The 50,610-nt window shown below is 40.1% G+C and overlaps 3 protein-coding genes across 3 annotated transcripts; all 3 read left to right on the top strand.

The window, feature by feature from the left end:
• Positions 1-21,981: 21,981 nt before the first annotated feature.
• On the top strand, positions 21,982-24,925 carry LOC143882872 (uncharacterized). The gene is made up of 4 exons (XM_077386264.1): positions 21,982-22,510; positions 23,146-23,515; positions 23,886-24,096; positions 24,539-24,925. The coding sequence occupies exons 1-4, from the start codon at positions 21,982-21,984 to the stop codon at positions 24,923-24,925; spliced, it is 1,497 nt and encodes a 498-aa protein (XP_077242379.1).
• Positions 24,926-34,508: 9,583 nt separating this feature from the next.
• LOC143883555 (uncharacterized) lies at positions 34,509-38,052 on the top strand. Its single transcript, XM_077386894.1, has 2 exons — positions 34,509-34,807; positions 37,304-38,052. The coding sequence occupies exons 1-2, from the start codon at positions 34,702-34,704 to the stop codon at positions 37,963-37,965; spliced, it is 768 nt and encodes a 255-aa protein (XP_077243009.1). The 5' UTR covers positions 34,509-34,701; the 3' UTR covers positions 37,966-38,052.
• Positions 38,053-43,883: 5,831 nt separating this feature from the next.
• LOC143885135 (uncharacterized) lies at positions 43,884-50,276 on the top strand. The gene is made up of 2 exons (XM_077389145.1): positions 43,884-44,954; positions 50,139-50,276. The coding sequence occupies exons 1-2, from the start codon at positions 44,671-44,673 to the stop codon at positions 50,200-50,202; spliced, it is 348 nt and encodes a 115-aa protein (XP_077245260.1). The 5' UTR covers positions 43,884-44,670; the 3' UTR covers positions 50,203-50,276.
• The last annotated feature ends 334 nt before the right edge of the window (positions 50,277-50,610 follow it).

Raw genomic sequence — 50,610 nt, 5'->3', positions numbered from 1 at the left:
TTAATTTTTTTCGGGTTTACACAGGGAAAACAGTAAAAAGAAAATTATTTAAAAATATTAAATTTTACATTTGAATATTTGTTGAATTGTATATATATCATTCAAAAAAATTATACATATACAACAAAAGAATACCCAAAGTCCAAAAATTAGAAAAGAATACCCAAAATCCATAAATTCAGAAAAGACTAAGGCCTTGTTTGTTTTGGAATTGGAGAACTCATTGCGAGTGAAAAAGAGACACTCACAATCGGTTCTGAAATTCCAAAACAAACAAGGCCTAAGAGTGAATGAGATAGACTAGATGATTTGAAGGAGGAGAAAAACAAAAAGGATTAGAATATTATTGATAGCAGAAATAAAAGTACAAGAGGAATTTAATTATGCAAGTATGGGAACTTTTATACAAGAAAAACAAAAAGGAATGGAATATTATTGATAGCAAAAAGTATGGGTAATTTTATATGACAAAAAAGGGATAACTAATTGGGCATAAAGGAAAATGATCAACTAAAACCTAGGCTGAAAAAAATCGGAAAAGCGAGAAAAAAACAAAGAATGGAAGAAAACAAAAACAAAACAAAAAATTCCTTGAATCCAAAAAGAAGAAGTGCATTGAATCCACAAAGGCCCTGTTTGTTTTAGATTATCACAACAGATTGTGGAGTCCCCAACCAATTATTGGACTGAAAATAGCACTAAATTTGAGTCCAATAATCGGTTGGGGACTCCACAATCGGTTGTCATAATCTAAAACAAACAGGCCCAAAAGGAAACCCCTTGAAACAAAAAAATGGAAAAACCTCAAGCACAATGTTGAATCCCCGAATTGTAGGGATCTCAATAATCAGCTTTCGACGCTGACTTGGTTTAGATTTGGTTTCTCTAATTTTGTTATTAGCTATTTGTTAAGAGTCCTAGTGTGTTTGGGTATTTCCTGAGTAGTTGCCAAATTGTTATTGGAGTCCTATTGTGTTAGGATTTTAATCAATAAATGTTTAACATCTGAAATGAGAAGACAAGCAGAGATTTATTCAACTTGTATTATTCGCTCAGAAAGGATGGCTCTCCTTAACGAGCCTTTTTAACGGATTATTTTCTTAGCTTTCATCTTGCAAGTACCTATCAATTACCTATCAACTGGTATCAGTTGATCTTAGCATGACAAAAAGGAGTCAACTCAAGAACAAATCAGCCATGGAAGAGAGAGTGGAGAAGTTGGAAGAGACCGTTAACAATCTGACATAGATGTTTTCCAAGTTTATAGAAAGTCAAAACCAGACATCAGTTGAGGATGAGGTTTTCCGTGGCAAGGTCACCTCTTCCAACATGGAATTAGGAGGAAATGACACTTCAAAGTTTGGAACAATGAGAGGATCTGACGAGGTTCACCATACTCGAGTTTCCTCCCTTTGATGGTCTAGAAGATCCTACGGGATTGGGTATATCACGCAGAACAATTTTTTCGCTTCCATCAAACTGCAGAAGACATGAAAGTACCTCTTTCATCGTTCCATCTGGAGAGTGAAGCACTAAAATGGTTCCAATTGTACGAGAAAGTACACAAAAATATGGAGTGGAAGGACTCGAGGAAAGCCTTATGTGTTCGATTTGGGCCTACTGAGCTTGAGGATTTCGACTCAGCCCTTAATAAGCTGCAACATATAAGTACGGTTAGAGAATATTAGAAGCAGTTCTAAAAATTGTCAAATATGGTGGAAGGATGGACTGAGAAGGCCCTAATTGGACTTTTGTGGGAGGCATCAAGGATGAGCTGGCAGGTGAAGTTAAGTTCTTCCGTCCAAAGACATTGAATGAGGCTATTGGGTTGGCAAGGATGATGGAAGAGAAAATCCAACATAGCCAGATACTTCAAAAGGGTACAACGATTGAGCATGAGTACCCAACATCAGATCCGAAGGAGAGACATTCTAAAGGGTTGTGCTACAATTGTGATGAGCTCTTTGTTACCAGCCACAAGTGCATCCGCCTTAAGGACAAGGCAATTTTCAAGGGAAAGGGAGTGTTGAATCCCCGAATTGTATGGATGGATCTCATTATTCAACTTTTGATGCTGACTTGGTTTAGATTTGGTTTATCTAATATTGTTATTAGCTATTTGTTAAAAGTCCTAGTGTGCTAGGGTATTTCCTGGGTTGTTGCTTAGTTGTTATTGGAGTCCTATTGTGTTAGGATTCTAATCAATAAATGTTGAACGTCTGAAATGAGAAGACAATAAGAGATTTATTCAACTTGTGTTATTCACACATAAGCAAGGGTTTAAATTTCGGTTTCAGAATGCGTGAGGACCGAAACTGAAATTTCAGGCGAAATTTCAAAAATTAGTTCGAAATCCGTTGAAATAGGAAAAGTAATATTTTACCCCGTACGAAATTTCAGCCGAAATTCCGAAATATAGATATTTTAGATTTTTCCTTAAATTTAGAATATTAAATAACTAATAAATTTAGATTTTTTAGGGATATTCCTTATATTTTGGCCCGAAATTTCAGTCGAAATTATGTAACGTTTCGTCTTAACCCAATTTTGGTTTCGGTCTTGACCGAAATCCGAAATTTCGGTAGAAATTTAAAACCTTGCAGAGAAGTCATGGCTCTCCTTAACGAGCCTTTTTAACCAATTATTTTCTTCTTCTTACCTTTCATCTTGCAGGTACATATCACAAGAGTTCCTCTAGTATTTAGGGTTTCTTGCACTGTGGAGAGGATGGGTAATAAATTTAGGGTTTCTTGCACTGTGGAGAGGATGGGTAACAAATTTAGGGTTTGTTATAGTTGATAAGGTCGAGAAAAAGATTAGGGAGAATAAGTTTTGCATTTTCTTAAGAGGCATGAGAGAGAGAGAGAGAGAGAGAACCGTTATCGAAAATTAAGAGATTGTATTTTGGGAAACGTCTACCACTTCCCAAAATCCTCTCCAACATCTCCAAATCCCCTAAAATCTCTCCCAACCGTTTCACACCATTATTTCCAAAATATAAGGAAAGCTAAATAAAAATAAAAACAATTAAAATCCTTTGAAATTTCTAAATCAGTGGCAACATCTCTCTCTCTCTCTCTCTCTCTCTCTCTGTTTCTTTTCATGATTGTAGGCTACCCTTTATCTACTTGCAGGATAGCATATAATGGGGAGTTTCAGAGAATTGCTCGGTAGGAATGAACCCCTTACAAGAGCATCATTTTCAGTTGACTATTAGAGTTTTTTTTTTTTTCCGTCTCTTTAGAACCATTTGGATACCTCGTATTTGGATTTGGGATTGAGTTTGTTACTCTCATGAGTGCGGCCCACCTAGGTACCTGGTATGGGACAGGTTTAAAGGGCCTTTGTAAGCACAAGGGTTCTCACGGATTCATTCAATTACCTTGTTTTGATGATTAACAAACTCAAATTGATTAGTCTTTGTGGAACCAGATCCGGGACGGGCGTGGAGGACGGGCCCCGCGCGAGTCTCTAGATCGTCCACATGAAGGAGAGCCCCACCAAGGAACTCTCGAAAGAGTGCCCCTCACAGCATGAGCGGCGATGTAAAGTGAGATACCTCTCGATTCGGGGACTAGCCCGGATTCGAGGCGCACCTCGAACAAAGAAAGAGTCGCCATCCAAGGAAGTGGGCCCTGGATCCCATGCTGTGCTCTGTTGCAACGGATAACCAGAGATATAAAATAGGGTTCGTGCCTGATGACGAATGGGGAAGGAATTAGGCGCCCCCAATTCGCCCAAGTGCTAGCACCTGGTCTCTTATGCCATTTATTATTAATTTTGAAGAGTTTTGGGCGAAAATCATGCGAAATGGGAACGAATATCTCCGAGATAACGTCTAGCTAATCATGCATGTCTCGGAGATGAATAAGAAGCACACACAAAAGAAATGAAAGATATGTCGCCTAAGAATAGCTAGGTTATGAGTGCCATGCCTAATTGGTGTCTAAGTTCTGGTGGACAAGCACATGCATGTTACAGCTAAAGGTATAAGATCTGTACATAAAAATAAGAAAACACAGCAAAACACACAACACAACACGACTCGACACACGACCCGACACGACAAACCCTAGACTCTAATGCAATACTTGACTCGGACCAGAATGGCCATCCATCCTAGCTGCACTACGTATCCCGGCCTCGGGAAGAATCAGAGCCAACGTAGTTCGGTGCCCTATTCTAAACTACGATGCCTAAAACTCTAGGACCGCTATCCTAGACTCGATCCACTAGACTCGACTGATGTTTAAAGCTTTTTGTGCGATTGCTTAAATTCAAGTGGATTGTAATTTTTAGGACTCTATATGCCCTAACTAATGCAAGTTGATTAGCCTTAAGCTAATGCAGGTGAGCCCTATATCCTATGTGTATCTAGGCTGTGCATTCTAAGGAAAACCATGGGTTGACTATATGCTTCCTAGTCTAGCCATCGGTTCGACTAAATGTCTAACCGATCGACTTGAGGCCTCCTAACTCTAGGGACACTCACACGACAGGACACACCATATCAATACAAATCAGGACCGACTCCTAACTCTAAAACACCCTAAATATCTAGGACAGACTCCTAACTCTAGGGGAAGATCTTTTTTGAAAAGGTTTTGAAGTTTTTTTGTATTTTTTTTGGAATATTTGAAATGTTTATTTTTAAAGGTTTGGCTGGACCTGGGATGTGGATCCCAAGCTGCACTACGTACCCTGTTGAAAGGGATCAAGCCAACGTAGTTCGGACCGAATTCCTAACTACTCTGCAAATGACTCAAGATTTTTTGAGATTTTTGATTTTTAAAATGTTTTTGGATTTTGAATTGTTTTTGAGATGTTTTTGAATTTTCAAGTGTTTTTGGAATATTTTTGTTGTTTTCAAGTATTTTTGAAATGTTTTTATTGTTTTTTGACACCAGAGAATAAAATCCTATCATCATAAGGGTAGGGAGACTTCTGGAATCCCGCAAAGGTTGGACATCATCCTATACTTTGCGGGGGAACGAACAGGAAAATAACTCGGCAAGGGTTGGACAGCATCCTATACCTTGCAGGAGCGGGTAAAGATCACAACTTGATGGGAGGATGGACAGAATCCTAACCCCTATGATGACAGGAAAAATTCCTGGACTGACTGAAGGACTGACTCCTGTGCTGAAGACTGTTATAATTACTATTTATAATTACTATACAAGATTACTATTCAAAAATACTATTCATAATTACTATTTATAGGTACTATTCAAAACTACTATTCATAATTACTATTTATAAGTACTATTCAAAACTACTATTCATAATTACTATTTATAAGTACTATTCAAAACTACTATTCATAGTAGGACCCGCTGATGTGGGACCCGCTGTTGTGGGACCCGCTGATGTGTGACCTGCTGTGGGACCCGCCGATGTGGGACCCATTGATGTGGGACCCGCTGTGGGACCCACTGATGTGGGACCCGCTGTGGGACCCACTGATGTGGGACCCGCTGTGGGACCCGCTGTTGTGGGACCCGCTGTGGGACCCGCTGTTGTGGGACCCTCTGTGGGACCTACTGATGTGGGACCCGCTGTGGGACCCGCTTGGGACCCGCTGATGTGGGACCCGCTGTGGGACCCGCTTGATGTGGGACCCGTTGATGTGGGACCCACTGTTGTGGGACCCGCTGTTGTGGGACCCGCTGCGGGACCCGCTGTTGTGGGACCCGCTGATGTGGGACCCACTGCTGTGGGACCCACTGTTGTGGGACCCGTTGTGGGACCCACTGTTGTGGGACCCGCTGGGACCCGCTGTGGGACCTACTGATGTGGGACCCGCTGTAGGACCCGTTGTGGGACCCACTGTGGGACCCGTGTAGTGCAAAGAATGAATAATTAAAAAAAAAAAAATGAACTTACGCCACAAGAGATCCAAGAAGGTGTTGACAGAGTCGTGCTTGTGTGGGGCCCGCTGATGTGGGACCCGCTGATGTGGGACCCGCTGGAGGTGGGGCCCGCTGGAGGTGGGGTGGAGGAGATGTGGATGCCGGTGGAGCTCCGGTGGTTGGTTGGGAGGATGTCGGAGAAGGTGGTGGTGATCGGTGGATGGCCGGTCGGAAATGGGTTTGGCCTCGCCGGATTCCGGCTGGGTTGCCGGAGGAGAAGACTCTCTCTCTCTCTCTCTCTCTCTCTCTCTCTACAGATCTCTCCTCTCTCTCTCTCTCCCCTCTGCAGATCTCTCTCTCTCTCTCTCTCCTCTTTCTCTTTTTTTGTTTTTTTTTTTTTCTCTTCCCTCTGGTTTTTCTTTTTTTTCTCTCTGGTTCCCTCCTCTGGTTCTCCTCTGGTTCTCCTGTGCGAGAGATCAAGCTCTCCTCTTGAGTGGGGAGACCCATCATGAGGAGAGTCATCATCATCTTTGTTTGTCCCCCTCTTGTCCCCCCTAACTTCTTAATTTTCTCTTGATTTTTCAAAAAAAATCAAAACCCATCATCACAAATGGCATCGGATGCCATTCTTGTCCTTTTAAATTTAAAAAAAATGATTGAAAGAAATTTGAATATAAGCGGATCTCACATCAGTGGCCCCACACGAGCGGGTTCCACACCAGCGGGCCCCACACAAACGGGCCCCACAAAAGCGGGCCCCACAAAAGCGGGCCCCACACAGGCGGGTCCCACACAAACGGGTCCCACACAAGCGGGCCCCACATTCTCTTTTGCTCGGATTAATTTCATTCATTTTCCGTCTGACCTCGGGATTTTATTCGAATATGCGGGTTTAGGGCCTTGTCAAAATGGGGTGTCTACAGATGCCCCTCTTTGGCAGAGTGTGCTTGTCGCGCGAATGTCAAAGCTGAACAGACAACACATTTTGACTGGCCCAAAATTTATTTTACAAAGATTGAACTCGTGGAGGGAACAGATGTCTCAGGGGTCTCACTCGAATTGGAGGGAAGGGATGCCTCAGGGGTTTTGAATGAAAAGGATTTTGATTATTGGCTTGATGCTCTCAAAGATGCTCTCAGAGAGACTTTCGTTTTAAAATTTCACATTCAACATGACTTAATATTAATTTGGTGAAATGCTGGACACATAACTCAGCATTCAAAACATATTGGTGAGATAGCCTCCCACCAGAGAAATAACTCGAGTAACACATCGGTCACACTCGAGTAACACATCGGTCACACAGGTATTCCTGACTCCGCACTTGGGTGACGGCACACTGTGGAACGACGGACCATGACTTGACAACAAAATAACTAGAGAGAGTTGTTGTCCAGCTTTTCACCAAATTAGACAAGGAAGAACAACAGTTGAATGAAAATTTTGATCAGGGGTCCATGGTAATAAGCCATGAAGAGCCTTGCAGAAAACGAGGGTCCACGGTGGTGAACCGTGAAGAGCCAAGCAAACGGGAATCGAGGGTCCATGGTAGTAAGCCACGAAGAGCCTCGCGGAACGAAATTTATTTATATTTTTTTTATTTTTAGGAAACTAGAAATCGAGGGTCCACGGCAACAAACCACGAAGAGCCAAGCCATAATCTGGGGTCCGTGGTAATAAGCCACGAAGAACCTTGCAAGAAAGATATTGAGTGATTAATGGATTAGAAAAACTGAGAATCAAGGGTTCATAGCCATAAGCTATGAAGAGCCAAGAAGTAATCGAGGGTCCACGGTGACCAGCCGTGAAGAGCCACGCAATGAATCTAGGGTCCATGGCAAGAAACCATGAAGAGCCCAGCAGAAAGGAATTTAGGGTCCACGGCAATACTCCGTGAAGAGCCAAACATTGAATTTGGGGTCCATGACAATAAGCCATGAAGAGCCCAACATGCAGAAACAAATGACATGTAAAAGATATGAATGGAATGACTATGAATAGTGGGTCCATGATATTTCTGGAAGGACATATCACGAAGAGCCAATCGGGGAGCATGGGTCCATAGTATACCTGAATGGTAGACCATGAAGAGCCAAGAAGTAATCGAGGGTCCACGGCAACAAACCGTGAAGAGCCACGCAATGAATCTAAGGTCCATGGCAAGAAACCATGAAGAGCCCAGCAGAAAGGAATCAAGGGTCCACGGCAATACTCCGTGAAGAGCCAAACATTGAATTTGGGGTCCATGACAATAAGCCATGAAGAGCCCAACATGCAGAAACAAATGACATGTAAAAGATATGAATGGAATGACTATGAATAGTGGGTCCATGATATTTCTGGAAGGACATATCACGAAGAGCCAATCGGGGAGCATGGGTCCGTAGTATACCTGAATGGTAGACCATGAAGAGCCAAGAAGTAATCGAGGGTCCACGGCAACAAACCGTGAAGAGCCACGCAATGAATCTAAGGTCCATGGCAAGAAACCATGAAGAGCCCAGCAGAAAGGAATCAAGGGTCCACGGCAATACTCCGTGAAGAGCCAAACATTGAATTTGGGGTCCATGACAATAAGCCATGAAGAGCCCAACATGCAGAAACAAATGACATGTAAAAGATATGAATGGAATGACTATGAATAGTGGGTCCATGATATTTCTGGAAGGACATATCACGAAGAGCCAATCGGGGAGCATGGGTCCATAGTATACCTGAATGGTAGACCATGAAGAGCCAAGAAGTAATCGAGGGTCCACGGCAACAAACCGTGAAGAGCCACGCAATGAATCTAAGGTCCATGGCAAGAAACCATGAAGAGCCCAGCAGAAAGGAATCAAGGGTCCACGGCAATACTCCGTGAAGAGCCAAACATTGAATTTGGGGTCCATGACAATAAGCCATGAAGAGCCCAACATGCAGAAACAAATGACATGTAAAAGATATGAATGGAATGACTATGAATAGTGGGTCCATGATATTTCTGGAAGGACATATCACGAAGAGCCAATCGGGGAGCATGGGTCCGTAGTATACCTGAATGGTAGACCATGAAGAGCCAAGAAGTAATCGAGGGTCCACGGCAACAAACCGTGAAGAGCCACGCAATGAATCTAAGGTCCATGGCAATAAGCCACGAAGAGCCTAGAATGAAATTTGGGGTCCATGACAATAAGCCACGAAGAGCCCAACAAGAATAACAAGTAATGGAGATGAATGAAATGAGCATGGAGAGCGGGTCCATGATATATCCTAAAGGACAGATCACGAAGAGCCATTCAGGGAGCAAGGGTCCATGATGTGCCTGCCTGACAAACCACGAAGAGCCTTGGAAGGACAGTGATATTGCTGAGAATTGATTGATTTCGAATGATGATTTTTTTTTTTTTTAGACTGATTGCCTCTTGCCGAGGAAATTGGGAGTATGAGTTCCTTGCTGAGAATTGGACTCAGATAACTTGCAGGGATTTGGATATTGACCATTTTTTCTGACTTTGCCGGGGATTGAAGGCTGCGCGAGCAAATTCTAGACTCCGCTTGGGAAACTGATTTTCTTAGAGAATTGACTCTTCTGAAGAGAGGACTCAACTGAGGAGTTTAGAGGTTAGGCTTGAGATGTGCTTGTACCCCTCTTATCCTTACTTGCTTGAGACATTGTTACTGATTGCCTTTGTGCGCTTGACATCTTTTATGACGCAAGTCATAAAAGATGCCCCTAGTATATTGTGTTTCCATGACAGGAGTTTTAAGAAGGCAAGACAATGATGGTTGAAGAAAAGATGTTTCGTTTCATGAAGGCTTGAGGATGCAAAGTTTTTTTTTTTTTTTTTTTTGTATGGAGAGAATAGGACAATAACCATGATGGCTGAGTCTGAAAATCTCTTCTTTCGCATGGCTCACTTTTGGAGGCTTAAGGTCTCGGGTAGGTTTGAACAAGATGTCTCCCGCCCCTTCTGATACCTAAACCAGAATTTACTCTGAATTTTCTTCGCATTTTGGAGGACACACTCCCATTCTTCCAGCACCTGACAGTTTGGACTTTGCAAGGAAAGGGAACATAAATATGAAGGAGGAACAGATTTCCAAGGACTCAATCAAAGAAGACTCTTATTGCTCGAAGGACTCGACTCGCTTTCGACTTCGCTCTTGGATCTGATGTGTCATTTTTTAAGGGTATGGCTTAGTCACTCTTAGAGTATTTCGAAGACCGTGTCAAGAGGCACTACTCTCCTTTTTCGGTGTTTAGGTCATGGTTATTATCCCTTTTGGATTGCTCGGTTTCAATGCCCCAGTTTAGAGGAATGTTAAAGTAAGCTTGCTGGCACTACTTGGACCCCGAGATTTTACGCTGGTTGAAGGCTGTTTCTCCATCTCAATGATTCGCTTTTTTGTTGGAAGTCATTGCCATTGATCAGATTGCCTTGTCAGGTTTTCAATCTGGCGGACCGCTTGCCCTAACTTTTGCCTGGTTCGCCCTTTCGGGTTTTCAATCCAGCGGGCTCGATACCCTAACTTTTGCCTAAGCTGAATTTTCAGTTGTCAACTTAGCGGGTAAATGACCCTAAATTTTGCCTAGACCGCCCTCCCGGGTTTTCAACCTAGCGGGTCTTCAAACTCCATCATTTTTTCTTCTTGACTTTGAACCTCTGCTTGTTCACCAGAAGGACTTTCTAGGCGGGCTTGGGTTCAAAAGGGTTAGATATCGAAAGTTCAAACGATTTGGATCGAATCTGGTCTTGCCAGACTACCTACGTACCCCAAAAATGGAGGATCAGATCCGCGTAGTTCGCTTTGGGTTTAACAAAGAATGGTTTAGCTTTTTTGCTTCAAAAGTTTGAAAAGGGGATGATTTAGCTTTTATCCCCAAGGATTTGACCGAACCTGAATTGATCAAGTTGCCTACGTACCCCCGAAGAGTTGGGGATCAGGTCCGCGTAGTTCGGGTTGAATTGCCCCTGGTTTGCGGGTGTTTGAAAAGAATGTTTGATTTTGTTGAGGCTCAAAGGTGTTTGCAAAAGGATTTTTCAAACTTGGGATTTTTGGCGTTTAAAGCGCAGGCGTCCAATGATGGCCTTCTGGTGTTTTGGCATACAAGCTTTTTGAATGGCTAAGGTTCAATGGCTTTGAACTTTTTTCTCTCTTTTTTTTTTTTAGGAGTCTGGCGGCATTTCCTGGCAAGACTTCATCTGTACTGCGCAAACTTGACTGATTGAATTCCCACTTTGTCTTTGGGATCTTGCACTGATGCTCAGTATTCTAAGACTCAGGGTCTTCTCTATATGCTGAAGATGCTTTAAAACCGACTCAAATTCTCGGGATTCTGATATTTCTAAGGAGTTGACGTGGGGCATGCTCCCTTCTCCTTTCGTCTCTGGATTCTATCTTTCTTTTTTTGTTCATTTGAAATGCGGGAATGCCCTTACCCTTTGATTACTTTGACTTAGAATTCCATCGTAATGTATAGCCCAAGTATTCTTTTTGGGGTTCATGTTCTATGCTCATGACTTTGTTGTCCGAAAGTCTTCTCTCAATTTTTCATTAACTTCACTTGATATCTGGTATTCTTCGTTTGAAATTTTTGCTTTTCCACCCGATGTCTGAAGCTGAGGGTGACTTACGTTGAACAGTGTCAAGACACGCTTCCGGTTTATCCTCATAGGACCAAGCAACACTTATTTGAACCCTCTAAATAGATTTATCGATTCTTTGCGCTCTTCGGGAGATTTTGCCAATCCTTATTTCCCGAGTTTCGGATTTGGATACCACTATCCACGGTATCGATTTCATCTTCGAGTGGCTTTGCTCGACGCTCTTCCCCTCGTTTGATCAGCTTTCAAATCTCGAGGGGAATTTCGTCTGCATTCTCATCTGAGAAGGGTGTGTTTAATTATTTAAACATCAGATCTAAGAGTGAATCATAGAGTATCAAAGATATAAAATGAACAACTTTATTGAATTGAAGACTCTTAAGTACATCAGTAACTCTTTTTTTTTTTTTTAATGCGCCTCAATGGGCTCTACATTGGACTTGACAAGGGACGGAAACAACTGACTATGAATGAACACGATTGACAAACATAACATTTTTTTTATTTTTATTTTTTCATCGACACAATAAGACTTACCAACTTTGAGAGAAGAAAGTTGGAGTACACTCAACGAAAGACAAACAACACGTGACACTTCTTCGATGGTAAATGAACTGGCATTGAAAGGTTATGGGTGGCACTCCTTCCTCCATGATGTCCATAACCGAGGATTCAACCCTGGTATAGGTCCTGTTGACCTAGCTTCAGCTGATCTTCAACAACTGGCGTCGGTAACGATTTCGCTGGCATATAACTACCTCCTGACATTTCTAGCTCTGACATTCCCAAATTTGCAGCCGAAGTACCTCCTAGTTCAAATGCCGGATGAATGATGACGGAGGGATCTTCAAAAGGCTCAATCGTCGAGTTAGCTTTAGCAACATCTGGGGAAATATCAATACGTCTAAGTGAAGGATTCTGAGTAGCATTAAACCCGGGCCAAATGGGACGGTCCCTATCTATGAGGTCCTGGATCGCAAATCTGAGGGAGCGACAACGATTGGTGATATGACCAGGGCCTTGGTGATATTCACAGTATTCATCCTTGTTGTAGAACCTTGGAAGAACCTTAGGAGGTAGCTTCTGAGCCATGAGTTTCAACTGTCCATCCTTAACAAGTTTTCGGAGAATGACCGCTGGAGGTTTCGGTAATGGAGTGAACTTCTTCTTAGGCTTTTGTGCTGGGTTCTCATCTCCTGGACCAGACCTCTGCATGACAGGTTGAGGTGCTTGATGAGATGACTCAACAATGTTGATCTTCTTAGAATCAGCAACTGATTTGCTATCGTTTCTTAGAATCTTCACGCTTTGGTGATCAAAGGTCAATTCTTCAATTTCTTTAACACACTCTTTCACTTTCCCTGCTGAGGTGGGAGATGGGAGACACTTGTCTTCGACATGTTGCTTGCCCTTGGAATTATCAATATGTGATACTGGGACCGGGACAGGAATAGGGATCATAGGAGACAGTTTCTCAACCTCGTCAACAAATTCTTTCTCCTTTTCTACGTCAGTAGGAGGTGTGAAACACTTCTCTTCAGTAAGTTGTTCTTCTTCAGAATCACCAATATGTGCTATCATGGCCTTAATAGGATCAAGGGTTACAGGAGGATGATTTTGGACTACAGAGTCTTCAGAAGTTACAGGTTTCTCCTTAGCTTCGTCTTTCATAGGAGTTATTTCTTTATTCCAAGAATGTATTATTTCCCACATTTCCGCCACGGATAGCTTATTGTTCGAAGTTAACTCAGCCATCTAGGTTGAGGGGAAACAAATGAAGTAAAGTGGTGACTTATCCTCAAAGGTTAACAAGATCCAATAGGTTCAGAAATAAGGTTCTTTTGGTGTGAACTGCAAGCGAATGGCTAAGACTCCTGTCATGGGAATGACAAACACTAGAGTTCAATATAGGGCAATCAAATGAAAATCCCATATACAAGCTGAGACAAAAGATGATACGAGTATATCCTCCCATGGATAAAATCCGGCAGCATAACATCTATGCAAGAAATGTGGTAAGATAAGCACATGGTTTGTCAACGAACCAGAAAAGATAATGATTACGCTCAAGGTTTCTAAAAAAAAATCGGCAGCATGACGGCTATACTAGGAGATATGGTACGGTAAGCACATGGTTTGTCAACAAGCCTAAAAAGATAGTGACCACACTCAAGGTATTTAGGAAAAATCCGGCAGCATGACGGCTGTAGTAGGAGAGACTCAGCAACTAAACATGAAGAGTATGCCGTCATGGTCAAGATAAAGCAGGGCTCTCAGCAAGAACACACACTCCGGTAATGATGATGGCAAGATAGACTCATAATCGACAGGCGGAGTGATCTGATCAGGATCGATCAAATGATCAGGCTCACGGAAAACAGATCATGACTAAAAGAGCCAAGAATCTTATGATAATCCACAGAATGGATAGATGGGGAAAAATTGATTAGATTAGAAGGAAACCTAACTAAGAAGCAAGCCCTAATCTAATAATAAATATATACATATATATACATCCTAACCAGGGGCACCAACCCTAGTCTAATCTAGCGGAGTCGAGAGAGTCTCGATTCATGACAGACAAGTGAGTGTACTAGGACTGCGTCTGTAGCCACATAAGGTGGGCTACAATAATCTATAGATAGGACATGGCTCCTAAACCTAGGCTCCAACATGTGTAAGCCACACATGTTCGTCCTTATATGAATGCAATATACTTATATAAACACGGGTACTTCCTAGTTGGGTTTCACTAGGTCAGTAAGTATATACATAATATATAAAACAAAGTAGGGCTCCGAACTCAATCTATCGGGTACTATGCTTATGAAACATACTTAATATGTATAACTCAAGTGCACCGAGTGTTATACATAGTATGCTTCATTGCTCATCGGCTGCTGTAAACACAAGTGCACCGAGTGTTTACGGCTGCAGCGCTGGCGCATAGCTTGGAAATAGATTCAACAGCACCATCAGGGTGTAATAACATCCCAGTCGGGCACGCATTGAATCTATCCCGTGGAGCCAATAAAAAAACAATGAAAATCAAGAAATAAAAAATATGACAATGCCTACTGTGCAGTGTGTGAATCCCTTGTTTTAATTACGCACCTACTTGGTGCCCCTGGATTTCTAACGATAAAGTTCCCATTTAACTTGGTTTTGACCCAAATTTCTTCAAAATTAGTAAAAATGGCATTTTTACAGAGTTAGGCAATGTTTCAAGAACTCCCCAGCAGAGTCGCCAGTCTGTGGAACCAGATCCGGGACGGGCGTGGAGGACGGGCCCCGCGCGAGTCTCTAGATCGTCCACATGAAGGAGAGCCCCACCAAGGAACTCTCGAAAGAGTGCCCCTCACAGCATGAGCGGCGATGTAAAGTGAGATACCTCTCGATTCGGGGACTAGCCCGGATTCGAGGCGCACCTCGAACAAAGAAAGAGTCGCCATCCAAGGAAGTGGGCCCTGGATCCCATGCTGTGCTCTGTTGCAACGGATAACCAGAGATATAAAATAGGGTTCGTGCCTGATGACGAATGGGGAAGGAATTAGGCGCCCCCAATTCGCCCAAGTGCTAGCACCTGGTCTCTTATGCCATTTATTATTAATTTTGAAGAGTTTTGGGCGAAAATCATGCGAAATGGGAACGAATATCTCCGAGATAACGTCTAGCTAATCATGCATGTCTCGGAGATGAATAAGAAGCACACACAAAAGAAATGAAAGATATGTCGCCTAAGAATAGCTAGGTTATGAGTGCCATGCCTAATTGGTGTCTAAGTTCTGGTGGACAAGCACATGCATGTTACAGCTAAAGGTATAAGATCTGTACATAAAAATAAGAAAACACAGCAAAACACACAACACAACACGACTCGACACACGACCCGACACGACAAACCCTAGACTCTAATGCAATACTTGACTCGGACCAGAATGGCCATCCATCCTAGCTGCACTACGTATCCCGGCCTCGGGAAGAATCAGAGCCAACGTAGTTCGGTGCCCTATTCTAAACTACGATGCCTAAAACTCTAGGACCGCTATCCTAGACTCGATCCACTAGACTCGACTGATGTTTAAAGCTTTTTGTGCGATTGCTTAAATTCAAGTGGATTGTAATTTTTAGGACTCTATATGCCCTAACTAATGCAAGTTGATTAGCCTTAAGCTAATGCAGGTGAGCCCTATATCCTATGTGTATCTAGGCTGTGCATTCTAAGGAAAACCATGGGTTGACTATATGCTTCCTAGTCTAGCCATCGGTTCGACTAAATGTCTAACCGATCGACTTGAGGCCTCCTAACTCTAGGGACACTCACACGACAGGACACACCATATCAATACAAATCAGGACCGACTCCTAACTCTAAAACACCCTAAATATCTAGGACAGACTCCTAACTCTAGGGGAAGATCTTTTTTGAAAAGGTTTTGAAGTTTTTTTGTATTTTTTTTGGAATATTTGAAATGTTTATTTTTAAAGGTTTGGCTGGACCTGGGATGTGGATCCCAAGCTGCACTACGTACCCTGTTGAAAGGGATCAAGCCAACGTAGTTCGGACCGAATTCCTAACTACTCTGCAAATGACTCAAGATTTTTTGAGATTTTTGATTTTTAAAATGTTTTTGGATTTTGAATTGTTTTTGAGATGTTTTTGAATTTTCAAGTGTTTTTGGAATATTTTTGTTGTTTTCAAGTATTTTTGAAATGTTTTTATTGTTTTTTGACACCAGAGAATAAAATCCTATCATCATAAGGGTAGGGAGACTTCTGGAATCCCGCAAAGGTTGGACATCATCCTATACTTTGCGGGGGAACGAACAGGAAAATAACTCGGCAAGGGTTGGACAGCATCCTATACCTTGCAGGAGCGGGTAAAGATCACAACTTGATGGGAGGATGGACAGAATCCTAACCCCTATGATGACAGGAAAAATTCCTGGACTGACTGAAGGACTGACTCCTGTGCTGAAGACTGTTATAATTACTATTTATAATTACTATACAAGATTACTATTCAAAAATACTATTCATAATTACTATTTATAGGTACTATTCAAAACTACTATTCATAATTACTATTTATAAGTACTATTCAAAACTACTATTCATAATTACTATTTATAAGTACTATTCAAAACTACTATTCATAGTAGGACCCGCTGATGTGGGACCCGCTGTTGTGGGACCCGCTGATGTGGGACCCGCTGATGTGTGACCTGCTGTGGGACCCGCCGATGTGGGACCCATTGATGTGGGACCCGCTGTGGGACCCACTGATGTGGGACCCGCTGTGGGACCCGCTGTTGTGGGACCCGCTGTGGGACCCGCTGTTGTGGGACCCTCTGTGGGACCTACTGATGTGGGACCCGCTGTGGGACCCGCTTGGGACCCGCTGATGTGGGACCCGCTGTGGGACCCGCTTGATGTGGGACCCGTTGATGTGGGACCCACTGTTGTGGGACCCGCTGTTGTGGGACCCGCTGCGGGACCCGCTGTTGTGGGACCCGCTGATGTGGGACCCACTGCTGTGGGACCCACTGTTGTGGGACCCGTTGTGGGACCCACTGTTGTGGGACCCGCTGGGACCCGCTGTGGGACCTACTGATGTGGGACCCGCTGTAGGACCCGTTGTGGGACCCACTGTGGGACCCGTGTAGTGCAAAGAATGAATAATTAAAAAAAAAAAAATGAACTTACGCCACAAGAGATCCAAGAAGGTGTTGACAGAGTCGTGCTTGTGTGGGGCCCGCTGATGTGGGACCCGCTGATGTGGGACCCGCTGGAGGTGGGGCCCGCTGGAGGTGGGGTGGAGGAGATGTGGATGCCGGTGGAGCTCCGGTGGTTGGTTGGGAGGATGTCGGAGAAGGTGGTGGTGATCGGTGGATGGCCGGTCGGAAATGGGTTTGGCCTCGCCGGATTCCGGCTGGGTTGCCGGAGGAGAAGACTCTCTCTCTCTCTCTCTCTCTCTCTCTCTCTACAGATCTCTCCTCTCTCTCTCTCTCCCCTCTGCAGATCTCTCTCTCTCTCTCTCTCCTCTTTCTCTTTTTTTGTTTTTTTTTTTTTCTCTTCCCTCTGGTTTTTCTTTTTTTTCTCTCTGGTTCCCTCCTCTGGTTCTCCTCTGGTTCTCCTGTGCGAGAGATCAAGCTCTCCTCTTGAGTGGGGAGACCCATCATGAGGAGAGTCATCATCATCTTTGTTTGTCCCCCTCTTGTCCCCCCTAACTTCTTAATTTTCTCTTGATTTTTCAAAAAAAATCAAAACCCATCATCACAAATGGCATCGGATGCCATTCTTGTCCTTTTAAATTTAAAAAAAATGATTGAAAGAAATTTGAATATAAGCGGATCTCACATCAGTGGCCCCACACGAGCGGGTTCCACACCAGCGGGCCCCACACAAACGGGCCCCACAAAAGCGGGCCCCACAAAAGCGGGCCCCACACAGGCGGGTCCCACACAAACGGGTCCCACACAAGCGGGCCCCACATTCTCTTTTGCTCGGATTAATTTCATTCATTTTCCGTCTGACCTCGGGATTTTATTCGAATATGCGGGTTTAGGGCCTTGTCAAAATGGGGTGTCTACAGTCTTTTATGGACTGATTGTTTGTCTTGAGTGTTGTGCTATAGACAAGTAATTCACAGGTCAATCCATGCTAGCACACACCATTGATGGCCTATGCTTGAAGATGGACCAAGCACAATGCAAATGAGCTAAAGCATACTTAGATTAATCATACCTTGGAGGATCAACGAAGGAGAAGCTCAACATTAGTCATCTAAAAGCATTGAACAAACAAAGGAAAAAGGCCAAAGCTTGTGGATCAACAACTTGCAAAGGAGCTTGAACCAAATCGTGACATCATCCTTGGAAGTTGTCAAGCAAAGAAGCTCAACCTTGAAGATCCCAAAGAAAGCCATGCACTCAAAGAGAATATCAAGCAATGGCTACCTCAAGAGTTCTTCAAGAGAGTGGTCAAAATGGTACAATGTGTTCATCTCTCTATCTCTCTCTCTCTCTCTTGTATTTTCTCTTGATCAAGGCACACTTAAAAACCCCTTAAAAATATATTTTTCTAAGAGACCAACAAGCATAAAAAGGATTTAAATGGATAAGTGAATGGTCATGATGGTGTACCAACATGTTTGGACCCATATGGTATTCCATCACATTTGAACAGAAAATCGAGTTCCAAATGTTAACCTGGATCAACAACTAAATCCTATCAAAACTTATTTAAAATATTTTTAAATATTTTTAAAAATATTTTTAATAGAAAAATCTCATCGTTTCTCTTCAAATCGAGTATAAGAACGTCGAAATCAGACAAGAAATGAAGGAGATAAGAATTTTATAAGTTGGAAGCTGAATGCAGGAAATCCAGTTTCGGAATTCCGAGAATTTCCCTCGGAATGCCGAGACTTTTTTTCGGAACTCAGAGAAACAACCTCGCTATTAGTTTTTTTACCCGAAATGACCGAAATACCCTCAAAACGGTCATATTGAGTTGGAACTCTATACATACACATTGTATGGATCTAAAACTTGATGATGAACATGTTCCAACCTTAAGAAACCCTAGAAATTCATTTGCAACTATTTTTGGGTAAAATCTCTCACCAACCTCATTGTGCCTTGATTAGGGAAAATCTTTTGAGATTGGTTTAGGCTTTATTTGTATTCATCTTTGAGATTATCTTAGGAGCTTCAACTTGCATTCTAGCATACTTAGAGGCAAAGCTATTTTCTTCTTCTTCATTTGTATCGGTGGCAAGGGCATCCGTTTTTAATTCCCTTCGGTTGATTGGTGGAAAGGGCATCCGTATTTAATTCCCTTTGGATTGTAAAGGTGGCAAGGGCATCCTACATTAATTTCCTTCGGTTGTAAAGAGCCTTAGAGTCGGGCGTGGTGTGATCTTCATTAGTGGAAATCTTCAAGTGCGACCTTGAGAAGAGTGGAGTAGGTCTTGGGTTTAAGACCGAACCACTTAAAAATCCTTGTGTCACTTGTGTTGGTACATATCTCTCACTCCATCTCTCTCTCTCTCTCTCTCACTCACTTATTTGTGCTTGCACTTTCATATCTTGTCTTGTGAGAGTAATTAGCATTGGCATTAAACCTAAATATCTTAACCTTGCTAATTATGCCATCAAGCTTGTTAATTAAGTTTGTTAAACAACTTGTGTTTTGAGCTTGAAAAATTGGAATTTATTTTTAGCCCAACTAATTGAACTTAATTAAGAATGGATAAAACTAGGGTGATTTTGGTAAAAGTTTTTTAAAAGGCAAAAGTTTTCTAAACAACCTATTCATCCCCCTCTAGGTTGCCAAACCGAGACTCACATCGGATTTCAGCCTTGCCTAACGCGTTCCATCAGCTCTGGAGCTTTTGGCATATCGGTAAGGTATCTAACATTTGGTATCAGAGCAGCCATCACGTCCCGTGTTCGAGTCACGGAAGGGGCAATCTGTGGAGAGGACCACCTGGAAAGGGCTACCTACAAAAAAAGCTAGAGTGAAAGCCGCCAGAGTGAAGTTGCCACAGAGTGGGTTACCGCGGAAGGGGCGACCTGTGGAAAGGGCTACCTGGAAAAAAGGCCAGAATGAAAGCCGTCACAAAGTGGGCCGCCGAGGATGGCGGATTCGGAAGCATGGTGGTATGTTACAGTCCTGAGTGGGGGCTCACCTAGGTATGGGACTGGATGGGACCCAGCCTGGTATGGGACAGGTTTAAAGGGCCTTGCCTAACGCGTTCCATCAGCTCTGGAGCTTTTGGCGTATCGGTAAGGTACCTAACAAGTTTTGAATACAAAATGAATAGATCCGACAGCTCATGTTGAGGGAGATAGAGAGGGAAGGGGGTACTTCCTATTGGAGGGGAGAGGTTGAGGGGCAAGAAGGGTGAAGGAAACTGCCAGACCTGGTGTTACGTATTTTGGCTGCTTATTATTTGTAGTTATCCTCTTTAGTTCAATTTGTGGGGATAAGATGCTAATAGCTGATTATTAGGAGATGAGATTGGTAATTTATTACTGTTAGCAGGTTTGCTTATTAGATAGGGATAATAGCTACTTATTAGGAGGTAGTTATGGGAATAAAACAGCAACGATCAGTTGTATTGGGATGAATGATTTTTCTAAAATAAAATTTCCAAGAAGGTTTCCCCCTGGAAGTGGGAGTTTTGCTTGTTTCTTCCTCTTAGTCTTAACAATTTGGTATAAGAGCAGTTATCTTGGACTGTGGATCAAGTTGAGATGACAGAAGGGACTAGAGAACAAGAGGCAAGGCGCATGGAGGAGTCTATCAAACACCTTTGCAAAAGTTCTGATAAGCAAGCTGAGGCTTTAACCGAGCTTAGGCAGTTGATGACGGCCATGAATCTTAAATATGAACAGTTGGTGAAAAATATCCCTGCGCCTTGAGGTAGTGATCAAGTTGAGTCTTCTCGGCCATCACAGGAAGTATCCCCTACAAGTCATGGATCTGTGCGGACGTGATTCGCTAAGGTTGAGTTCCCTCATTTTCACGAGGGAGATCCCAAAGGATGGGCTACAGGTGCAAATTTTTTTTCAAGTTTTAATCAAATTGAAGAAAATCAGAAGGTGTCTTTGGCTTCAATACATTTGGAAGATAAGGCCCTACAATGGTTTCGATGGATGGAAACAACCAAGGGATTGGTGGGATGGGAGGCGTTCGTGCAAGCCTTGTATGTACATTTTGGGCCGCAGCATATGAACTCTATGGGGGAGCTGACCAAATAGAGGCAAACCGGTTCGGTCAAGATATACCAAGAGAAATTTGAGGAACTCACCAAAATGACTCAAGGGCTTCCCGAAGAGTTCTTTGTAAGTTGCTTCACAAGTGGCCTCCGGGATGATATTAAGGCTGGAGTTAAAATGTACAAGCCTAGCACAATCAATCAGGCCATTGGATTGGCACGATTACAAGAAGAGAGCATTGAAGCTATGTCTCGACGATCAAGGATTGCTACTAAACTGATGGTTCAAGGTAATCCTAGTACTAAACCCAATTCTTCTTTACCACCGATACGTCGTTTGACACAAGCTGAAATGGATGAGCGGCGATCCAAGGGGTTGTGTTACAATTGTGATGAGAGGTACACATTGGGTCACCGATGCAAGAAACAACAATTATTTTTCCTGATTGGGGAAGGAGAGGAAGAGGACCCACCCGACTTACCAGAAGAGATTGAAGAATCAACTGGCTAGGAATTACAAATCTCGGTTCATGCTCTAGCTGGATCTACCTCTTATCGTACCATGCGAATCCAGGGGTATCTCAAATGTCGGCCTGTGGTCATCTTGATTGATTCTGGAAGTACCCACAACTTCTGAGATCCGGATGTGGCCAAATGAACTGGGTGTGAAGTGCAACAAACTAACCCATTGTCTGTCTCCATGATGGATGGGACGAAATTGGTTAGCACGGTTACATGCAAACAATTTCAGTGGGTCATGCATGGCACAACCTTTCAAACAAACATGCGATTACTACCGTTGGGCGGGTGTGATATGGTACTAGGGGTGCAATGGCTACCCACCTTAGGGCCAATTGTTTGGGACTTTGCGCAACTCCGGATGGAGTTTTCAGCCAACGGAAAGCAGCATGTCATTGGAGGTGCAAGAGGATGTTCTGTGCAATTGATTGACAGTAACAAGATGGAGAAGCTACTAAAAAAAACATGTACATGGGGGGGTGGCACAATTTTGTGCCCTGCAAAGCTTACGACGAGGAAGTTTGTCCCTCCCCCACGGACCCATGGTCATTGTATTCCATTGAAGCCGGGTAGCCAACCCCCTAATATTCGACCGTACCGATACCCGCACATACAAAAGGATGACATTGAGAAAGCAATCAAGGAGATGATGGCTGCTTGTGTTATACGACCGAGTGTTGGTCCTTTTTCTTCACCAGTTCTCATGGTAAAAAAAAAGGACAATTCGTGGCATATGTGCATAGATTATAGAGCATCGAACCGAGACACCATCAAGGATAAGTTCCCAATGCCAACAATTGATGAGCTTCTTGATGAGTTGCATGGTGCTACATACTTCTCTAAACTAGACTTGTGCTCCAATTCGTGTCCACCCACGCGACATGTACCAGGCGGCCTTTCGAACTCATGAGGGGCATTATGAATTCCTGGTCATGCCTTTTGGGCTCACAAACGCACAATCCATGTTTCAAAGTCTTATGAATGAGCTATTCCGACCCCACCTGCGCAAATTTATTCTTGTATTTTTTGACGATATTTTGGTGTACAACAGAACATGGTCCGAGCATCTACTACATTTATAAACTACGTTGACTCTTTTGCGAGAGCATCAACCCTATGGCAAACGATCTAAGTGTGTCTTTGGAAAATGTGAACTAGAATATTTAGGGCACACAATATCAGAAAAAGGTGTGGCAGCAGACCCCTCAAAAATAACAAGTATGTTGCATTGGCAAAAACCAAAGAATGTTACTAATCTTCGCGGCTTCCTCGGATTAACCAGTTACTACCGTCGTTTTGTACAAGACTACGAGAAGATTAGTCGGCCACTCCCTCAAATGGTCAAAAAGGACAATTTTCAGAGGAAGCTTTTGATTCTTTAAAAAGAGCCATGACAACTACTACTGTTTTGCCCTACCAGATTTCTCAAAGATCTTTGTTATTGAATGTGATGCTTCAGGAGCCGGGCATGGGGCGGTGCTTTTGCAAGAGGGGAGGCCTATTGCATTTCTTAGCAAACCATTATCTGACAAACACCTTGGGCTTTCAACATATGGGAGGGAGATGCTTGCCATTGTCTGTGCCGTGGGAAAATGGCATCATTATCTGGCCTGCCCTTATTTTCATATTCGAACTGATCATGTTAGCCTCAAATATCTTCTAGATCAACGAGTGACAACAGTTGCTCAACAAAAGTGCCTTACAAAGCTATTGGGCTACAAGTATGAAATCATCTACAAGAGTGGCCAAGACAACAAAGTGGCTGACGCTTTCTCTCGACTCCAAGATAGTGGAAGCTCCTTGATGGCCTTGTCGACCGTTCTTCCTCTGTGGGGATGATATAAAGCGCAGTTGGGAGACCGACCCAGAACTACAAAAAACTATCAGTTTGTTGCAGGCCAATCCAGATTTAGTGCCCCCATACTCTTGGAGAAATGGTCAGCTTCTCCGGAAGGGACGTTTGGTTTTTGGTGATGACCCTACCCTCCAACGTCAACTTCTAATTGAGCTCCATAGCAGCGCCATTGGGGGCCATTCGGGTGTACATAAGACAGTCCAACGGGTGCGGCGTTCCTTTTATTGGAGTGGATTTCGACATGATGTGAAATGATTTATTGCTGAATGTGATACATGTGAGCGCAACAAATCTGAAAATGTGCCATATCTGGGCTTGCTACAACCACTTCCCATTCCAAATAGGGTATGGACAGATATTTCCCTCGACTTTATTGAAGGACTGCCCACATCACATGGGAAAGATGTTATTTCCGTAGTAGTTGACCGTCTTTCCAAGGCTGCACATTTCATATCTCTGACACATCCTTACACCGCCAAAGATGTTGTCCAACTCTTCTGTGATCACATCTACAAGTGGCATGGTATGCCCTCCACCATTGTTAGTGACCGGGATGTAATTTTCACCAGTCGATTTTGGACGGAGTTATTTCACTTGCAAGGAACTCATTGGAAGATGAGCTCGGCCTACCACCCACAGACTGATGGGCAAACAGAGATTGTTAATCGATGTCTTGAAAATTATCTCCGGTGTATGACGGGCGATCATCCAAAAGAGTGGACTAAATGGCTATCACTTGCCGAATGGTGGTATAATACATCAACAAAAACCACTCCATATGAAGCTCTCTATGGCCAGCCACCCTCTTCGCACATTACTTATACTGGGAGATTCAAGCGTGGCGGCATTGGATCAACAACTGAAGGACCGTGAGGCCATTATTAGACTTTTATGAGAGCATTTACAGCAGGCCCAAGAACGCATGAAAAAATATGCAAATGTACATCGAAGTGAATGAGAATTTGAGATTGGTGATTGGGTCTACTTGCGCCTCCAGCCGTACAAGCAATCTACAGTCACTCTTCGACGCAATCTCAAATTGTCTCCTCGGTATTTTGGGCCTTATCGTATTTTACAAAGAGTGGGCAAGGTCGCTTATAAGCTGGAGCTACCTTCTTCATCACGGATCCACCCTATATTTCATGTCTCTTTATTGAAGAAGAAGCTTGGGCAACAAGTGGTACCCCAAACTCAGCTACCACAAGTTGATAATGAGGGTCACATTCAGCTTGAACCGGTGGCAATTTTAGATTGCCGACTTGTTAATCGTAACAACCAAGCTATTACGCAGGTCCTTGTTCAATGGTCTAATTCATTCATTGAGGGCGAAACTTGGGAAGATTTTCAAGCATTCTCTGCTAGATTTCCTGACTTCCGACCTTGAGGAAATGTACACAGGAGTCCCTTACCTCTGTGCTGTGTTACTTGGTCTATACAACCTGTGAGGGTTTCAGAAAGCCAAGGAAGAGAACTGTGTGCTTAAATAAATGAGAACTATGTTCTTAAAATAAATGAGACATTATGATGTGTGCATGGGTTCGGTGGCTTGCTTGGGGAGTTGGTTACCCGAATAAGTGGGATCCTTGAAGATCTCCTAATTGAATCTTTTAGTCGTTGTAGTTTGAACGAGTCTTTAGTTGGACTCTTTAGTTGGACTTATCTCTGTTTGTTGATTTTCCTTTATTGTAGGAGTAATTTTCTCCACGTCAGTTGTTAGTCTTGGCTATTTATGGCCATGGAATAATAAGAATAACGTACCGAAATTTCTAAATTATTGGGTTAATACTCAAAGGAGACTAGCCATCTCGAATTTGGCATTTCTTTCTCTGTTTGACGTATCATTCTTGGTATCCTTTGCTCTGGCCATGGCTGAAAACCCTCAGCCCAGTCTAAAGCTTCGCGAGGTTACTGAAATCGTGATGCAACAACGTGAATCCTTGCAACAAATGGAGGGCCGATCTGCCAATCTCCAGAAATTCATGCTGGAGGTGCGTCAAGAAATGGCGGCAATGAATTCTCAAATGCGGGAATTGACGAAATCCCAACAAGGTGGTCGATTTCGCCAAACTGGAGACTCTTCTTCAGTTGGCCCAACGGAGCAAGCTACTCCTAACAAGCCCCCAAAAGTAGACCTTCTCAAGTACGACGGAACTGAGGACCCTATGGGATGGATCCTCCAGACGGAGCAGTACTTCCAAGTCTATGATATCCGACCCACCAAAAGGTATTGTATGCCTCTTTCTCTCTCAAAGGAAAGGCATTACAGTACTACAAATATCTGCAACACGCCGGCATTCTTGGGGATTGGCCTGAGTTTGTCACACATCCTTAGAACGGAGATTTGGCCCCACGGCATACGAGGACCCTGAAGGGGCTCTTGCCAAGCTAAGGCAAACCACTACCGTTGTCGTTTATCAAGAAGAGTTCGAAGCCCTCTCGGATCGAGTGGATGGGTTAAGTGATCACTTCTTGACTCGAACCTTCATCAGCGGGCTCAAAGATGAGATTCACAACACAGTTAAATTGCTCCGGCCGGTGTCCCTCACCGAGGCCATCGGACTCGCCCGTATGCAGGAGCAAAGCCTCATAGCCCATATAACACCACGAACTATGCCGAATCCGTCACCTCTGCAAAAACTCCAACGCCGACAATTCACAAGCTTTCCTTTGCTGAAATGAAGGACCGACGAGAAGGCGGTCTTTGTTATAATTGTGACGGGAAGTTCGCTCCGAGGCACCGTTGCAAACAACAAACCTTGTTCTTACTTGAATCCACTGAGGCGGTAGACTATTCCTTAGATATGGAGCTTGAGGAGATCTTTGTTAAAGGAATATCCTAACCTCAACCTTGAGGACAAGATTCTTTGAGCGGCTTGCTTGGGGATGTGCCCGCAAAATGTGAGGAATATCCTAACCTCACATTTTGATATTTTCACTAACTCGTCTTGCACATTTGTGCACCAAGTACTACCAAGGTGTTGTTACTATTCCTAGGAATGTGCCCGCAAAATTTCAAAGGGAAAGAACGAAAAATGGCAAAAAAGACGAGCCAAGTTTGTGCAGATATCAAATATGTGTGAGCTGATATCAATTCCTTGTGCAAAACTAAAGACCAACTGAATAGTGCCATTATTGGAACCTGAGTGTGCTGATATCAGCTCCTTTTCAGTATAAAAGACAAGAAAGTAGGTGCAGTAATTGAAAACGGGGTCAATTAGTGCAATTATCAAAGCGTGGTTGTACTAATAACATTTCCCTTTTTACAAAAGGAGGGTGAATCATCTGAATGGTGGATGCCCATCAGAAAAGGGAGGTTAAATATATCATGACATTGTTTTTATCCCTGTAGTTTATTTGTTGATATGTTTAGCGGTAGCATTACTTTTTTATTGCTTTGATCACTTGCTTAGCTGTAGCATTACATTTCTTTATTGTTTTGATCATATACTTAGCAATAGCATTGTTATTTTCTTGATCACATGCCTAGTTATAGAGTTACCCATCTCTTTATTGCTTTGATTACTTGTTTATTCACATGTTTAGCTATAACATATACTTGCTTATCTTATCTTGATTATCTGTTTACTCTATTTCTTGATTATCTGCTTATTGTCTCATTATCTGCTTATTACTCTTTATCATTATACTTGTTCATTTACTTGCTTATCTGCTTAGCTGTAGTATGCATGTGATTATTTACCGCTTACTTAGATGTGATGAGTTAGGATTAGTGGAGACAAGTATCCGGATTATCTGAAAATGAATTGGTACTAGTCTTCTCCGCCTTCCAATGAGTGATGTGATTTCCAAAACTCTCTTCTTAAAATTCCTAACCTTTCTTCTCAACCTTCCTAATCTCAACGTCCTTCCCATTTCCTCATTGTATAAGGATTTGTTGCAGATTTTATTTCCATAAGGCTCTTCTCAATATTCCCAATCTCAGCAACTTCCTTCCAATTTCCTCATTGAATAAGGACTTTTCTATATAAAAACCCATGCACATCTTTCATTCATCTCTCGTGCCCCATCTATCTCTCGGTATCTCTCTCTTTTCCTTCTTTAGAACCAATTCAGATTCTCCTCCAAGGTAAATATACTATTTAGATATTTCTGATTTCATTCTCAATTCTAATAGTTTAGTTTTAAGAGATGTAATCAATTCTATTTTTTTCTCTTCCTAGCTGTAGGTTTAGATCTTTAAAGAACAAATTTTAAAAGCTGTTAACTATCATGTTTTAGGATATAGATTTTGGTTGTTTTTAGTCAATTTAAACTACTACAGAGTCAACAAGTGTAGACCTTTTTTTTAAATTGGAACCCTAGAAAGACACAAATTTAGTTTTTTTTTAATAAATTTAAAATGTAGAGAGTAAACAGGTTTAGACCTTTTTTTGCTATTTTTTTCCTTCCTAGCTGTAGGTTTAGATCTTTAAAGAACAAACAAAAAAGTCTATATCTAAATGTTTTGTTTCCTACTATGGAATTGGAACCCTAGAAAAAAACAAAATTGGTTGTTTTTAGTCAATTTAAACTGTAGAGAGTCAATAAGTTTAGGCCTTTTTTCGAAATTTTTAAAAGCTTTTAACTATAATGTTTTATAAATAATTTTGGTTGTTTTAAGTCAATTTAAACTGTAGAGTCAACAAGTTTAGACCTTTTTTAAAAAAATTGGAACCCTAGAAAGCCACAAATTCAGTTTTTTTTTAATAAATTTAAATTGTAGAGAGTCAACATGTTTAGACTTTTTGTTGCTATTTTTTCCTTCCCAGTTGTAGGTTTAGATCTTTAAAGAACAAATAAAAAAGTTTATATCTAAATGTTTCGTTTCCTACTATGAAATTGGAACCCTAGAAAAAAAAACAAAATTAGTTGTTTTTAGTCAATTTAAACTGCAAAGAGTCAATAGGTTTAGGCCCTTTTTTTTGGAAATTTTAAAAGCTTTTAACTATAATGTTTTATGAAATAATTTTGGTTGTTTTTAGTTAATTTAAACTGTAGAGTCAACAGGTTTAGACCTTTTTTTTAATAATTGGAACAGGTTTAGACCTTTTTTAATTGGAACCCTAGAAAGCCACAAATTTAGGTTTTTTTTTTATAATTAAATTGTTAATAGTCAACAGGTTTATACCTATTTTGCAATTTTTTTCTTCCTAGGTGTATATTTAGATATTTAAAGAACAAATTAAACAACATTTATATCTATATGTTTCGTTTCCTACTATGAAGTTGGAACTCTAGAAGCTAATTCGCACATTAAAATTTTCTGACCCTTTGATCAAACATGTTCTGTGTGTCTTACCAAAGGGATTCCAAGAGCTCTTGATGAAACATGAAGTTGACTGAATGAGTAGTCTGGTGCAAGTTGTTTCATATATATTTTTAGAAAAAAACATTCTCTATAAATATTCTTTGGATTATTTGGCTTTATGTTATTGCCTGATGGGGTGTGAAAACACCAGCCTCTCACAGGCCGCCACCTGTACCAGAGTAGGTGAGCTGCAGCCTCTCACAGGCCGTCACCTGTCCTGGACACCTGTCCAGGACACCTCACCAGATTTTCCTATAAATAGAGGACCAAAGCTCAGACCAATGGGTAATGCGAAAAATTCCTTCTCCCTAAAAACTCTTAGATATCTCCCCTTCACTCCTGCTCATACTGACTTGAGTGTCGAAGGGCCTGTCCGGAGTAAAACCCGGTCTGGTCTTCTGACCTCGCTTGCCTTGTGCAGGACTCAGCCCTCATAGCAGGACTCGTTCTCGACCACCTCACTCATCGTTCACTCCGGTCCCTCAGGACTCAGCTCCCCTAGCCATCCAGCTCAGCTCTTACATCACTGCTGTATCTGTTACCGATTTTAGGTCTAACATTGCCTATGAAAATTTTAAGCTCTTTGATTTTATGTTATCTTTGTTTTTGCATGTCAAACAGAAGAGAATGCAAGACCAATTACTGACTTTTATATGAAAAAATAGCAGTAAATGAAATGTCAGGTGTAAGGCAAGAGGCAAACATATTCTTCCTCTTTATTCATAGGAAACTAGAGTTTTCGATTCCCCAAATCTCAATCAGTGTACCCTATTTAATACTGTACATCCCAACGAATTCCTTTATAAGTTCCATTTATCATTCTTCTCCTTTTCATCTTCTTATTTCTTTGTTAGCTTTTTGTCTTCATGCTGCATTCATCTCTGTGGAAAGCTTTAGGTATGTTGGTTTGCATTCAAATTTTTTTAAAGACCGTATCTCTTATCCATTAAGCCATGAAAGTAAATAGAACAATAGAATATAGTACCCAAATAAATTTCCTCTGAATATAAGCAAGCATAGATGCTCACAAAGGTTAGCATCCAGATTTTGCCAATTTGATTGATGGGTCCAATTACAACACACGCCTACATTTCAGCAGTGGTGATTTTGTCATCTATTCCTTATTTTATTGATGAGTTAATGTTGGTGGTAGCCACCATAAACTATTTTTTACAGTTCCTAAATTCATGAGTTATTTTACAGCTCCTAAATTGTAGAGAGTCCTCACTTTAGTTTGTAAATGACAATTTTAAAGGCATTTTTTAGCGTTTCTGTTTTTCATAGCGTTTTTTTTTTTTTTTTAAACAATGTCATATTATACTCAAAATTTTCCCGTCCCTTTTTTTTGCCGATTCACGTTTTGCGAACTATGGGTTGACCCAATGTACATCAAAACTCGACATTTGAATTTTTTTTACCATTTTTCTGTTTAGTTTTTTGAGAACATAAAAACCTAAGGGGAAAGATATCACCATAACTGGGTCCTGCCTGAATTGGGAAATCGGGTCGCGTTCGGGGTTCGGGTTGACATATTAATACTTCGGGTTGGCTCGGGTTAGCCTTCATCAGGTTCAGAGAGCGGTCGGGATCGGGTTGACGGTATAGAGTTTCGGGTTGGCTTCAACCTGACCCGAGTCGCAACCCAAACAGTATTAATGCATTACCATTCATATACTTTTTTGGTTTCTTTTTATCCTTCTTATTTCTCATTTTTTCCGCTCTTAAAAAATATTCAACTTTGAATCTCCCACTTTCTTTTAAATTTGAAATAAAACCGTGCATCAAAATCATAGTAGAATGTTTGGTTATGGGAACCAACACTCCTTTACTTTCAGTGATTGCATCATCGTCTCTTTAAAATTATGTTGCTCATTGATCTAAAGAGGATGCTGATGGTCTGGTTATTGATTGTTTCTTAAATGTGATCACAATTTGATTGCAGTTGATGATTAGGATAATGTATTTGTCCCAATTGCCCCCGTGCATCGCATGGGTGATGCACTGGTGTCACACTAGTATCTATATATTATATATATAGAGAATTTATATGATGGGTGGCCGTGAAAACACGTGAAGTCTAAAAAAGTAGGTACGGCCCACTCCATATGATGATCCAAACCGTTCATCTGTTTGGGCACAACGTAAATAGGTTGTGCCCCAAAAATCATTTCCATAGGATGATCCTAACCCTCCGATCTGTAGAAATATCCTAAATTCAAAACGCATTTCTCCCGCACGATTCCTTTCCAAATCGCATTCGCTTTAAAACCAAAAATAAAACGCATAGATTCCTTTCCGTTCCCAAGATTTATGGCTGATTTATTATCGCCCGAACGAAACAGAATCGTTTGGTTTTCTATATTTCCCTCGTATATTTCTATTCCTCTCTCCACCCTCACTCTCTCGCATCACCCGTTCAAGACATCGTTTCTACCTGATTTTGAATCAGGTCTCTGCAAATATGCGCACCCATCCGTGCATTCCACAGGTTGGAAGCATTGGTCTTTATTGTTGTTTTTTATTTTTTGTTTCTACTTATATTTATTTGATGATCTCTCTCCTATGCATCATGGTTTGAGGAGGAGGAGGAAGATTGTTTTCATCTCTAGCCCTTGGAGCCACGTACCCTGTTCATAATGGATTTTTTTTTTTTTGGCTTTTCATTAAGTATGTAAGGATATTCCTCATGTAGGGACAAGTCCAAGAGAATTAGAGTATACAAGGGTTTCAAGCTCTGTCAATTGTCATGAAGGGAGAGTAAAGCTAGACAGTCTCTATTAATAAAGCTTCTACCGTATATTACTTACAATCAATTTACAATCCTTAGGTTTTCTCAGTGTGAAAACCCCATAAAATAAAAGAATCAGCTTAACAGCCATGATCAGTTGTATTCTTTTGCATATAAATTCTGATAGATGGAGTCTATGCAAACCCGTGCATGCATCACAGGCTAGCTTTTATGGTTACTTACATTTTGAATGATTGTAGAAAAGGGTTGTGGGGTTTTCTGCTCTTCTTTTCCTAGACATCCAACTTGTGGGCTTCACTACAAGCACAGATGCATATTATTTGCTGTGTGCATGCACTAGTCCCTCAAGTATGTGCCCATACTCAAGTGTCATTCAAGAACAGCATAGGAGATTCCTTTTCAAAAAAAGAACAGCATAGGAGATTGCATATACCATAAAGTAATTTAATAGTAGTAGTCATCACAACTGAAGTTCCAATCATATATCATGTCACAATAAGCGTATGAGGCTACACCAAAAGTCTACCGAAGCTGAACTTGAAAGGCGCGCTTCTAGATCAGTTTCTCTACGTTTTATTTACTTTTCTTTTGGGGTTTTAATTTGGTTTTTTTTTTTGCTTCGCCTATTCCGTTTTAATTTAGTCATTTCTTTGTTATGTGTATCATTTGACTTGTAAATACTCTATTGGGTTTTAATTTTCTTGATTTTCTTTTTGCTGGTCCGAGTATGAGTCCATAACTGACTGTTGGACTTAAATTTGGCCAGTAATTTGATTTCAATAATCAGTTCTGGACTTAAATTGATTCTCAATTAAATCCATATCAAACAGGACCTTAGCATTATCTTGATTGATAGTGGATTTGTTTGGATTTGTGTTCTTAAGCGTATTACCCTATCTCATTACTTTGGACTGATTGGGTGTACTTTTCTTACGAATTGGAAATGCCATGGGCAATTTTGAGCCTTATCTTCATTGATGACCGATCATTATTCAAAATTTTCATTTTTCAAATTTTGTATCGTTTTAATCCATCTTCTTTGTTGTTCATTTAATTTTCCAGTTCCTCTTGATGAGAACTACTGTTTTTCTAATCTGATTTCCTAGCCCGTTTTCTCTTTATTTTCTTTCTACATTCTTTCACTCTTCCATCGTGCAATTGTTCCACTACTATTATAGATAGATAGATATAAGTAAAACGGAATCCTGGACGATGTGGGTGCGCCATGCGGCACCCCCAAATTAACAAGCCATTTATAAATGTTTTCGTTTTTAAAAAGAAAAGAAAATGAAAGGTCAATCACACATTGAATTAGCTGAAAAATCTCCTTGAGTTTCTACAATCACATATTAACTACGGAGAGAGATTTTATTTAACTTGGCAGTTTCCCAATAAAAAAAACTCCTCAAGAAAACCCACTACTCATAAAAGTTTCCTGTTAAGTAAAAACTTATTAGTAGTTTCCTAATTAGAAACTCCAACACAATTTCCTGTATCTTAAAAGCCTCATGGGTCGAACAAAATTCCTGTTAAGATTTTCACTGGATTTTTAGGGAAATGATATTTACGCCCCTTTTATCACCAGGGACACCCATTTGCCAGTGTACTTTGCAATCAAAGCCTCTTGGATTTTCTGACATAAAGTACATGAGCCCCCTTTCTGCCATTGATACACTGACGCTGGGTGTCCCTGGTGATGAAAAGGGGCGTAAATATCACTTCCCGATTTTTTCCTAAAATCTCACTTTACAAATCTCATTCGAAGAATTTTGCTATTATTATCACTTTGCAATCCTTTCCAATTCTCTATTTGTAAATCTCATTCGAAGAATTTGGTTGTTTATTATCGCTTTGCATTCCTTTCCAATTCTCTATCTATAAATCTCACTTTACATATTTTTAGAAAGTTTTTGAAAATCCTCCTGAAATATCTCTCCTCATTCCACCTCCAATGTTTAAACACTTAAAAAACAAGTATGTTCTTTTGTATTTGTTCGATCCTAAAATATCTCTCTCCAAAACGTTTCACTCTTAATTTTTACCTCTTTCTATTTTACATATTTCGGCAACTTCCGATTTGAACATGACGTATGATTTCTTTTCGTTTGTTTGTTTTTCTGTGCAATGCCCGGGGCTGCAACTAGTAAATAATAAAAAATTAATGCCACACCCTTAGCTGATCGAGTTTTTACATGTTGTGTGCAAGTTTTTAAATGTCGGTTTCGGCCCCAACCGAAACCGAAATTTTGGCCAAAATCATGTAACATTTCGGAAAACAATTCCAGTATTTTACGAAATTTCAGTAATTTTGGCAAATTTGGTGGAAATCTTGTAAATTTCAGCGAAATTTCAGCAAAATTTCAGAATTTCGGATTCATGTACTTTGGATGTCGGCCCTGCCAGAAATTTCAAACCATGGTTGTGTGCAGGTGAAGTCCAGTATTTTTCAAAGAGTATAGTGGGACCCACTTTATAGCATGATCCAAACCGTTCATTTGTTGGGCCAGAATGTAAATAGCTTTTACCTTACAGATCAACTCCATGGGATGATCCTAACCGCCTGATCTACAGAGGTTTCTATAATATTCAATCCCTCTATAGATCGGAGGGTTAGGATCTTCCTATGGACAGGATCTACAGTGTAGGGCCTATTTACGTTGTGGTCCAATAAATGAACAGTTTGGATCATCCTTTGAAGTGGGCCCACTGTAGTTTTTCTAATGGAGTTCACGCGCTTAGCATGTAAATACTCAATAAATTAAGGCAATATACAAAAGAAAAAGACAACTAGGATTGACAGGAAAGCCCAAAAGGGAGGGAGTAGAGATGAACAAGGAACCTCCACTTTGCCCATGAAAGAGGTGAACACCTCAACAAGACTAAGGGATAACTCAAGCAACAAAACAACTTGACCCTTTCCAAATTGGAAAGGAATAATTCCCTTTGCAAGAATACTCAAAGATAGAACTCTCATACACTATATCTTTGTGTATATAAACTCATGCAACTCCATATCTTCACAAAAGAAAGAGAGTATAAACTATTGCAACTCCTTCATTTATCCCCACAAAGAAGAGAGAGGAAGTGAAGAGAAGAGAAAGAGATGGATAGCAAAAGTGGAGCTAACCCTCGATTGTTCCTAGATTTCCAACCATCATCCAATTGGATACGAGGGGACGCCTCAGATACTCTCTTGGTTTATCTCCCTGGTATTTTCTCATACCTCTTTTATTATTATAATCAATACAATATAATGTAATAGTTGCAACCCTTGTTTGATATTGACAGCCCTTCCTTCTTTTAAACTTCTCTAATTGGTTGTTGGTAGCTAGCTTGTTTGGAATTGTATCATCAATGCAGAGAGTGTAAATAAAGAAAAAGAGACAATATTAAAATAAGAGAGTGCAGATAGCCAGATACTATGAGAAATGAATGAGAAGCTTGAGTTTGTCCAACCCATATCCCTTGTTTTGATATTGGCGCTCTTTTCAGTCAAGTAGGGGAGGCCACCAATGTAGAACAATTGCTCAAACAATCCAGTTTCAAGCAATTGATCGTAGTGGTTCAACTTGGGCCTGGCTCAACCCGAACCCAATGTGTTCAACCTGATTTCAGCTTGGGTTGGGTTGGGAAAAGCAAACCCAATTTAATTTCGGGTCGGCTAGGGTTGGGGCCTTGGGCAATCTTACCCAATCCAAACCCAACCCCATTCTCTGATTTTATTGCGATTTTCAAAATCTTAGGGCCTGTTTGGACACCTCAGATTTTGCATTTGGATTTGGAATTGAGTTTGAATACAAAATAAATAGATCCGCCAGCTCATGTTGGGGGGAGGGGGGGTGTAACTTCCTACTGGAGGGGAGAGCTTGAGGAGCAAAGAGGGTGAAGGAAACTTCCAGATCTGTGGATTTCCAATTACTTATTTCCACAGCATATTTGGAAATTTGATTTTTTTCACTATCAGTCGTTGATTTTGAAATCCAAGGATTTGATCCGGATCCAAATCGCAATGCAAAATGGGCTGCAAATGTGAGAAATCAAATCAAAATCTTCTCGGCATCCAAACGGGCCCTTAGGGTCATCTATTTTTATGTATTTTATTCTCTTGCCTCATGGCAACTCGACCCAACCTGACCTGATTTAGAAAAATGGGTTAGACGTGTTAGGTTATGGTTCAGAGATTTAGATGCGGCTTGGCTTAGGGTTAACCATCCACAACCTGAGCCTCGGATTTGTCCGGGTTAGGGTTGACGGAATGCTACCTCTCGGGTTGGGTTAGGGTTGGCCTCAACCCGACCCAGCCGATTTGCACCCCTGATGATCCAATGCTGGGGACGGTCCAATAAATGTGAGATTTCTTACTCATATCATCTCCACCATAGAGCCTACAGAATGAAAGGTCGAGATCATGCTAATGTATTACGAACCTGAATCGGTTCGCAGTATATTTGATCTTCTTAGAGTGAAGATCAGCCTCTTGACCTACTCCGAGGGAAGGGTCGGTCCTCCTTTGTGCTCAAAACACAGTTTCAAGGATAAAATTCTCCATTGATTTAAGAAAGGCTACGTACCTATTATTTATAGAAAATCCCTAATTAATCTAGATAAATCTTATCTCTAAGACTCCTACCTATACCAAATAACTAGAGAGAAAATCTAAAAATAACAAATATATAAACTGATTTATTTTGCTCAAAGTGGGACCCATGTAGTCACGTAACATTCCACTCGGCTTGAAATCAACCTTGTCCTCAAGGTTGGATTATTGGAAAAAATAATTTATTCCATCAGAGTCCCAAATCTTATTGGTTATCATCTTGTTGAAAAACATAGTTGATATTAGCCTTTCATGCTCTTCAAAAATAGTGGTCGCGATCATTCGAACCCTGCTTTCAAAATCCGTTTTGATCCAAGTTGGAAAGAAAAATGATTTTTCATTGGCACCCCATTGAAATGACAAATTAATATGCTCTTCGGTAATGTGTTCAACTCACCCATTTTCGTCGCCATCAATTCTTGCACTTTTCTCTAACCAAACATCAACATTTTCAATATTTTGTTTCTCTATCTTTGAGCATTTCCTCGATTACTATACTAATTTTGTCCAAGCATTCTGCAAACCGTCGACCTCCTTCCATCAATTCCAAAATAAGTGCTTTGATTATTCGAAAATCATGTACATAATCCAAATTCTCTCAAGATGCAGCCATGATGTAAGATCGATTGCTCTGATACGAAATGTTACAAACCTGAAACGGTTCGCAACGGATTTGAGGATAACATTCTTCATTGGTTTGAGGGTTGGTCCTCCTTTGTGCTGAAAACACAATTTCAGGGATAACATTCTTCATTGGTTTAAGAAAGGTTACATACATATTATTTATAGAAAACCCCTAATCTAGATGACTCTTATCAAGAATCCTACCTATACTAAATAACTAGAGAGAAAATTTAAAAATAACAAATATCTAAACTGATTTATTTCACCCAAAGTGGGACCCATTTAGTCCCGTAACATTCATGTGGATGTACGCACACCCAAAGTGGGACCCATCATAGTATCATTTGCAAAAATGTATATTCTGCTTTTAATTTTCCATAGATGGAAATCATCACAAATTATAGCACGATCCCATTCATGTTAATAATCAATCGCTTCTTCTTCGTGCTCTTCTAATTCTTCTTTTTCTTTTTCTTCTTTGCAGGATTCAGAAGGGACAAACTTAAAGTTCAACTTGACAATTTGGGCAACCTAAGGCTTAGCGGCGAACGTCCGCTAGATGGTAACAGATGGAGCCGCTTTCAAAGTAATTTTCACATCTCAGATAATTGCAACATCAATGAGGTCGTTGCAAAGTTCGTAAATGGGACTCTCTCCATCACAATGCCAAAGAAAATACCTCAAGTCACTTCACTGCCTCAACCCACACCAAACCAGAAATTTCCAAGTCAAGAAGCCCCAAAGGAGCCAAAATCCGAAAATATCCCTAGTGACATTCAGAAAAAGGCTACTCCGACTGCTATACCTGGTGAGGTGAAAGATCAGAGTAATGGGTCTATAGAAGCTCGAAAAGTCCCGATGAATGGTATGGTGAAAGATAAACAAGAAAAGACTAGTGAGTTTGTTGATGCCAAAAAAAAGATGAGTCAAACGACAGAGCGAGTGAATGGTGATGAGTTTCTTGATGCTAGGAACACTGCAGAATGGGCAGAAAAGGATGGAACTCCGGATTCATGCAGAATAGAAGATGATAAAGATCATGGAAAATGTGGTCCTAGAAGATTGATTGTGAATGTATTGATAGTGGCTATTGTGGTGGGGGTGGCACTAGGGACTTATGTAACAATTACACTTAGGCCAGAGTGAAATGGAGAAAAATAGAACCTCTAGCATAGGTTTGTGAATGTAATTGGACTTGTTGATATGAAATAAAAAAACTGCAGAGTCTAATAATTTCCATTTGGGTTTTCTATTTCAGTTCATGTTTGGCAGCCATGGAAAAATTTTCCATAGAATTTCAGTGTATCAAGTGGTGGGAGAGAGGCAGAGAGGGTGGGAGAGAGAGAGAATTGAGAGGGCATGAGTGAGGAGATGGTGAGAATTAGATGAAAAAAGGGAAAACGGATTACTCTAACCAAAATAGAGTATTAGTTTTCCTTATTTAATTTAGTTTGCATCATCTCCTCACTTAAGCACTTTGAATTCTCCCCCTCTCCTGCTCTCTCTATCCCTCTCTCAACACTAGATAAGCTAATATTCCATGAAGAAAAAAGTTCAATGATTACCAAACATGGACTTAATTTCCATAGCTCTCTCTAAAGAAGATTTTCTTTTTTAACTAAGGAATATAATATAGTGTGGACAATAAGATTAACAATGTCCAGGCTAAGCCAAATGTATCTTGAACTTACTACTCATGACAATCAGTGTTTTAACTCAAAATCCGAAAAAAAGAACTTAATGTTGGTATAAAACTTGTTGATGGTGGGAAATCTGAATATCAGTTCGCTTCAAGGCGCGAGACTTGTCGCTTTCCTCAAAACAATATTCGCCCCCACCAGTTGTGTGCAAAGGGGATTTGCGAACTCGCCTCCCAGATACAATAAACTCAAGTAGAGATGCTCTACTTATGTTTGATGACACTATGCACAAGCGGAATCGAAACTCGAAGCGTCCTTAGAGTTTTTCAAGCCCTTGAGAAAGCACTAGTTACTGTTTCTGTAGAATAACAGTAACTAGAGAAGAAAGTAATAAACAAGAAATGAGAAATCGTTTTGGGGGGCTTTGATTTGGAGTAGAAAGTGTTTGGAATTCTCAGAGTTGAGTACGAGAAATGTAAATTCTTAATATGTAGCAAATGGTGTGTTTCTGGTCTTTTTATAGACCAGCTGGAGTCTTTTCAATTTGAAAAGCACCTTTCTAGGTACCTGACCTGATCACTGGGGGGGGTAGGGGGTGCTTATCTAATCGCTGGATCATGCTAGATCACTTTCCAACGGTTAAGATCACTTGTGGAGTGACTCTTGTTTTATGTAAAACCTCCGTCCTCCCACAACCATTAGACTGCGTCTGATTGCCAATATGCAGTTCTGATCGCACCCATTTAACCAATTTCTTTTCGTACACGACGGGTCGTGTCATGCAAAGTGCAAGGTGAGCCAAAAAGCGCCATGAGCGCCCTATAGCCCACGTCGCGCTTGCGCATACATTTGTCAAAGCCCACACATGCTACAAAAGCACGAGAGAAAACCATAAGAGAGTATATAAACCCCTCTCCACATTTTCTAACTTCCTATTTGAGACTAAAAGTTTGGTTCCCCCCACACTTCCTACTTCAAAACACCTTTCCCAAGATAAAATACTTTTTAATTCAAAATTTATTTTCAAAAGGCTCTTCATTTTGAAAATATCTAACACTGTAAATGAACCGCGAATAGAAATCCTAATTAGCAAGTAAAACACAAGTAAAATCAATATAAAACGATGTACAAGTTCTTAACAATCATTTCTTCTTGCCTACCTTAGTATCGACTCCAGCCACTTAGTTGCCTCAATATCTCAGAATTTCCATGTAGCATCCTCCTCCAAGGTTGTTTCTGAAGGTCACGTTCCTCCACATAAGCATCTGTCATGGCACATACTGCATCAAATATCATCACCAAAGCATGTCACATTGGACCCACCCTTAGACAATAATTTTTTCCCAAACTATAGTGCAATTTTGAGAATTACAATATGAGACATAACATTACAAAGTTTATGTCACATCATATAGGTTTAATAATTATGCACCTCTCAAAGGGACACGAGGCTTTCACACAAACATCTTGCAATAATCATGCACCCCACGCACGTCATCACCCCAAATCATTTCTTTTCTTCTTTTTCTTTTTTCAAATTTCTACTACTACCTATGGGATTTCAATTCAAGTAGGGGAAGAGCTTTACCAGGATGCCACATCAATGCATGGGTTTGAGTGGACTTGATAGGACCCACCTTATAAAACATGATGTAAAGTAGTGGTCCCACTCTATGCATGATTTGGGGCCTACTATATCAAAACATTAGGTGTAAAATGGTGAGCTCCACCTATGCTAAGCATTGTGTAAAATGATGAGCCCTCCCCATGCTATGCACGAGGTGTAAGAAAATCCACAACAGAATAAACTCTAGTAAAAAATTTCCATTGAAGAAAATGGGCAGTGATAAATCGACCTAACTAATGTCTTAAATCGACCCCATCTCTCTCTCTCTCTCTCTCTCTCTCTCTCTCTCTCTCTCTCTCTCTCTCTCTAGCACTGCCCTATATGAGGATTGATTTAAGATATATGGGGGTCAATTTATCACTACCAAAAAAAATTCTCCAATATTTTTTTTTCATGGAAATATAACGAATGGCAGGAAATTGTTGGGGTTCCACGCAAAAGCAATAGTCTCACATTGGACATGTGAAATGGATGTGGATGGGTTATAAGGGATTGGGCACCCTCCCTCTAACAGCTAGCTTTTAGAGGCGAGTTCTACCTGGTTGGATTCCCTACAGAAAGAAACACGCTTAGTATGTATAACAGATAGATTGATATGTTACACACATATAGCAAGCCAGTATCATCTATCAAATCAAATGAATTGTATTTATAACATATATAAATTAGTCATTCATCCATATTAGCATGCAAAAGTTCTTTGATCAAACAATTTTGATATTGATGTTTTTTGTAGACTTTGGCTCATTACTAGTTGAGCCCACTAGTTGATATGTTCGAACTGGGTATTTCATATCATTTGTACATTTCTAGAAGGATGAGTCGCATAGGGTTGTCAGGGTTTCATAAAAGCAAAGATCCCACATCCGAAATCCCTGGGGGAAGATCTCATAGGTCCAAGGTTGCTTCCACGTCGAGGGGGAGATTGTTGGGGTTCCATGTGAAAGCAAAGATCCCACCTCGGTAAACTGAATGGATGTGACAAAGCTTATAAGGAGTTGGGCACCCTGCCCTTGACAGTTAGCTTTTAAGGGTGAGTTCTACCCGGGTCCCAACAAGGGTGAGACCAATCTAACCTTTGATTGGTCTAAATTAGCACATATTAATAGCCTTACCTTGTAAACAGAATTACTCATAAATTGTCCAAATTATATGAGCTTAATATTTATACAAACTGGGTTTTTCTCTCAAATAAAAAAAAGATTCTCACATGTAAAATTCGTTTCTATAAAGATGGGTCCCAAGCCCTTTTCCAAAAAGGTAAGAGGGCCATCTAACTTTTTCTTTCCTTGTGATGGGACTGGGACACAAGCTAAAATGAAATGCATGAATCTTTTCATAGATGCTTCACTGATTAGTCATGATGCAAAGCAATTAGGGCACACCAAAGGAACCAAATTCTCCTTTCGTGTCTTCCCTTCCATTAAAGCTAGCTGCCGTGTTCCTTCATTGGAATCCACTCTCTGTAAACTCAAAATCAAATCAACTCTAAGAATCCAAAATGAACAGAGTCTTACCTTTAAGTGTTTTTAAGGACAAGGCTACAAAAATCAATGATCCTAGAGGTTTCTATAATGTGCAGTCCCTCTACTGATCGGAGGGGTAGGATCATCATGTGGAGATTATCTATGGTGTATGGCCTATTTATGTTGACACCCAATAAATGAACGGTTTGGATCATCCTTTGAAGTGGGCACCACTGTACTTTTAGTACCCACACTAACCATATAAATTCTCCTGTTTTGAAGCATAATATGTTTCGATTCTCAGCAAATGTAGATCATTTGTCATTAAAACTCATGATTTAATTTCTCTGGGTCTGATCTTTTACCTTCGAGACCTTCTACAAAGTGTTGACGATGAGCCGTACGGTTGGATTATCCAAAATTAATGTTGACAGATAGAAATTTTCTCTTTGATATGCAATTCTCATTCGCTTTGATATTTTCATTTTTCTATGCTTAATGTAAGGAATCTGATGCTTGATTTTGATAAATTCAGACCTCTCCTACAACAATTGCATTACTCTGATCCCCATCCATAAGGTCAGACTTTCATCTCCTTGATGATTATAAGAGAATTAAAAACCTTGATTGAAATTTCTGGTTGATTTGCATCTTGTGTGGTCAAATGAATCTAAATTTGTATGTGTCCATGTAATTAGATCATTGAAACTTTATGAATTTTCACATTGATTTGTTCTCTTGTCTCAAATTTGTACGTGTGGTAGTGCGCCACTTGGGCCGGATTGGGTCAGGTCGAGATAGTATTCCCTCTAAACCTAACCCAACCCAACCCAAGCCTTGGATCAAGGATGGTCATAACCGAACCCAACTAACCCGAACCATCTAACCCATTTTTTCCAAATTAAATCGGGTTGGGTTTGGATTAGCCCTGAGCAAAAATAGAAAACATAGAAAAACAAAAACATAACACTAAGATTTTGAAAATCTCAAAAAAAATAATAATAATAATAATAAATAAATAAGGGGGCAGGTCGGGTTTAAGTAGGGTCTTGTTGCCTAAGGTCTTCACCCTAACCCAACCTGAAATTTTATGGGGCTGGTTTTCCCCAACCCGAGGAAATGCCAACTCAACCCAGCCAAAATCAGGTTGAACCCATCAGGTTCGGGTTGAGCCCAACTCAAGTTGCACCCCTAGCATGTGAGCCAGCTTAAATCCTGATTGTGGAACTCACCACATGATTAGAAGAAAATTTGTTCTGTCTAGCATTTTTCTTGAAGAATAACCTAGCACTTTATACTTTCTGATTATGCTTAGATCCTAACTATACATTGTACACTTTCCAAATACTTTCTGATTATGCTTAGATCCTAATTATACATTGTACTCTTTCCAACTAATAATGTTCCCTTCTTTCCTTCCATCTCAAGACAATGGATTTTCTTGTTTCTTCTTTACTATGCTTTTATGCATAGAAAAAGGAGCTTTCCAAGGGGAGAAATGTAGTGCACAGGGTTATGATTGTCATTTCAAGGTGAACAGTTTGTTTCCTTTGCATGGAGGCTGTTGTATATAAAATCAGGCACTGATAAATTACTCCTCCAACAATTCCACATTCGCCCCCACTTTAACGTGAAATAGTAGCATAAGTTAAGGGTGGAGGAACGAAACTGTAACCTCACCCTCTTTCCTCATCTTCTTCTTCTTCCCTTTCAACCATATCATCAGTTACAGACGAGTTTTTATATGGTAGTATTGTACGCCTTACATCATAGGATGATCCTAACCGTCCATTTGATGGGCGACAAAGTAAATAGGTTGTGCCCAAACACTCCAAACAAGTTTTTAAAAGGTGTAAGCCCGTATCGTTCAGTACCTTTCAAGATGTATATTACGGATTACACCATAGGATAGGATGATCCATACCATTCATTTGATGGGCCAAAATGTAAATAGGGTGTGTCCTGTAAAAAAAACTTCCTTAGGATGATTCTAGTACTTTTCAAAAGGAACTGTATAGCTTACACCATAAGATGATCCGAACCGTTCATTTTATAGGCCACATCGTATATAGGGTGTGTCCCAAAAAAATTCCTCAAATGATCCCAAGGCTCCTATCTATAGAGGTTTTCATAATATGTTGTTCCTCTGTAGATCAAAGAGCTAGGATCAACCTATGGAATGAGTCTTTGGGCAACCTATTTCCTATGTGGCCATCAAATGAACGGTTTGGATCATCCTATGATGTAAGCCATAGGGGTTTTTTTTTTTTTTTTTCCCCTGACTATGCAGGCTCACACCATATAAAAAACTCAAAACTCAAAAACCACTTGACTTGTTAAAAGTTAACGTTTCACGTTAGAGGGAGCGAATCCGAAATTTGTGGGGGGGCAAATTTATGAGCTCCCTAGAAACCGGTAAAAACAAACAGAAGTTTATGGATAATTAGAGGCATTCTTGACAGATGCACTTTTTTCTTCAAATTAGAATGAGAGTTTAATATCATCATCCAAATCCTTCAAAACCCAGATATTATTTTGGTTTTTCTTGTGAGGAGATTTTTTATTTTGGTTTGTCCTTTTTTTTTTTAATGTGGCCTTACAATCAACCCAGTACCAAAAACCAAGACTGTTCTTGCTTTTTCTTTCTGTTCTTGCTTTTTCTTTTCTTTACTGGAAAGAATTGATTTTTTTTTGAAATATTGTTTTTATTCCACTATGTAATATAAGGTTTTTGTGGTGTCTTAAGTGGAGGAATTTCAACATTTCAACCATTCTTGTTAATGTTATTTTGATGTCTCTCAGTAGAAGATTTTAGAATTTTTTTGGTGAAAGATTAAAATTTTCTAAAATAAAAAAGAAGAAAAAAAAATGACAATTTAAGGTCTCTCAGTAGAAGATTTTTGGGTTTTTTAATTTACAATCAAAACCTGAAAAATGGGTTTTTTCTCCTTATTTTAAGTAGTAAGGACTTGGGTTTTCTTTTTGGTGAAAAATTGGAATTTTCAGTAAAAAAAAGAGAGAGAGAGAGAGAGAGAAAATATTGGATTTTTAAACCCTTTTTTGTTGTAATGAAATGGATATTAACTGCTTGTAATCAGTTTCTCTTGAAGGAATTTTCATGAGGGTTTTGTTCTGTAAGTTCCACTGTCCTTTCATTTGCTTTTGCAAATCTCCTCATCCCTATTTTTCTCCTTGTCCATTGAAATTGGAAAACACTGAACATGTTTCTTCAAGTTTATCTTCACTTGGTAATGATATGATTGATGGGGAAATTAAGATTGTTCCAAAAAGCAGCCTAAAAAAGCCATCAGATTTAGGTTCAAAAATTGTTGAAAATAAGAGAGTTCAATGGATAGATGTCCTAGGGAAAGAGCTAGCTGAGATTAAGGAATTTGAACCAAGGTGGGTATAATTTTCTGTACTCTGCTTGTTTATTGTGCTTTTCAGTATTGTTTCGCTTATATGCTTATGTTAGATTTTTGGCTGACTTCATATGAATTTGGATTTACATTGTAATGCAAACTTTATGTGTAATGTCTTCTTATGATTGTTATTGTCTATCAAAAGGTCTTAAAATTATCTTTTCTTGAACAAGGTGTGCAATTTTCTCTGTGAATTTTCTGCGTTTAGAAGAGTAAGATAAGCATATTGGTTTGTTTATGCTGGTTTGAAACTTTTGTATGTATAAAATTTGATATTATGTTCCAATTCAATATCCTGATAAATGTTTTGGAGTTGTATTTTCTAAACCATTCAGCAAACTTTGTAGTGAACCAGTTATCTTATGATAAGGTAATGATAACTGGGGCTTACATAAGGTAATGATAAGTGGCAGTTTTGTGGAGTCTGATACTTGGATTAGTATTCCCTCCATCCTTTCAGATTTTTTTTTCTACTGTTGAATCATGACAGATGTAGCTACTCATTCCTCTGTTCAATTTATGTTTTGTTATTTTCATTTTATAAAATCCCCTTAAAGGAATTGAGAATCTTAGTTGACACTAATCTTTTAATCAGTTTGTTCAAATATGTTTCATTAATTTGCTGTTGACTGTTTACCTGTTGATAGTTTGGTTAGCTCTTCGGCTTTTGGGAATTCCTACCTACCCTATGAAGTCAAAAGATAGATTTTATTTAGTTGATGGTAGCATGCTAGTACATTTGAGTTTTGACCACAAACTTCTGTATCACAATTACTAGGATCATGTTTCTATTCACTTGTCATGATTCATTACATTTTGCACTGAAATTAAGAGAGGAATATTATATCATAGTATTTTGTTTTCGAATTGGTTAGCTGTGGGTTAATCTAATAACTATAATTTTAACTTCTAGTATGATCCTGAAGGCTTGAGCAGAAAAGGATATGTAGTAAGCCATATAGTATGGATCTCTGTTGCCTAATGTCATGGACCTAGAGTCTTTCGACTTGTCAGTGTGACACTCTCGCTCGTCTCGTGACAAGGCGTTTCAGCCAAAAGAATTATAGGATCTCTAGCCTACTAGCTAAGCACAAAAAGCAAAACTGAGTCCACAACCACACACAAGACGTCAAAGAGGCATAAGCTCTAGAGCAAAGCAACCAGCTTTATTGATGGACTCTACAAAAGGGTTCTCAGTAGCGGTGAGGCTGAGTTCACTCTACGGTGTCTGTGAGTTGCAGTGGTTAAAAATCATCATGCAAGAGTTAGGTGTTAACTACGAAGGCACTATGAGACTCTATTGTGACAATGAGGAAACCATCAACATCGCCCATATCCCAGTATGATGATGGAGTGACATTTTGAGACAAATCCCTTGCTCTTATAAACTTGTAGTGGCTGCTGCTCTGGAAAATGGTAAGTTCTTGAGTCTTATGAGAAGAAGCAACAGTCTCTATCAGGAGAACCACACTAGGAAGTGGAAGAGGAGACAAAGAGGATATTAACTATGTTATGTCCTCACCTGAAATAGAGAAATAAGGATTCACCTCAAATGTCACACATGCACAAACATAAGTATGCTCAAGTGTGTATGTGAGTATCCTATAAAGATATACTTAATTGCATGAGGATCTCTAGTCATTAAAAAATTCATGAGGGTCCAATTTATCTAGACTTGGGCTCAAAGAATGAACAAAGCAGACCCAGTGAAACACTTAAAGAGAAAGAAAATAATGGAATGTCTACAAATAGAATAGAGTAAGGAAACTTCTCATTCAAGATGGAGGGGACATCTGATTAATCAAGTAACAAGCAATTAGCAAAACATCTCTTCAATAAATGTAAGGAATACTCATTAATTAATAAGGTCCCAACAAATTCAAGGAGATGTAGATGTTTGCGTTCCACTACATTTTGCTGTGGAGTATGTGTACAAGACGTTTGATGCAAAATACCATATTTTTAAAACTCTTGTGACATATACTCTGTAAAACACATTTTTAGAAAATTGATTTTCAATATCTTTATGAAACATTTGAACTATAGACAAAACCTTAGATCTTTCTTCCGTCAAATAAAACCACGTCATGCATGAGTTATCATCCACAAAAGTAAAAAAATATTATGACATGACAGACTTTGAACACTTGCTGGACCCTAAACATCAAAATGAACTACCGAAAAGGAACTAACTTCCTTTTATCATCTCTAGAATAAAAAGGAACTCTATGGTACTTACCTATCTAACAAACTTCACAATCTAAGTGAGAAACAAACTCAAGACCAAGAACTACTAACTCTAAACTATAGAGGATGACGTCCAAGTTAACGATTTCTAGGCCTAGGAGAGGCTGTGAAATGTAAAGTAGCACTGACTAGGCTATGATCTAGATAGTAGTCTACCAGACTTATTCCCGCCCCCCTATCGTCCTGTTTGTCTTTAGACCCCAAAACAAATGGGAAAAAAGGAGGGACTTAGTAAGTTTACTTGTGGGAAATAAAATAGAAGGAAACTTTAGAACATGCAAGACAGTGGACAAGGAACGGAACTTGGTCGGAGACACTGTCCCTTGACCAATCACAGGAGCTACGGATCTATCAGGCAAAGTAACAGATGGATTTTAAATAGACTTATCAACTGAAGTGAAAATTGATGACTCACTTGTCATATGGTCAAAGAATCCTTAATCAATGATCAGAGAGAGCTGACTAGAGGCAACAATCAAAGCAATACCTGAATGTGCGAAAGTACCTGAGGATGCGGGGAAAATGGGTGACTGCCTAGTGTTTTTAACAAGTTTGTCATACTCCTCATGTGACAGCACAACTGAACCACGAGCAGGAGTACCATGCTATTGAGCCTATATGGGAGCATGGGGAGCATGCTAAGTATCTTTCACTCCGACGATATAGGAAGCTTGATTTTGCCCGTGCTTGATTTCCAAACTTATCCCAACACTTTTCATATGGGTGATTTGAAGTGTACTTTGGATTACCATGTCCTCTACCACCACCGCGTCCTCCCCCTAACTCATGACTATATCGTCTGCCATAAGCCACCATGGCCTCTGACTACTGAAGAAGTGAAGGTACACTCCTCACCAATACTAGAATGTGAAGAAAAGGTTGACGACCCAAGCTGCATCTCCCACCTTGGACCCTGACTCCCTATGACCAGCAATGACAAAAAAATGCAATAACTAAATGATGATGAGCAATATCAGTCAAACATAAACTTTGCGTTCGTAGATGGAATTCCCCGAGAAGGGTTAGAATGTCAGTTCACTGCGCATTCATTTTCTTTCTTCTAATGAATGAATTGATCTTTTTCATTTTCATATTAGGGGTACTCTTTGCTAGACAAAATCTGCCCACGAACTGAATGATACTTTGAGCCTCGAGAGGAATTTAGCCACCATAAACTCCTCTGGTTGCTTCAAGATCTCTAAATCAGATTTGAGAGGTTGATACCCGTTCAACTCTTCCCACATAACAGGAAGTGTACTATAACACTCACTATTATTTTTCTATTGAAACAAGAATATGGTCTCCAACAACTCATAAAAGCGATATACTTTCATCTGAAGAATACGTCTCATAGACGGTGTCTCATACCTCATTGGCTGTGTTAAGCAACATCACATTTGCACCAACTTGTGGTCCGATACTATTGCTAGGCCTTCATGATTTCATGCTTACTATCTGAAGTACTAGGTCTTCTTTAGTAAAAAATTTCAGTTTATCTCTAGAACTAAGGGCTACCTTTGCAGATTGATCCCATAGAAGAAGAACATCGGGCCCATTTAGCTTAACTGAAGTACGTAGTACAACTAGCATCTCCATGATGTTTGAAAATTGGGCTTTATTTTCGCTCATCATGGAGAATCACAATCATATTAGTAGCTGAAGTATACTGGTCTCAAACTCACTCATAAAACAATGATGTTATTTAAAGAAGTTTTTTTGCAATGAAAACCTTAAACATGTGTGATAGATAGTGGAGTTCCATTTTAATGCATTAAACTCATGCGTGTGCATGTTTACTAGTATATAAATATTAACTAAGTATGATTTCTTTGGATAGTACAAATAACTCTTGTTGTAGGATGCTTTCTGTTTCAGCAGATTTTGGCGTCTGCAAAATGAATTTCATTTGTCCTAATAATCTTTATAATGGTTATGCCAGAAATTTTAGGTGGATCTGGTAATGGATTTGTTCTGGTAAAAAATGGGTCAGTTTAGCTCAACCTTGTTTTGACTGTGATCTCAGGAAATAGCTTGTAGATTATCTTTATGTTATCACTGTTCTAGTATCCATTAAAGTAAAAATATTGGTGTTTGCTCCAACAACTTTCCTACCTCGCAGATTTGATCTATTGTTGCTTTAGTGCACACAAAGTAGGTGTTGAGCATTGCGTTTATTAGTATTTTTTATTCTTTTCCACAAGTGTTAATTTGTTGATTAGAGGAAATAAATGCAAAACTACAATATGGGTGATGTCTCCACTGTGCGCAACATTCTCAAAATGCTAACTTCATATCTCAGATTATGACAAAAAGAAAGATCTGATTTTTCATGCAAACCCAAAATCTTTTGAAAGATCAGAGAAATTCTTCATGAGTTCTCGCATTTTCTGATATGGACTTAATCATGCTAAGTCAGCTTCCCTGCACTAGAGGACAGAGAGGACTTGCGAGAAATTAAAGTGTCAATCATATAGTAAATGCCCCAATTTATGGAAGTGAGCCAGTCTACCATCCCAAAATATTGTCAAAACTGAGAGAATGCAAAGCATTTTATTTTAGTAATGCAACCTAAAAGCCTCAAACATATTGAGCGGGAAGTTTTGGTGTTTGATGGCTGTGAGACGTCCTTTAAAGTTTCATCTAGTTAATTTACAAGTTCAACATATATAGACAAACATATGGAGAAATTCACAAAATGTTAGTTACTTAGAGCACCCAAAATCAATCAAAATATATGAAATCCTAGCATAAATTATGATATTCGTGAAATTTACAACAACCTTGGCCAACGATGATAAAAATACCAATCCAACTTGTGATTATCTTTATATTAATTTATTAATCTGTAATTTTTCTATAACACTGAAGTTGGTTGCTGAGCTTTATTCCTTACACCGCTTGGACTATTTCCATGCAGCGAATCCGGAGAATTGGAGGATGATGGTGATGATAAGCGAGGTTGTGTTTGTGTTATTCAGTGACTGGCTCTTCGTATACGTATGGAAAATACCAAGAAATTCTAATTATTCCACGAAGATGCATAGCGGTTTCGGTGCTTTGCTTATATGATACGATTTTCATGTATGGATTTCTCCGCAAACCGTTTCTTCTACGAGCACGAACCACCCACCCAATTACTGTATGACAGAAAAAGGTTACTCTTTCATTAGCCTTTCTGCTCTGGAATACTGTATACTTCATGTGTTCATGATTCAAAGGCCTTTCTCATTGCCAAATCAAATATTCACAGATGCATCGAGCAGTTGCTAGTGTTGGCTTCATTTTTTGCCTGCTCACGAATGACCCAATCGAATCAGACATTGTTAGCTGTAGCTAAAATTCTTGGAATTGATTTTTTGGCATCTCATTGTTTACTGAGTGGAATGCTA

The sequence above is a fragment of the Tasmannia lanceolata genome, unplaced genomic scaffold, assembly GCF_043159265.1.
Source record: "Tasmannia lanceolata isolate RefF3 unplaced genomic scaffold, GAP_Taslan_0.1 ptg000008l, whole genome shotgun sequence".
In the NCBI taxonomy this organism is placed as follows: Eukaryota; Viridiplantae; Streptophyta; class Magnoliopsida; order Canellales; family Winteraceae; genus Tasmannia; species Tasmannia lanceolata.
This window is presented reverse-complemented; position numbering and strand designations above follow the sequence as displayed.

What these genes read in the sequence shown, in the direction of transcription:
- LOC143882872 (XM_077386264.1), top strand. Translation starts at nt 21,982, where the DNA reads ATGGTACTAGGGGTGCAATGGCTACCCACCTTAGGGCCAATTGTTTGG. An exon ending in GCTTCTTGATGAGTTGCATG is followed by an intron (nt 22,511 to 23,145) that starts GTGCTACATACT and finishes GTGATGCTTCAG; the next exon opens with GAGCCGGGCATGGGGCGGTG. An exon ending in CCATTGTTAGTGACCGGGAT is followed by an intron (nt 24,097 to 24,538) that starts GTAATTTTCACC and finishes TTGCGCCTCCAG; the next exon opens with CCGTACAAGCAATCTACAGT.
- LOC143883555 (XM_077386894.1), top strand. Translation starts at nt 34,702, where the DNA reads ATGGATAGCAAAAGTGGAGCTAACCCTCGATTGTTCCTAGATTTCCAA. An exon ending in TCTCTTGGTTTATCTCCCTG is followed by an intron (nt 34,808 to 37,303) that starts GTATTTTCTCAT and finishes TCTTCTTTGCAG; the next exon opens with GATTCAGAAGGGACAAACTT.
- LOC143885135 (XM_077389145.1), top strand. Translation starts at nt 44,671, where the DNA reads ATGAGGGTTTTGTTCTGTAAGTTCCACTGTCCTTTCATTTGCTTTTGC. An exon ending in ATTAAGGAATTTGAACCAAG is followed by an intron (nt 44,955 to 50,138) that starts GTGGGTATAATT and finishes ATTTCCATGCAG; the next exon opens with CGAATCCGGAGAATTGGAGG.